Source organism: Lathyrus oleraceus, chromosome 5, assembly GCF_024323335.1.
Source record: "Lathyrus oleraceus cultivar Zhongwan6 chromosome 5, CAAS_Psat_ZW6_1.0, whole genome shotgun sequence".
NCBI lineage: Eukaryota > Viridiplantae > Streptophyta > Magnoliopsida > Fabales > Fabaceae > Lathyrus > Lathyrus oleraceus.
In genome coordinates this window covers 560,357,680-560,429,768 of record NC_066583.1, presented here as the reverse complement: position 1 = coordinate 560,429,768, position 72,089 = coordinate 560,357,680, and the positions used below count along the sequence as shown (strand labels likewise).

The 72,089-nt window shown below is 35.9% G+C and overlaps 2 protein-coding genes and 1 non-coding gene across 3 annotated transcripts; 2 read left to right on the top strand and 1 right to left on the bottom strand.

Moving 5' to 3' along the window:
- Positions 1–46,976: 46,976 nt before the first annotated feature.
- On the top strand, positions 46,977–47,079 carry LOC127089577 (small nucleolar RNA R71). The gene has a single exon (XR_007791155.1). It is a non-coding gene; the product is annotated as a small nucleolar RNA R71 (small nucleolar RNA).
- A 1,377-nt stretch (positions 47,080–48,456) lies between these two features.
- LOC127086418 (vesicle-associated protein 4-1) lies at positions 48,457–51,195 on the top strand. The gene is made up of 7 exons (XM_051027178.1): positions 48,457–48,963; positions 49,326–49,396; positions 49,631–49,712; positions 49,839–49,957; positions 50,489–50,566; positions 50,651–50,770; positions 50,877–51,195. Exons 1-7 carry the CDS (start codon positions 48,759–48,761, stop codon positions 50,934–50,936), a joined length of 735 nt encoding a protein of 244 aa, XP_050883135.1. The 5' UTR covers positions 48,457–48,758; the 3' UTR covers positions 50,937–51,195.
- A 12,249-nt stretch (positions 51,196–63,444) lies between these two features.
- Positions 63,445–67,115, bottom strand: LOC127086417 (cyclic nucleotide-gated ion channel 4). The gene is made up of 8 exons (XM_051027177.1): positions 66,304–67,115; positions 65,656–65,865; positions 65,217–65,536; positions 64,996–65,104; positions 64,497–64,733; positions 64,316–64,402; positions 63,917–64,182; positions 63,445–63,782 (listed from the first exon to the last, which is right to left on the bottom strand). Exons 1-8 carry the CDS (start codon positions 66,898–66,900, stop codon positions 63,536–63,538), a joined length of 2,073 nt encoding a protein of 690 aa, XP_050883134.1. The 5' UTR covers positions 66,901–67,115; the 3' UTR covers positions 63,445–63,535.
- Positions 67,116–72,089: the final 4,974 nt, after the last annotated feature.

Sequence of the window (72,089 nt, the reverse complement as noted above, 5' to 3'; positions counted from 1 at the left end):
GATCTAGGTTGAAAGACGAACACATTGATGTATGGCATGATCATTTTGGTTGAAATTTGTTCATAGTGATTTTCTGGAATTTGTTTGATGTTCTTGATGAAGAACGCGCTTCGGTATGCATTTGATCCATGTTTTCTCGTTTGGATTTTGAAATGTTGTTTCCCGCTAGCCTGAGCCAATCAGATGGCGCCACCAAATTAATGAAAACGGCAGCGTTTTGGTTTCGTTGCTCCTATTTACAAAACTGCCATTATTTCATTTTAAATCATTTCATTTCATTTTCTTTTTCCAATTTCATTTCATTTTCATCACATAACTTCAAAAATCCATAAGTTCTTCATTTCTTGTCCAAATTTGGTGAGACTTTTTTCACCATTCTCCTTGTGATGTGTAGTTTTTTATGATGATTTTTAATATTTTTGTGCACGTATGGAAAAATAAATTGCCTAGGGTTTGATTGAATGTGTCCAATTTGTGTATACCATGCCATTTTGCTTGTGAAATCTTGATGCTTCCATAGAAAGGCTTGAAATTTTTTGTGCATGTTCTAGACTCTTTGCTGGTGATTTTGATATGTGGTTTGCAATTTTTGGATCCCTGGTTGATGAGATATGATTTTTTGATTAGAGGTGTGACAATTTGTGTCACACTATGCTTAGTGCAATTTCATGATTTTATTTGTTGTGCTTAGGGACATTGGATTGAGTTGAATTTTTGCATGATTGAACATATGGATGTTGAGCACACATGTGAATTTTTCTGGATTTATTGATGGCATTTCCTATTTGATTGGAATTTTCTCCCCTGTTTGGTCATTTGTTGATTTTTTTTGTGACACATGTTTGTATTTGCTTTGTGAAATTCTGGTAATTAATTGGATGGATGTGAAATTTGGTATGAGCATTCTAGACACATTATAGGTCATTTTGGCTTTGATCCCATTCATTTATCATGTTTTGTCACTGTTTTATGATTGATGGAAGTTGATGCTTGTTTTGATGCCTTGTGTTGGCTTGCTTGAACTTGTCTGGACTTTCTGATTTTCATTGACCTACTTCCTCTTGTCCAAATGGCATGAAATTTGATATGATGCTCATTGAATGTGTTCTGTTTCGGCCTGAATTTTTGTGAAATTTATTTAAATATTTTGATGTTGATTTAGTTGAGATCATTCTGTTTGGTCCTTTGAGTTTGCAAATTGCATGTTTTGTGCCTTTTCTTTTATGAAATGATGATAATGAATGATATGAGCATGGGACCAATTGGATTTGTTTCTAAATTGTTTGATTATGGTTTTGGATAATTTTCACTTGCTGTTTTGGATTTTTCATCTCTTTTGGACCCTAGGCTTGTCCTAGTGGTCTTGTTTCTCATATTTGAGTTTGGCTTTTCAGGTTAAGAAGCAAATGCTTTAAGGATGTAAATTCAAGTTGATTGAATTTGGTTAATTGTTGTGAAATAACTTGTGTGTTTTGTAGGATGCTTGGCTCACTTGCTTTGAGCTTGTGCTTGGCTCACTTGAGTTGATTGTGCTTTGCACATGTGTCTGATTATACATTATCTGTTGGTTCTTATCTTGTCTGTTTTGACTTTGTGATTGGTATACTGACTGGATTAGATTGATTTCAGGTACTTTAGTCGCTAATAGTTCATCTTTGAACTTGCTTTGTGCTGCTGCTTGGTTGTATAAACCAATTGAGGTAGACTCTCTTGTCTCCATGTAGTCTGGAAGACCTGGCTTGTTATTTAGCCAGGCACCTGTCTGAAGTCCTCCTTAAGAGGCAATGATTGTGATTGTTTATTTTTTGTCCCCAAGCAGGAAAAGACCTTGATTAAGGCAATTGGCAGAACACAAGAGGTGTGTAGTCCACCTCCTGCTATTCTTGTTGAGTCGTCCCTCTGCTCACATCACTGTGTTGATGCATTGGGACATTAACCCAAGATCAGTTGAGTCAGAGTCTTGAGTGTAGAAGGGTTCCCACTTTCTGAACCCACGCTCCTTTGTCTGAAGCTCTCCCTGTCCAGGGATAAGAGCTGTGAAGTCTCATCTTCACTCACCTTTCATCTGCTTCACCCTGACTCTCAATGTCAGGGTTAAGAGCGAACACTACCCTGTACAGTTGGCTTGCTCTTGCAGCCTCACCCTTGTTTGAGCCTCACTTGACTGGATATAGTGTGTGCTACTTGTGAATGTTTGATTTGTTTTGTTTATGCTTGCATGATTTGCTTTTTCCTGGTTAGGATTAGCTTGCTGTTGTGCAAGTAGTTAGAAACCATAACATAGGGCAATGATGCATGATAACATCTAGGCTCGAGTACAACTCCCTAGTAGTGTGTCTCCCTTTGTATCTGGTTAGAATTTCTTTCCCGTTCAGGGGAACTACGTCGCCCTGATCCTCATACCAGATGAGGTACGTAGGCAGGAGACCGTGCGAGGTCTCTCCAGGCACTTTTTTTTCTTTTTGTGTGTGTTTTCTTGTTAACCCTTTTGTGTGTCAGGATATGGATGTAAGCCCAGCGATTGGCTGTCCGTATCCTGATTGTGTTTGTTTGGTTCGGAAGCCGATGTAAGTCCAGCGATTGGCGTTCGGGTTCCAAGTTTGCCCGTGTTTGTGTGTGTCTTGTTTGGCGTGCGTGAGCCGAACTACGGCAGCTCTGATTCTCGTTCTAGACGAGATACGTAGGCATAGGACGCGATGTCCTAGCGAGCCCTCTTCCTCTTCCCCCACCTGTGTTATCTTCAGTGTGTGTGTGTGTGTGATGTTTGTTTTAGCAACCTATTCTTTCTGTTAGAGCGTGGATCCCGTCGAGTACGACGGATGCGTAGGGGTGCTAATACCTTCCCTTCGCATAACCGACTCCTGTACCCTTTCTCTTTGGTCGCGAGACCATGCTTTTCCCAGGTTTACTTCGAGCGTTTCCTTTCCCTCTTTGGGATAAATAACGCACGGTAGCGGCTCTGTGTTGTTTTTGTTTCAGCCCGCCGGTTGTTTTTCGCGGATGCGACACATATATGTAACTTGATCGATCTCAATTTAACCTTTGATTCATTCTGTCTTTAATCATATTATTACAAAACAAAAACAGTTATCAGATTCATGGTTTCGTAAGTGGCTCTGATACCACTGTAGTAGAATAGCCATCCAAGGCGCAACGGAATTTAAAATTTCTCCATTTAGTGATCCTTACGAATGGGCATGATCAGTGATAGAATCGTTACCTCTTGTGGCGATTCAAACCTTTGGTGCAGATCTCTGATAATGATCAAAACCTTTGATACAGAACGTTGAACGATGACAACGTCTCTACTCAGTCCACACGAACGGATTCCTTCAATCGCAGTGCTAACTGTTATGAATGAAGGCTTTGAGTGAGAGAAAGATACGAAATTCCAACTCTTCAGTTGTGTTGTATTCCCATACAAAGCTTCTGCACAAGAGCTCTATTTATAGAACCACTTGTGTGGGCTTCAAGCCAAAAAGCCCACTTAAGTGCATTTTGGCCTATATCTCATAATATGCCAAAATCACTTAAGTACTTGGTACCTTACCATATTTCGTATTCTACTTAAGTACACCGTACCTTACGATGTTCCTTAATTATTCTATCTCTCATCAATCCGTCCTTTGTGTGTGACCCTATAGGTTTTCGCGGCGTTGGCAATTATATTAAATCACGCATTTAACATAATAAACAGTGAGCGGTATCTAGCAACACATCACTGCTACCCAAGTCACGAAAATGTCATGTGATCTGACAAAACCTCCTGTGATAATAATTATGTGTATAATTACCCCTTTGCCCTTATGTCTATATTGAACACAAGGTATAGACCGTGTCACCCTTGTCCAGTTCAATCTTGGGCCCATAGACATTTATCCTGTTACGCAGGATTGGCAAATTCAATCTAGGACACTCATGTCCCTCAGCATGCTTCGTGGAGTACCCATCAACTGTCTTTATGGTTATCCAGTTACGGACAACGTTGGATCAGCAATAAAGCACTCGACTCTACATCTAGGATCCATAGTGGTTTCAGGTCGAAGAGTGGTATACACTATTATCACCATGAGAATAACTTATGACACTTTGCATAACTTTCTATATAGTATTCTCATAGCGGGTCAATCCGGTATAAATATTACTCCTAATATTCATACATATGTTTAAGACTTGATAACTCTTTATCCATGATCTATGAGATGTGATCATCAGTCTACAAACATAATAGTCTTAATGCTTTAATGTTATACCACTTCACATTAAAGCTCGACTACGGATACTTTAAGAATAGTGTCCTTATGTTTAATGTGTTCTCATGATTAAGTCACACTTAATACATTAAATGGACTATCTATTCCAGGGACTTTATTAATCAACCATTAATAAAGAAAATGCCTTTTATTATTAATAAATAATTCGATACAAGTTCCAAAAGTATTGGCCTCTAGGGCTTACACCAACAGTGAAAATATGCAGAGTACTTACACTTGACAATATTGCTGACCCATTGACAAAGCCTCTTACGCAGTAGAAGCATGATGGACATACTAGATCTATGGGCGTTAGGGGTATGCCTGATTGGCTCTAGTGCTAGTGGGAGATTGTTGGTATAAGCCCTAGAGGACAATACTTTTGGTACTTGTATATAATTATTTATTAATAATAAAAGGCTTTTTCTTTATTATGTTTGTTTAATAAAGTCCCTAGAATAGCTAGTCCGTTTAATGTATCAAGTGTGACTTAATCATGAGATCACATTAAACATAAGGACATTATTCTTAAAGTATCTGTAGTTGAGCTTTATTGTGAAGTGGGATAACATTAAAGCATTAAGACTATTATGTATATAGACTGATGATCACATCTCATGGATCATGGATAAGGAGTTATCAAGTCTTAAACATAGGTATGAATATTAAGAGTAATATTTATATTGGATTGACCCGCTATGAGAATACCATATAGAATGTTATGTAAAGTGTCATAAGTTATTCTCATGGGGATAATGGTGTATACCACCCTTCGACCTGAAACCACTATGGACCCTAGATGTAGTATCGAGTGCGTTAATGCTGATCAAACATTGTCCGTAACTGGATAACCATGAAGACAGTTGATGGGTACTCCACGAAGCATGCTAAGGGACATGAGTGACCTAGATGGAATTTGCCCATCCTGCGTAACAGGATAAATATCCATGGGCCCAATATTGAACTAGACAAGGATGACACGGTCTATGTCTTGTGTTCAATATAGACATAAGGGTAAAAGGGTAATTGTACACATAAGTATTATCACAAAAGGATTTGTTAGATCACATGACATTTTCGTGTCTTGGGTAGCAGTGATGTGTTGCTAGATACCGCTCATTGTTTATTATGTTAAATACGTGATTTAATATAATTGCCAATGCCGCGAAAACCTACATGGTCACACACAAATGGACAGATTGATGAGAGATAGAGTAACTAAGGAACACCGTAAGGTACGATGCACTTAAGTGAATTATAGAACATCGTAAGGTACGGTGTACTTAAGTAGAATATGAAATATGGTAAGTGTCATACCCCGATTTTGGCCCTGAAAAACTTTTGCCAATCACTCACTCACTCTTCAAATCCTTCCGTGCGGTTGAATCACCATTGCCACAACGATTAGGGTTCTCTCACCTTCAGGGATCAAAGGAATCAAAGTCGATATTAAACATTCCAAAAAATTTGAAAGCTGGCAAAGATGATTTGATTTTTGCTTATGGTAAAGGGCACCTCCATGATATTCCTAGCATAGGCGGTGAAATTCTCTAGAGGAAAGATCTTGCCAGCATTGAAGTTAACCATATTGTTCAGTCTCTTGAAGTGATTTTTGTAGCTGCCTTTATTGGCTCTTCAACGTTTTACATGTATGAATTGAATGCTAAGAATGGAGAGTTATTAATCGCATAGCACTTCCCTTTGGAACTTTTGGGGAATCATTATCGGTCTTAGGTGATAAGTTTGCGGTATAAACAAATTCCAGACCTCGATAAAGATTTGTCTGGACAGGCAATAATACTACCATCAAGGCTTCCAGAACTGTTCACATTAAAAATCAATTCCAATGTTCTTTTAATTAAAAATCAATCTCATTGCTCTTTTAATTAAAAATCAACTCCACTGTTCACATTAAAATCAATTCCAGTGTTACTTTTCACTAAAATTACAAATGAAGGTGAGTTGGTGCTGGTGGACAATATGGATAATGCGGCAGTTTTAGCAATGCCCTGTCAATTTTAGAGAGTCAACATGTTTTTGCATTTGTTCAAAACGAAGACAATAAAATTCACCCATCTGTAAAGGATGTTAACGATTAGAATGGTGGCTTGCTAAAGGAAGACTCGGTAGTGGACCATCAAAGAGGAAATATTGAAAAGATTTTCATAAACAATCATGTCAAGACATATAGATATCATAGGTTCAGATCATTGATGGCAGGGCGGATGATGAGATTGATGTTGCTGAGATTTTACTCCCTGCGATTGCGTTGTTGCTATTAGCAGCCGTGAGAACAAGAGTGGATACATATATTTATCCAGCTCAATCGCACATTCAAATGGATATGTTTGTAGAAGTGGGGAAAGGCATATCCCCTAATTCTCCATAAGTTTTGGAGTCCTTGTTGGATAAGAGAGAATATTTAGTTTTTACACCAGACACCAGTGAAACAAGGATGATGATAGATTTGTTGTTGATCAAGTTTCCAATTTTTTGAAGCTTGTTAGTATGGTGTATCAAGATGAGTTTGAGCTGGAAACGTACATCCGGTCAGATGCTTATAGTACTTGCAATGACGTAAGGAATTGTTCAAATCCTAAAATTAAAGGGGCAGTTGTGTTTTATGAACAAGGTCCTCAATCATTTGATTATGGTATGTGCCTCAATCATACATGGGCTTACTCCGGTTTTCCGAACGTTACAACAATAATGGATACAAATGGCCTTTTTCTCAATGACTTGGAACTTAGTGTTTAGTGTTATACCAACCATGCAATACAGCTTCAGTGGGTTTTTGACACTCCAAAAAATGGTTGATTCATTTATATTATTTATAGCTCAACAACCTGAATTAAACTCAAATGTTGAAACTGTAAAGCTCCCTCTCCTCACTCAATTCCCCAATTTTTCCACTGTTTTCTTCTCCACCAAGGTCTCGTTGTTATGTCAAAAATGGAGCAACAACGTCTTGAGAAACAGCACAACAACAACAGGACCAAGAAACCGAAGAGATTCAACATGGTCCTTTACCCGTCGAACAATTTCAGACATCTGGTATAGTTATAATTGATATTAAGAAGCTTAAAGATGCGGGTATTTGCGCTGTCGAGTCTGTTGCTTATACTCCCAGGAAGGATCTGTTGCAAATCAAAGGTATCAGTGAAGCCAAGGTTGATAAGATCATTGAAACAGCTTCTAAGATGGTGCTTATGGGTTTTACTAGTGCTAGTGAGCTCCATGCCCAGTGAGAATCTATTATTCAGATAACCACTGTGTCAAGAGAGCTTGACAAGATATTAGAAGGTGGATTTAAGACGAGGCTCCTATACAAGTTTAAAATTCAGAAGTCCTTTTACTTCCATACAAAGAAGAAAGTACCTCAGTCGGGGACATCATGGAAGAGATGGCAGACATGGATATGATTTGCAGTGATAAGACTGAAACTTAACGGTTGACAAAAAGCTTGTTGAGGTTTTTGTAAAAGGAGTGGATGCTGAAACTGTTGTTTTGATGACGACTCGAGCTTCAAGACTTGAGAATCAAGATGCAATAGACACCTCCATAGTTGGGACGCTGAATGATCCAAAGGAGGCACGCGCTGGTGTACAAGAAGTGTATTTTCTTCCATTCAATCCTACCAATAAGCGGACATCATTAACTTATACTGATCGAGAGGGTAAAATGCATAGAGCGAGCAAAGGTGCGCCAGAACAGATCCTAAATCTAGCGCACAATGAGACAGGCGTTGAGTGTAAGAATTTGAAACCAGAGCTACCCTGCATAAATGAAGAAAATACAAGCTGGAATGATAAGATATTAGGATTTCCAAAAGAAATAAAATGATATTTGTCAACAAGTTAATCAAACAAGGTCGCCTCACATGATCCTACAACGCCATGACATCATATTGTAACGATGTCGCATGAGCAAACCCTGCTAACTTTGTGAAATAGTCTATTCACTAGCCGACGCACCAAGAAATCAGGCCTGCAGCATTCCGTTGCCAAACCTACCAATTCACAATGCAACACTGTCGGTCCCTTAAACGCCACTGCAACCCTGCAATAACAGCTCAGTTCAAACCACCAAACACATTAAATCTTCCAATGTCAAACAATTTAGAAAGGAGGACCTTACCAATGTTCATCCCAAACCGCTTGTTTTTGTTTCTACTCAACCGGAACTGTCCAAACAACACAAGTAGCTATCATGCTTCAAAGAGGAATCAAGGTGATAGGTCAAGGATGAGCAAAGGTTTTAACCATGTTTGCTTCTCCAATAACCGACAAGTCAGAAGTAGCTCCCAATGTTCCTTTCAACAATCATGACAGCAGACCATATACCACAACTTCAACACAAAAATCAAATCCAAGCTCGACCAAAGACCTGCATTTATCATAGCAACATCAACCAAATCATGATCGAAAAGGCTTTCTAATAATTGAAGTTTTAATTGAAACTTTTATCAAATTTCACTGCTGGAACTAGATGGGTAATTGTTATGTCTCGTGGAGTTGGATTCTCAAACCAGTTTGAAGGAACAAACATAACACCATTTGGAGTGAGCAAGATTTGATCTTTTAAATCCTGCAGAACATGTTGCTCTGGTGAAAATGGACTTACCCCAAGTGTGTTAGTCTTTGATGCCACAACTTTGCCAAGACATGTACAAAAGCAAAGGTTGTACGTAATTATCATTGACGGATATAAAGATTGGAAGTCAAGTACAACAACGGGATCTGAATAAAATCCCGACTCTGGTTCCATTATTAGAGGCAGGCATTCCATGGTAGGTTGAGAAGCAACCTGTTGTCTTCCAGACAAGATAGCAACATAGTTTTGTGTGTGGGACAACCTCAAAAACATGGATTCAACACGGTATTGGGAGCCTCGAAGAAGAACAGAAAAAAGGTCTATTCCAAAGACGTGAGCAAGTTCTGATGTTGATTAACCATGTCAAGTTGATTTAATACATCAAGGTTCAACTTTGCTTTATCCACGATGTATTTGATACACGGACATCTTGTTTGTCCTGGACCATTTGAAAACCATTTTGTCAGCACATTGTGGTTGAGTGAAGAAACTTTTTGCCTCAATACAGCTTCAGCGACAGCTTCAATTGAATACAAATTTGGCTTGACTTCTTCATGAATCAATCTCCATAAGTTAAGGACAATTCCTCCACCTACGTGAACTCCACTAGCATGTGTCCTTCCCCATTCATCCTCAATTATTGAACTTTCTTGTACACAATAATCTCGACTATGAGGATCCAGGATGTCCGGTTCCAAGATACTCCTTTCAGACATTTTGAGGTCTTGAGAATTAACCCAAGAATTAGGTGGTGTGCGAGACAAATCGTTAAGTAATCCCAAAGACCAACTTCAAACCGAGCCAAGGCTGCGGCGACATAAACACCCAAAATCAGTTAATTCCAAAATGAAAACTTTTCAGCTGAGTAACTTACAATGGTGAATTTTTTTACCAACGGTGAAGTTTCGAAATGAAGAGAATTGAGAGAGGGACCACTAGCTTGAGTGAAGAAAAACCTCCAGCATCCTCCGTACGAGATCCTCCACTGCACATCAGAGGAAAGAGATTAGTAGCATATAAAAGAAGGACCACTATTCACAAAAACCTAGAAGATAAGCGGCCAATACTGTTCACAAGCAAAAGAAATCAAATAGAAAAAGTGTGAAACCCTATTTTTCTTGGAGAAGAAGAGGCGAAAACGACAAAACCCTCGCCAAGCATAGCAAGTGAGCGAGGGAGAAGAAGAAAAGTACTCACCAGTCGTTGAAGCGTCAAACTCGGTAGATCTTTATTGGCCTTGATGTATTGTTAATCTGTTGTTCCCATTTTCGCTTTGATTTTCTTATTTTCCTTGGATTTCTATTTATATCCTGTAACCATGCTCAAAATAATGAAAAGGGGGGATATACGGGAGTACGGTTTGTATGATCTCTGCTTGTGTTTGATTTTGTTGAGTTTGCTAAAACTGAGTATGGATGTGATATTATAGTAATTTTTGTTTGTTTTTTATGAGATGTTGGATGTTTGTTTGAGATAGAATGAACAATTTTTGGGTTCAAGGATGAACACCATGGTTGTTCATCACTTGTTCCTCATGAAATCCGGTTTTTATATGACAGTTAATGGAGTGCAATCTAAAATTGAATTGGTCAAGATTTTATGGAAAAGGAGCGAGTGATTGAACAGTTGGTAGTCTGATTTCTTTTATTTTCCCTATATATTGATTAATGAGGTGTTGGTGGGGGAACTGAGAAATTTTAATTTTGAATCAGCAAGAATCTCGTTGGTGCATTTAATGATAATGTATGGATATGGGATTTGGCCGCATGCGTACGCTTTCAAGGCCATGTTGAAATTTGTTCCAGTTTTCTTTTTCTTTTTTTAATATTTTTTATTGTCACATGGCAGTTTAGATTGGATGACATTTATTTTTGATTCTCTTCATTATTTCCATGGCAAACCGCGTGGCTATAAGGTAGAGGCGCAACCTTATCTTCCTCCTTGTTGTTTTCAGTAGTGTATGTTGCCCTAGGGTTTCTATTGGGCCTTAGGATCCCTCAAACTTTTTTTTATTGTGTTTTTGTTTATGATAACATTGTTTTTGTTTTCTATTATTTCTTTCCCTTTTCTTTCAAAAAAAGCAATTTCTATTTAATTTAAATAAATTTTAGTTATCAAATTAGATTTTATTTTTTTGTACCGCCTAAGTTTTAATCATATATTTTGTTATTATTATTATTATTATTATTATTATTATTATTATTTATTTGTATTATCATCATTAATTATTTAATATGACTTAGGTGGTGATTCTTTCTTTCTTCGAGATTTGTGTGAATTACCATGTTTATGCTTGTTTATTCGTTTGTACAAATTATTGGTTTTGTGCGCATGGTATATTATAATCATGATAGAACATTTCAAGCTCACTGATCAAAACACAATTCAAAAATAAATCACCTAATTCTCGATTCAATGTCGAGTCCCCATTCCCATACCTTTGTAAGTCGATTGCTTTTAAGCATCGCCACCAACCTCACATGGCTTACTCTTGGGCCTTCTTACAATGAGACAGTTCTCTTGCACTTACACTCATACATCGCATTGTTTGTTGTTTGGGCCCGATTTAATTATTCCAGTACTTTGAATCCCCATTTGACAAAATGTACCCCACTCCCCCGGCATGTAATAATTTTACTGTTTTATTTCTTTATTGCTTGACTGTTTAGTTAGCTACTAACACAAGAATAAAATCAACCATTTCCAAAAGATTAAAAATAAGACTCGATCCAACGTCGAGTATTTTCTCAATAAACAAATCAATCCATTTCTTCCTCCCATTCTATCCCATTTCTTTCAAACTTTCATCAAATGCTTGATCCAACGTCAAGCCATTTTTCATAATAAAAACTCAAAAAATATTAATTTATATTTAAGACATTTTCAATAAAGATGGAAGTGGAACGTGGTGGATACCACACACTCCTGAGATTAGGGTTCGAGATGGATGTCTCGCCTACCCTAGCTCTCGCCATCATCCAAACTTATCTATTTTGTTTCTCTCAAACATTCATTCAAAAATTTCTCTTAAACGTCCATCAATGCTTGATCCAATGTCAAGTCATTTTCACAACAAAACTCAAAATACTTAATTCCTATTTAAACACTTTTCAATAAAGATGGAAATGGAACGTGGCGGATACCACGCACTCCTGAGATTAAGATTCGAGGTGGATGCCTCGCCTATCTTAGCTCTCACCATCATTTAAAATTGTCAATGCGGTTTCTTCAAACCCTTTCTTAATCAAATTCAAGACACTTAATCCTTATTTACCACTTTTGCAAATAAGATGGAAATGGAACGTGGTGGGTACCACACACTCCTGAGACTAGGATTCGAGATGGATATCTCGCTCATCCAAGTCCTCGCCATTACTCAAAACACATCAAACCAATCAATTTCTTTTCTCGCCGCCGTGCGGTTGATCCTTCAAACCTTTTCTCAAACGAAAGGTACTTTGTTTCAAAATAATGCAAGGCAATGTTTCTCCACCTGTTTTGGGTAGTCCAACAATGTTTTCGTCGATTTGACACAAAGTAGCTTTCGCTAAAATCGACCAACAAACAAACATTTTTCTACCCAGAACTATGTAAGCCTTGATTTCTCTGTTGAGATACGTAGGAGCAGGATTTGTAAATCTTGTCAGGCCCACTAATAAAAAACTTAGGTTTAGTCCTTCGTCAAAAATCTAAAAAACTATTCTCCTCTCATCCTTTCTTTCTTTCCCACCTAACAACTTAAAGCCTAACATTTCAAACTAACACTAACGCACACAACTGACCTAATGGTTCCCGTTGAGTAAAATGGATGTGAGGGGTGCTAATACGTTCCCCTTGCGTAATCGACTCCCGAACCCTGATTTGGTTGCGACGACCAACATCATTGTCGTTCTTTCTTGGGTTTTATCGATATTTCCCCTTTCCTTTTTAGGAATAAATAAAGTTCAGCGGCGACTCTATTCAGTCCATCATTGCGAGCGTGCGATTGCGCTTCGCTTAAGTCGTGTCTCTCATTTTTCTTGAGGTACGACAGTAAGGTATCACGCACTTAAGTGATTTTGGCATATTATAAGATACGGGCCACATACACTTAAGTGGGCTTTTTAGCTTATAGCCGACACAAGTGGTTCTATAAATAGAACCCTTGTGCAGAAGCATTTGAGAAGTTGCAATTTTGTTTCTCTCTCTCTCTCTTACTCAAAGCCTTCATTCGTAGCAGCTAGCACTGAGATTGAAGGAATCCGTTCGTGTGCACTGAGTAGAGGCGTTGTCATCGTTCAACATTCATGATCGCTCCGCAGATCTGCATCAAAGGTTTCAATCGTCACAAGAGGTAACGATTCTATCACTGATCATGCCCATTCGTAAGGATCACTAAAGGAGAAAAATTTAAATTCGCTGCATTTTGGATCGCTATTCCCTTCAGTAACATAATGATTGAAAACAGAGAGGGGATGAAGATTGAAGGAGTGAAAAGGAGAACTAAGTCAATCACATAGGGATCATTCTATTCACAAATCAAATGACTCAAAATATGGCGCATCGAGGGTTAACTTATCATTGATGTAAAGTATTGAAGATGATTCATGATCATCTATCAATAGTTTTTGATCAAAGAAGGTTGATAAACCTCAAGTCCATCTATCAATGATTTGAGATGAGTAAGAATTCATCAACCAAGCAATCAAACTCAATTCAAAACATCAAATGATCATCAAAAGAAAATAAAAATCAATTAATAATGATTTAATATTGATTAAATAAAGATAATAAAAGGGAAAATGTCAAATAGGTATTAAAACATCAAATAAAAGTCCAAGAATTTTTTTGAAGGTCAACAGAAATAAGGATGAATTGACCTCAAAAGTTGGGATAAAAAATGTTTAAAAATGAATAAAATAAAAATGCAAAAAAAAATTAAATTAAAAATAATAAAAAATGTGAAATAAATGCAAAAACGATTTTAAAATAATGCAAAAAAGTGGTATGAGGTAGATAATATTTTTATGGAATTATGAAAAAAATGAATTAAAAAATATTAAAGGAGCTATTTAAAATTAATTTTGGAAGAAAAGGAAATAAAATAAAATAAAAATAGAAATAAAATATTTGAATCCAACGACTAGCAAAGGTGGCACGTACTGATTGGATGAGTGATTTGAATTTGGCTCCAACGTGCATGAAGAACTCCATCTTCAACCTCCAGATTTGTGATTTTGCAACTTCATGAACTCGTGTTTTTAACATGAACCAAGCATGGATTCAGTCGTTAAACACCTAATCATTCATGTCTCCCTGCATCACAACAATTGATTTGGTTTGAGCGGGGAGAATTTTCTCCAAAACTCGAAGAACCCTAGTTCTTCAAGTAAAATTAAATGGTGAATACTGAAAATAAATGCCAAGTAAGAGAGGGCTTTTGATCAGTGGAACAAGGCAAAGAGTGTAGTAACTTGTTTGCACAAAGTTGTAACTCGTAACTACCTTTTTGATTGAAGCTTAAGAAGTCAACAATGATGGACTCGGAAGCTAGGTTGCATAAGGATTCAGACCAAGGCAATGCTTTAGACAGCTTCAGAGGATGCCGATGAAGGATTTTGGGCAAAGAAATAGAAGTAAAAGAGCTTGAATCAAAAAATAGTTTGATTGGTTATTTGAGGTATCAGGTTGCAATGGTGGAAAGGTTTCTTTGGCTTTCAAAGCTTTCCAATGAAGGCAAAAGCTTCCACTATTTATAGGGAATGTGTTGGGATTCAAATACGTGTGAAGTAGGTCTGAATTCCTGAGAATTAACTTGGAAAATTTCAGATCCCGATCGTGTGAAATTTTGGTGCCAAACTCGTGATTTTGGAGCTTTGTAAGTCATTACATGATGTCATTAGATGTGTTTGGTCATGAGAAATGAGTTTGCATGCGTGAGAAGTGATCCCAAGTTAACTTGTGCATGATTCAACATTATAGGTCACGGTGCAAAACAAAGTTTAGGTCACCATGTTCAAGCTTAGGCCAAATCGAATTCTCTCGTGTGTTTTCCAATTTTCTTTGAGCCAAATTATCACTTCATGGAGTATAACTAGATGAAAAAAGAATCAATCCAAATGGAGCTTTTAGGTGAAAGTTACAAGCTTGTAAAGTTGAGGTCGTGACCTGTAAATTTGGGTTGGGCAATTGGTCAAGCTCTTTGCAGCATGTTAGGTCATTTTGAGGCCCCAAGTTCATGACACCATAAATTTTGATTCCCTTATGCATTTTGAGCCAAACTTTGCCCAAATGATCTTTTCCATAAGCTTAACAATATTCAAAACGAATGGGATCAAAAGAGTGCTTGGGTTGAAAATGGAAAGGATGGAAAGTGGGGGTCATGACAAGGTTTTGGCCCATTTTGGCAACTTGGTCATTTGCACAAATTAGGTTCTTAATGATTGAATTGGTGTTTGACCCTTGAATAAAATTTTTATAGGATCCGAAAAGGCACATTGGCTCAAATAAACTTGGAAATTGGATAAAAATTGAAGGAGTTATGGAGTTTGGACCAAAGGCATGGCACACTTGCAAATTAGGTCAAACCATCTTGCACCCATTTGTGCAAACTTGATGTTTTCTTGCATTTTAAACCATAATGATTATGGAATGAGTATCCCTTGATGAAAGCTTGATTAAGACTTGAGTAATATGTGAAATGTCTTGAAGATTTAGTGAAATGACATGGAAACCAACACATGAACCAACTTTGAATCAACATGAACAGTCTTGCATTTCCCTTGATCAAAAGGCATATGACTTGCCTTGATTTGGATCATGATTACATATATGCATGACAAGAACAAACAAGTACCGTCTCTTGTGAAAGTTAGAGTTAGTTGTTAAGAAAAACAAAATGAAACCCTAATGTTAAGATACAAGTTACACAGTGGCTATGCATGTGATCCCATGACCAAATGCAATGGGCATGCATGATATGCTTTGATGTATGCAAATGAATTATGCAAAGGGAAGGTAAATTTTGGGGTATGACAACTATCAGTCACTTCACAACGAGTTTCCTTCATATTTAATAAATCTCTTGGAGGTTCAAATGTTGAGATGCCTCTTGGTGGAGAGGGTCCAAAGGGAAAAACAACTCTGGGTGATTGATGATTTGAAGTCTAGGATGAACTTTATCATAGGTAACACTCAAGAGCTTCATAAGATAGTAACATTAATGGCGAAGGGACATGATAATTTAAGGGGCCTGGCTAAGGAAGTTGCCTCAAACTCTTTGGCCTGCATTGAATGGAGGAAGTGTTCAGAGGGATCACTCTAAGAAGATCTTAGCTCCATAAAAGTTATAAAGGAGGAGGCATCATCGTTCGACGACAAAGTTGTGGTCGCCTCTGACTAGTATTTTGAGAGGGTGAAGGAACGTGTGGTCGTCTTCTACCAAGCCTAGATTTGAATCAGGCCCTTTTAAGGTGGTTTAGGACTACCAGCTGGTGGATAATAAGTAGGCCCTCTGATAAGTCCTTGCACCTTGATCCCTTTTTTTTGTAATATGTCATTTTCTAGAGGATTATGTAATTTATTAGTTTGTTTACTAGTTTCGAATGTTCTATCTATTTGTATATGCCCCTTTTTCTTCACTTCCTTCCTTTGGTTCCGTGGGGAGATCTTCCATATTCAACACCTGGAAAACATATATTTTCTGAGTGGAACTAGTCTCTCCTCCCCAACGAATCCTCATGCAATAATATTTAGTATGTGGTGTAAACCTTGTCACCCTCATCTTTGTATGGAACCTTTGTTTTTTTCTGGTCTTAGGGCTTCCAATATCGTCACACCTGCGGGAATTGGTCTAGCTTGTTCCTTGATAGGAGACGCCTTTGAGTGTTTCTTTAGGTGGCCTTCCTAAATCATGCACTCTATCTCTTTCTTGAGATGATATTAATCTTCGATGTGGTGTTCTTTAACCCAATATAGCTTACACCATCTTCCAGGATCAAGTCCCATAACATCCGCTTTTGGAGCGCGAGGTATAGGGATCATGTAAGTGAATGACTTCGTGCCAAATCTGCCTACAATGAGTGTTAAGGGGCTTGAATTTCTCCACGGCCTTTCTGATTTACTTAAATAGTGGCGTGTTCCTGAAAATCAAGGTGTAACTTCTTTTTCATGGGTGTTGCATTCATTTGGCGTGAGGAACGTGCTCTTTCACCTCACCATACTTCTTCTAACTTTGATACCACTCGCAAGCAAAGAGACTGGTCATTGGTCGATAGACTCGCTAAAGTTCCCTACTTTGATACCATTCTGAAACGCTACTACAAACATTTCTTGATTTGGATGGACGACTCTTATGGTGGCTTCATTTAAGTGGGCCAGGTATCCCATCAATGAATTAAATGGACCTTGTTGAATGTTAAATAGGATGGTGGTGGACATATTTCTATGTCGACTAGCTACAAATTGGTGCACAAGTTTCTTCACCTACTCCTAGTAGTTGGCAATGAAAGCTCGGGGTAGACCCATATACCATTGTAATGTTGTGTCTCTTAAAGTGTTAAATAAGAGCTTGTAGTTCAGGAAATCAGGAGCTCATGTGATAACCATCTGCGTTTTGATGGAGGCGACGTGCTTGTAAGGGTCACTACGCCTATCAAACTTCGCCAATAAGGTAGGCTTGAAATCTTCGGGAACTAGCACTTCCCATATCTCGTGTGAAAGTGGCTGGGGGGGGGGGTCTAGCACTCATATTTCCTTTGTGGGGTGGTTTCCTTTTGGTGTTATTGGATATTTGGGACATTGTTTTCCAGATTTTGATTATGACGATGCAATTTGTCCAAGGCGACACACATCTTCGCTATGGCGTTGGCATCATTGCTACATATAATATCCTATTGTGTTAGGAATTTTTCTCTCTTAGCAACCATGAATGGGAGACTTTAGGGTTGGGAGTGGAGGTTTTAGAGAGTGTTACAATTGAGGGCCCAGGTTAGTTTTACCAGGGCCTTATTGTGGACGCCACTGTACTTGCACTACGCCAAATAAGGGAAAAGAGGGCGCTTATTTTGGCCTATAACAGCGCTTTTAAGCGCCCTCTAAAGTGGCGCTGGCATAGGTAAAGACAGCGCTTTGTTTTCCTGGAGAAAGCGCTGTCTAAAGTGGCCCTTTAAGAGCCACATTATAGTGCGCTTTCAGAAAAAAGCGCCCTCTGGAGTGGTCCATAAAGGGCCACCTTAGAGGGCGCTTTCTGGACAAAGCGCCCTCTAAAGTTGTCAATGTAAAGTGTTTAGAGGGCGCTTCCTACAGAAAGTGTAACACCCCGATAAAATATGATAATTATTTAATTTAAGTTAATAGTATATTTATTAATTTAATTAAATAATTGGATTATTATTGGAATTATTATTATTATTGGAATAATATAAATTGGAATAATAAAGTGGGAATATATATAAGAGTTCCATTTGGTAAAGAAAGGGTTTTTTCACGTGAAACAGAGAAGCGATTGAGAAGTGGAGAAAAGGCAAAAGAGGAAGAGCAAGAGAGCAAAGGTTGAAGAAGGGAAAAGCTTGAAGCTTTAGGATTTCCGGATTAACTCAGGTAAGGGGGGTTTATCGTCGTTTAATGGGTATTATGGGTTAACATGTAATAGGTAGTGATAAGCCGTTGAATTGACCCTAATTCGGATTATGAATGCTGAAAATTATGATGGATGAGTTATGTTAAAAACTGAAATTGAATCGATAGTTGTGTGAGTCGTAAATTGCTGGATGTGTAGCTTTTTACGGAATTGGAATCGGAGGTCCGGAAGTCCTCCAACGGCGGAAAATGCGGAGAATTCTACATTCTGCTTCGTGTTAGCGCAGGAACAGCTTTCTGTCTTGCGTTAACCGGTTAACCCAGGGTGTTAACCGGTTAACACTGTTATGAATTGTGAGAAATTGTTGTCTGTCTTGCGTTAACCCAGGGCGTTAACAGGTTAACACTGTTAAAATGTGCCAGGAAACGTGTTCTGTGTTGCGTTAACCGGTTAACCCAGGGCGTTAACCGGTTAACACTGTTGGAAAAGTGGAAAATTGATTTTCAAATATTGTGTACGTATTTGATGTTTGGCCTATATCGGTGTATGATATAGTAGGGATCATTTCCCGTTGTTTTGAGCAGTAGGGGTATTAGTTGAGTGTGCTAATACTGTGATTTGTTATTTGGCATGACATGATATGATTATGTGATAAATATGCTGATGATGTATGATGGTATGCAATTGCTGTGAATATATTTATTATGTATGCAATTGTGGATGGACTGTTTATGGCTTAGAGTGTGAGCATATGTCCATTGTGAGTTGTTGTTGATGTTTGCATTGCTAGGTGATGTAGCGTGCATGATATGGCCTTTATGGTGGTAGCTAATTCCCATGGTGAGGAATTAGTGATGAATTATTGTGGATTATTGTTGATGTTTGCATGCTAGGTGATTTAGCGTGCATAGCATAGCCCTTGGGGTGGTAGCTAATTCCCATGGTGAGGAATTAGTGATGTGAGTCACTAGGTCTCAAATGAGTGGGACTAGTGAGCTTGGTAGCCGTATCTGGATTTGATCGGTGAGGTTGAACTATATGTTCACGAATAGTCGGTACCGCATGCATGGAGTCTCATTGCATAATGTATGTATGGCGCATAATATGAATGGATGTATTCCAATATTATACGTGTGATTTGTGTTTGTGTTGAATATAATTGTGATTATGAGTTGGTGTTGCCGTTACTGAATGTGTGATCTGATTAGGGTGATGAGATGTGTTAAATTACTTGGCATTACATGATATTTTATAATGCTTATTATATCGATTGAGGAACTCACCCTTACAACTATGTTTTCAGGTAACGAGCAGTGATTGAGTAGAAGCTAGTGCTTGGAGTCTAGTGTAGTTCCTTAGTGGGTCATGCTCTGGTAGATGTAACATCGGGACGGGATGTTTTACCTTGTTTTATTGTGGTTGTTGAACAGTTCTACCTGTAATGTGATTACATGGTTTGCATGATTGATTTGACCTCTATCCGCTGCGTATTGTGCAATGTTTTATTTTGATAAATAAATGAGTATGACCAGTTATTTGGAAAATGGTGTGAAGTGTCAAGTGTGACACCCTTAAATTGCATATCCACTCTGATTTATATTTTGTTGAATTAATTATTATTGGGGTATTTTAGAAGGGTGTTACATTAGTGGTATCAGAGCATAGTCGGTCGAGTCAAGTCGTAATTATTCTGTTTCCCTGTACGTGATAGGTGTTGTGTAACCCTATCAGTAGTTATTGTTTTAGCTTGTTGGGTTTTCAGAATAGAGATGGCTGGAAGAGGTAGAGATGATGTTGCGATTGCTGAGGCTCTGGGTATGCTAGCTGGAGTACTTGGAGGAAATCCGAATGTTGTGGGACTGGGAGCTGCTCGTCAACTGAGTGAGTTCCAGAAGAACAATCCTCCAATGTTCAAGGGAGCATACGATCCAGATGGTGCTCAGAAGTGGTTAAAGGAGATCGAGAGGATCTTCCGAGTGACTGAGTGTGCCGATAACCAGAAGGTCAGGTTCAGTACGCATATGCTGTCAGAGGAAGCAGATGATTGGTGGGTTGCTACCCGCATTGAGTTGGAAGCGGCTGGGAGTGCTGAGATCACTTGGGCGGTGTTCAGGGAGAGATTCCTGAGGAAGTACTTTCCAGAGGATGTCAGAGGAAAGAAAGAGATAGAGTTCTTAGAATTGAAGCAGGGCAACCGGTCTGTTACTGAGTATGCTGCTAAGTTCACAGAGCTGTCGAAGTATTACATTCCCTATGATGAGGCTACTGGGGAATTTTCAAAATGTGTGAAGTTTGAGAACGGGTTACGTCCCGAGATCAAGCAGGCTATTGGGTATCAGCGGATCAGAGTGTTTTCTGACCTGGTTGACTGTTGCAGGATCTTTGAACAGGATACCAAGGCCAGAGCGGAGAGCTATCAGCAGAGGGTTGATAGGAAAGGCAAGAATCAGAATGATCGTGGGAAACCATATGCAGCTGGCAAAGGTTTCCAGAGACAGAGTGGGATGAAGAGACCTAGTGGGGGAGACTCCAGTGCCCCTACTAAGTGTTACAGATGTGGTCAGGCTGGGCATCGTATCCATGAGTGTACCAGTGCTGAGAAGAAGTGTTTCAAGTGTGGCAAGGGTGGTCACTTGGCTGCAGAGTGCCGGTTGAAGACTATGACTTGTTTCAACTGTGGAGAGGTGGGTCATATTAGCCCACAGTGTCCTAAGCCGAAGAAAGAGAACCAGTCGGGAGGCAAGGTCTTTGCTTTATCGGGTTCTGAGACTTCTGCAGATGATCGTTTGATCCGAGGTACGTGTTATATTAATGGCTTTCCTCTTGTAGCTATTATTGACACAGGTGCGACTCATTCCTTTATATCTTTGGATTGTACTGTGAAACTTAAATTAGAGATATCTGCGATGCATGGTAGTATGGTGATTGATACTCCTGCGAAGGGTTCAGTGACTACTACTTCAGTTTGTTTAGATTGTCCTTTGAGTATTTTTGGTAGAGACTTTGGGATGGACCTAGTGTGTCTTCCACTAGTGCAGATTGATGTTATCCTAGGTATGAACTGGTTGGTGTTTAACCGAGCTTCTATCAACTGTTTTGATAAGACTGTGATCTTTCCCGAGATTGAGGAAGGAAAGAGTTTGTTTCTATCAGCAAGGCAGGTGAATGAGGCAGTAGCAGATGGGGCAGAGTTGTTTATGTTGTTAGCGACTTTGGAGGCTAAAGATAAACTGGTGATTTGCGATCTAGCCGTGGTGTGTGATTTTCCTGATGTGTTTCCTGAAGAAGTGAATGAATTACCGCCAGAGCGTGAAGTTGAGTTCTCGATTGATTTAGTACCTGGTACTAGGCCGGTATCTATGGCTCCGTACCGTATGTCTGCTGTTGAGTTAGCTGAATTGAAGAGTCAGCTGGAAGATCTGTTGGATAAGAAATTTATTCGTCCGAGTGTGTCACCGTGGGGCGCACCAGTGTTATTGGTTAAGAAGAAAGAAGGTACTATGAGGTTGTGTGTGGACTACAGGCAACTGAATAAAGTGACGATCAAGAATCGGTATCCTTTGCCGAGGATTGATGATTTGATGGATCAGTTGGTTGGTGCGAGTGTGTTCAGCAAAATAGATTTGAGATTGGGGTATCATCAGATACGTGTGAAGACTGAGGATATTCAGAAGACTGCTTTCAGAACAAGGTATGGACATTATGAGTATTCTGTAATGCCTTTTGGTGTGACTAATGCGCCTGGGGTATTTATGGAGTATATGAATAGGATTTTCCATCCGTACCTAGACAAGTTTGTTGTGGTGTTTATTGACGATATTTTGGTGTATTCGAAATCAGAAGAAGAGCATGTTGAACATTTGAGAGTGGTTTTAGGAGTTCTACGAGAAAAGAAGTTATTTGCTAAACTGTCTAAGTGTGAATTTTGGTTAGAAGAGGTTAGTTTTCTTGGTCATGTGGTTTCAAGAGGTGGTGTTGCTGTTGATCCTTCTAAGATAGAAGCGGTATCTGAGTGGGAAGCTCCGAAGTCAGTTTCTGAGATAAGGAGTTTTCTTGGACTTGCAGGTTATTATAGGAAATTCATTGAGGGATTTTCTAAGTTGGCGTTACCGTTAACGATGTTGACTAGAAAGGGGCAAGCGTTTGTTTGGGACTCAAAATGTGAAGAAGGTTTCCAAGAGTTAAAGAGGAGGCTAACTACTGCTCCTATTCTGATATTACCAAGTCCGTCAGAACCATTTGAGGTTTACTGTGATGCTTCATTGTTGGGTTTGGGTGGTGTTTTGATGCAGAATAAGCAGGTTGTAGCTTATGCTTCGAGACAACTGAAGGTTCATGAGAGGAACTATCCGACGCACGATTTAGAGTTGGCAGCTGTGGTATTTGTTCTGAAGTTATGGAGGCATTACTTGTACGGGTCAAGATTTGAGGTTTTCAGTGACCATAAAAGTTTAAAGTATTTGTTTGATCAGAAAGAGCTGAATATGAGACAGAGGAGATGGTTAGAGTTTCTGAAGGATTATGACTTTGGTTTGAATTACCATCCGGGTAAAGCAAACGTAGTGGCTGATGCATTGAGTCGAAAATCATTGCATATCTCTATGTTAATGGTTAAGGAATTGGATTTAATTGAGCAGTTTAGAGACTTGAGTTTGGTGTGTGAGAGTACTCACAATAGTGTCAAATTGGGAATGTTGAAGTTAACGAGTGGTATTCTGGATGAGATTAGAGAGGGTCAGAAATCCGATGTGCTTTTGGTTGATAAGTTGACTCTAGTGAATCAAGGTCAAGGTGGTGAATTCATAATTGATGAGAATGGTGTTTTGAAATTTGGTAATCGGGTGTGTATTCCGGATGTTACCGAACTTAAGAAGAGTATTCTTGAGGAAGGACATCGTAGTGGCCTGAGTATTCATCCTGGGGCTACGAAGATGTATCATGATTTGAAAAAGTTATTTTGGTGGCCGAGAATGAAAAGAGAAATTGCGAGTTTTGTTTATTCTTGTTTGACTTGTCAGAAGTCAAAGATTGAGCATCAGAAGCCATCTGGGCTAATGCAACCGTTGGCTATTCCAGAGTGGAAGTGGGATAGTATCGGTATGGATTTTGTTTCTGGTTTACCGAGGACAATTAAGAATTTTGAAGCTATTTGGGTGATTGTTGACAGATTGACAAAATCGGCTCATTTCATTCCGATCAGAATGGATTATCCGTTAGAGAGATTAGCTGAGTTGTATATTGAGAAAATTGTAAGTTTGCATGGTATTCCGTCGAGTATTGTTTCGGACAGAGATCCTAGATTTACATCGAAGTTCTGGGAAGGTTTACAGAGGGCTTTGGGAACTAAGCTGAGATTGAGTTCTGCATATCATCCGCAGACTGATGGTCAGACTGAGAGGACGATTCAGTCACTAGAGGATCTTTTGAGGGCTTGTGTTTTGGAAAAGGGAGGTGCTTGGGATTGTTATTTACCTTTGATTGAGTTTACCTACAACAATAGTTTTCATTCGAGCATTGGTATGACACCGTTTGAAGCCTTGTATGGTAGGAGATGTCGGACACCTTTATGTTGGTATGAGTCCGGTGAGAGTGTTGTGGTTGGACCGGAGATTGTTCAACAAACTACGGAAAAGATTAAGATGATTCAGGAGAAGATGAGGATTGCTCAGAGTCGTCAGAAGAGTTATCACGAAAAGAGGAGGAAGTCACTTGAGTTTCAAGAGGGAGACCATGTGTTTCTTCGTGTTACTCCGATAACTGGGGTTGGTCGAGCTTTGAAGTCGAAGAAGTTGACACCTCGATTTATTGGTCCTTATCAGATTTTGGAAAGGATAGGGGAGGTAGCCTATCGTATCGCTTTACCGCCGTCACTTGCGAATTTGCATGAGGTTTTTCATGTGTCTCAGTTGAGGAGGTACATTCCTGATCCGTCGCATGTGGTCCAAGTAGATGATGTACAGGTGAGAGATAACCTGACTGTTGAAACATCACCTATGAGGATAGAGGATCGAGAGTTGAAGCGGTTGTGGGGTAAAGAGATTGCTTTGGTAAAGGTAGCTTGGGGAGGACCAGCAGGTGGCAATGTGACTTGGGAACTTGAGAGTCAGATGAAGGAGTCTTATCCAGAGTTATTCGCTTGAGGTATGTTTTCGAGGACGAAAACTCTTTTAGTGGGGGAGAGTTGTAACACCCCGATAAAATATGATAATTATTTAATTTAAGTTAATAGTATATTTATTAATTTAATTAAATAATTGGATTATTATTGGAATTATTATTATTATTGGAATAATATAAATTGGAATAATAAAGTGGGAATATATATAAGAGTTCCATTTGGTAAAGAAAGGGTTTTTTCACGTGAAACAGAGAAGCGATTGAGAAGTGGAGAAAAGGCAAAAGAGGAAGAGCAAGAGAGCAAAGGTTGAAGAAGGGAAAAGCTTGAAGCTTTAGGATTTCCGGATTAACTCAGGTAAGGGGGGTTTATCGTCGTTTAATGGGTATTATGGGTTAACATGTAATGGGTAGTGATAAGTCGTTGAATTGACCCTAATTCGGATTATGAATGCTGAAAATTGTGATGGATAAGTTATGTTAAAAACTGAAATTGAATCGATAGTTGTGTGAGTCGTAAATTGCTGGATGTGTAGCTTTTTACGGAATTGGAATCGGAGGTCCGGAAGTCCTCCAACGGCGGAAAATGCGGAGAATTCTGCATTCTGCTTCGTGTTAGCGCAGGAACAGCTTTCTGTCTTGCGTTAACCGGTTAACCCAGGGTGTTAACCGGTTAACACTGTTATGAATTGTGAGAAATTGTTGTCTGTCTTGCGTTAACCGGTTAACCCAGGGCGTTAACCGGTTAACACTGTTAAAATGTGCCAGGAAGCGTGTTCTGTGTTGCGTTAACCGGTTAACCCAGGGCGTTAACCGGTTAACACTGTTGGAAAAGTGGAAAATTGATTTTCAAATATTGTGTACGTATTTGATGTTTGGCCTATATCGGTGTATGATATAGTAGGGATCATTTCCCGTTGTTTTGAGCAGTAGGGGTATTAGTTGAGTGTGCTAATACTGTGATTTGTTATTTGGCATGACATGATATGATTATGTGATAAATATGCTGATGATGTATGATGGTATGCAATTGCTGTGAATATATTTATTATGTATGCAATTGTGGATGGACTGTTTATGGCTTAGAGTGTGAGCATATGTCCATTGTGAGTTGTTGTTGATGTTTGCATTGCTAGGTGATGTAGCGTGCATGATATGGCCTTTATGGTGGTAGCTAATTCCCATGGTGAGGAATTAGTGATGAATTATTGTGGATTATTGTTGATGTTTGCATGCTAGGTGATTTAGCGTGCATAGCATAGCCCTTGGGGTGGTAGCTAATTCCCATGGTGAGGAATTAGTGATGTGAGTCACTAGGTCTCAAATGAGTGGGACTAGTGAGCTTGGTAGCCGTATCTGGATTTGATCGGTGAGGTTGAACTATATGTTCACGAATAGTCGGTACCGCATGCATGGAGTCTCATTGCATAATGTATGTATGGCGCATAATATGAATGGATGTATTCCAATATTATACGTGTGATTTGTGTTTGTGTTGAATATAATTGTGATTATGAGTTGGTGTTGCCGTTACTGAATGTGTGATCTGATTAGGGTGATGAGATGTGTTAAATTACTTGGCATTACATGATATTTTATAATGCTTATTATATCGATTGAGGAACTCACCCTTACAACTATGTTTTCAGGTAACGAGCAGTGATTGAGTAGAAGCTAGTGCTTGGAGTCTAGTGCAGTTCCTTAGTGGGTCATGCTCTGGTAGATGTAACATCGGGACGGGATGTTTTACCTTGTTTTATTGTGGTTGTTGAACAGTTCTACCTGTAATGTGATTACATGGTTTGCATGATTGATTTGACCTCTATCCGCTGCGTATTGTGCAATGTTTTATTTTGATAAATAAATGAGTATGACCAGTTATTTGGAAAATGGTGTGAAGTGTCAAGTGTGACACCCTTAAATTGCATATCCACTCTGATTTATATTTTGTTGAATTAATTATTATTGGGGTATTTTAGAAGGGTGTTACAGAAAGCGCCCTCTAAAGTGTTAGTTATTTTAAAAAAAATTGTTTGAAAAACAGTGGGTATTTAATTGGGAACCTGTTCGCATGCTGCAAAAGTGTAAAATTCATATTGATTTCATCCTTTAATCCAATGTTATACACCATTAATCCATTGATATATACAACATGAATTCATTTATATACAATATTAATCCTCCATATATACAACATTAATATATGATTCTTTGATCAACAATATACAACAACATATTCATGATTTAGTAAAAGTACAACAACAATATACAACATATATACAACAACAACATACAACAACAACATTCCATACATATATGTACAACAATATACAACCTAGCTATATGATTCTTTGATCAATAATGAATTGACACAATTCATCCTTCATTTCATCCAAATGAGCTCTTGAGTAAGATTTGTATTCGTCAAAGTACTACAATTAAGAGAATAAAACATATTCATGATTTAGTAACAAATTAGATGAAATATCCGATAATATTAAAATAAACCCTAAGTTATTATTCCATACCATTTTTGGGATGTCTATACGATTCAACGCAATGATATCTCTCATAAATCTCAATACAAAAAATCCGCAATCGACCAAATTGTTTTGCTGAGGACACTACACGGAAAAACAAACAATATATATATAGTTAATTTCTTACAAACACTATTATAAGCAAAAAACAAACACTATTATAAGCAAAAATAAGATACTTAATATATACCTGAACTCTGACCCAGGTAATGTCCTTCCTATTACGATAATTCTTTTTCGATCTAAATTTTAGTATTGCCCTAACAAAATAAAAACGTATATTGAGATCAATCTGACAGACATAATTAAATATACAAATACACACGAATATTTAGGGGAATTTCACTTACGCGTCAACCGTCTTCTTCATACTCGGATATTTACTCCAATCACCCGATAACGAATCGAGATAATACACCATTAGTCTCGAAAGATCCATAGCAACCAACACCCAGTGACCACTGTAAAATAAAACAAAAATTTAGATGCATAAAAATTTTCTACGTAAAAGATATACATAGATTAGAATGAAATTATTAGAAAGAAAATCTAACCCGTTGCCAGAATTAAACGGTAAAAAATACAAACTGGGTGTAGTATTATCGCCGGCCGCCATGAATCTATCGACTAGTTCATTCTTTACGGATGTTGGATTTTTTGTTATAAACGTTGTGTTGATACGGGAAGCAGCAATAAAATTGAATTGGTTACACAATTCAGTTCCCCGCATCAATGTGTCATACATATACCTTAAATAGAAACATAATAAACATTAGACTACTCATTGAAATGTGTAAATAAATTGTTCAACTAAGTAAATAATAGATTGATCGGAGTACCATATGTATGTATGAATGACAGCGATGCCCAATTCTTCGTGTTCAAAAAGTTGTTGCATGTCCTCCTTTGCAATTATTTCGGAATGAGCAATTCCGAAAACACCTTCATCAAAATCTACACTACGGATGGCGCCGTGCATAATATCGGACTCTTCCACCATTTTCTCAAGACGCATCATAATTTGAGATTTTGTCCCGGACGTCGTTGGAATATCCTTACCAGATTTTTTCAACTTTCGACCGGGAACCTAAAAATTCATATAAATTAAAACATGACTTTTTGTGATGCAACAGAATCGTTGCGTATATAATTCAATGGGTATATATATTTGTACCTCTTTTTGAGATGCAACCGACTCGATGCATCTTGAAATCCCTTTACCAGCTTTATGTGTGGGTCTTGTAGGAGTCTAACATTACCATGTAATAAGGATTGATTAAATATCATAATTGTAGCTGAATTGAAATGTGAATACTAAATATTCATAATCATTTAGAACATATATACCTCGGCATCTGGGAAAATTAGATCTGACGGCCATCCAACAAAGGATCCGACTGCATCTCGCATCAACGTTGTCTCTGAAACAACGTCAGGTAATGGTAGAAGCGCGTCGGTATCTAATACAAGGTCAACCAAAACTTTCATATATCCCACCGGGAGGGGATTATGGTGAAGTAATTCACCCGAAGTGTTGTGCACTTTTCCCTTGCCAACTGCGATAAGTTGGTGACGATAGATACAGCTGACAAGGTGTAATGCCCTAAACCAATAATAAATGTTATTGTTAACGTGTATATGTGTCAAGTAAAAAAGTGCTATTTTAATTTCATAATAACATATATAATTACCTCGGGAAATTTCGGTTGACAATTGATACTAGCTCGGTCACTAGTATATTTTGCCTCGGAACCGCACCTTTCCTCTCTATACCTTGCATTCTCCTTTTGCAGTTCGAGTACTTGTGCCCTTAACTCCACCAAGGTCTCCATCACCTCTTTGTTGGTAGGATTTTTTGTTTTTGGTTTTTTATAAAATGACGACGGAGTCACACCAAAACCCTTACCCCTCACACGACCGGAATACTCAGGAACATTTAGTACTCGACTAAGTACGCTCCTGCAATCCTGGACCTCGGTTGAAGGTAAGGTTTGGGATAAAGTCTCCTGAAATATTATTAGAGGAGATTAAAAATGAATTATATGTCTAACAAAATTTTCGATATAATTAAAGAAATAATGTTACATATACTTACACATTCGTCATAAACATTTTGAACCGCTTCAACGACAGCCCCATTCTTCCCAACCCGAGCAGCCTTCCACAATACGTGCTCCGGAAGAGATGTTGCGTCACTTTTCTCCTCGGCTAGCTACACATTGAATCAGATTATAAGATCATCAATTATAACATATTGTGACAATGTATAAGCTCATAGCATTTGAATATACTCACAATTCTTTGTTGTAACCGTGCATATCCCGTACGCCCTTTTTTGTACGGATACGCGGGTTTTGATGCCCTTTTCCGATTTTTGTCGCTTACTTCCTGGATAAAAAAGTTTAAGGCATATTAGAACCAAGTAACTTAACAATTGTATAATACCATAAGTTAATAGACATTACATGGAATTTTTCGTTTCTTAGTTTGGCGACAAAGTTATCCCATTCTTCGGCTGAAATAATCTCCGCATACTTCATTGGCCGTTCTGCTTCAACAAATTTTCCTTCCTCATCCTTGAGAAATTTTTTGGACAAAAAGGATCGAAATCCTCGGAGTCTTTTTCCGGCCAATTGAATACAATATTTTTGCCGGCTTTCATCGATGTGAAAGGATCTCTAAAAAACATACACATGGAGTGTGTTATTATAAGTAATATTATAACAATATATGGTCAACAAATAGTCAAAAAAAAAAACATATAACAATATATGGTAAGTACCTGTATCTCGGACCATATTTTTTCTTTGCCAACCTTCAATTCCGGACTTCTCCAATTATCACATGTAATCGGAATATGTTGTCGAACAAGGGAACCAATGTAACTTGCCAACATTGAACCGTTAGGCTCAATTAGTTGGTCTTCAGCACTCCAATGTACTTCGAATTTTTCACCCTTGTCTCTTGCACGAATGATTGACTTCATAACAGTCAATCCTCGTTTGATTTCTTTTTCAACATTGTTACGTGATCCACTCGCGTCATGGGTATCGTCTTGGTTAGCCATTTTATCTATAATATAGAAATGATTCAATAAGACCCAAGTAAGACAATGACCATATTCGTGAAGCTACACAAAAAACACATTCATATACCTTCCATTTCTCTCATGTTACAACAATCTAAACTCTCTCTTTTTTTCATCATTATTGAATACAAACTCACACACACCTACTACATACAAAAGACTAATGCAAACTTATGGTGTTTGGAACATGAACAAACTTGCATCCATAATCATCAAACTTCCAAGCACAAGCTCAAACACACTCCAAATGACATCAGTTTTCAATCAGAAATAAAAAACCTTACAACAAGGTGCTCATGAACACCATATAGTGCTCGTTTGCCCTAAACAACATTAATCAACATAATGTACAAAATGTAAAACTCAGTTTAGAAAATGCCCTAATCAAACACCTGAAAATACAAACTATTAAGAGAAATACCTTCAAGGTGACGGTAACGATGGAGAAGAAAGTGAACAGCGACGGTGGACGCAGATAACTCAGCGAACGTGAACGCAGCAGCAGAAAAAGGCGACGGCGACAACGACGGTGAGGGAGGGAGAACGAACGGAGGACGAGAGTAATCGCAGTAGAGAGTAATCGCAGTAGAGAGAAAACCCAGTTACGTAAACGAAATAGCATATAGAGAGGGAAAATAAAGAGACATGCAGTATATATGTTATAATTTTAATGTTTAATAAAGGGGACCTTAGAGGGCGCTTGTGTAAAAAAAGCGCCCTCTAAAGGGGGCCTAAGAGGGCGCTTCTAAAAGCGCTCTCTAAGGCTTTCCAAAAGCGCCTTATAAACTGGAAATGTACATGGACTTAGAGAGCGCTTTTTTAAAAGCGTCCTCTAAGGGTACCCTTAGAGGGCGCTTTCATAAACGCGCCCTCTATTGGTGTCCCTCCATTTCCTCATTATTTTTTCGCTTCACTTTAGAGGGCGCTTTGTTACAAAAGCGCCCTCTAAAGTGCGTTGTCTATTCCAGTTGTTCGCTCCTTATTTTTTCTCTTCACTTTAGAGTGCACTTCTTTAAGAAAGCGCCCTCTAAGGTGCGTTGTCTATTCCAGTTTTTGGCGTAGTGTTGTCAAAAATATAGATGTGTGACACCTCTATGCTGGTAGGAGTGGCCAATAGATTTTAGGAATTTAGTGGTGTTAGGGCTAACTCATGATGGTGAGAAAACCTATTTTGAGGTGTTTATGGTGAGGAGAGAGAAAACTCATACGAGCTGAGAAGATTTATAGTTTTTCGGGTATCATGTATGTGTATCCTTTGTCATCCTTCTCAACCCTAAGGTCAATGTATTTATAAAGGCTTCTGGGACTAGATTTAGAGGAGTCTTGGGACGTAGTAACCATTCCACTTTAATTGGGGAAGTTGTTGACTACCTATTTCTTAGGAAATCGTGACATGACTCCTTGCACATGCAGTTAAAGGTTATGCGCATGTAACTCTCCATATTTCTCATCAGGGCGAGTAGCCAGCTAAGATGGGGACATATATGAGTGACATATGCTAGGGCGATCACCTTATGAGGTTTTGACCATTACTTCCTTGTCACGAGCCTTTATAAATATATCACTACAACATGATTGTCAACTACATTAAGATTGTCTAATTTGAAGTAAAAAAATGGGTGGACTGATAAGAGTTTCATTAAATTGCTTGAATTGTTGAAAAATATGCTTCCATAAGGTAACACGTTACCGAAGCATAATTATGAGGCCAAAAAGGTAATGTGTCCAATTTATTTGGACTATATTAAAATACATCCATTTCATAATGACTTAATATCATACATGAAAGATTATGAAAAATTGAGTGAGTATCTCAGGTGTGGGGAGTCACGCTACAAGTTGAAGGACAATGGTACTTACCAATAATTATAAGGTTCAAAAGACTATTTTCTAATGTTAATGATGCAAAGAATATTAGATGACATGTAGATGAAAGAAAGCGTGATGGAAAAATTTGACATGTAGCTGGTTCTTTGTAATGGAAGAAAATTAATTCGTCATTTCTGGATTTTATCCACGATCCAGGAAACTTTAGACTTAGACTTTCCCCTGATGGAATAAACTTGTTTGGTAATTTGAGTACAACTCATACTTCATGCCATGTTCTTCTCATAATTTATAATCTATCTCCATGGTTGCATGCATGAAACAAAAATGTATGGTTCTCTCTATGATGATTTCGAGTCGAAAACAACCAAGAAATGATATAGACGCTTATTTAAGGCCATTGATTGAAGATTTAAAAGTTTTGTAGGAGGAAGGTGTTGCTGTTAATGATGCATATGCTGGTGAAAATTTGATGATGTGTTCCATGTTGTTTTGTATAACCAATGATTTTCCTGCATACGATAATTTGTTTGGGTACAACATTAAGGGAAATAAAATGTGTCCTATATGTGACGTTGATACATGCTTCCACCAAATAAAGAATTGAAAAAATACTACTTACCTTGGGCATCAAAAATTTCTAAGGCCCAATCATCCATATCGTATATTATGGAAGGCCTTTAAATATGAGAAGGATTTTGATATCGCTCTGTAGCGGTAAATTCATGACCATCAAGCTATGGATAAACTTGACGTCAATAAAACCAGAGTCGCCACCACGCTTTTATTATTTCCAAAGGAAAAGGGAAAAGTACGAACAAAACCCAAAGATAAAAAGTTTTCAAATCAAAACTAATAAAATGTCAGAGATTACAGATAAGGGGGTTGGTTACACAGAGGGAAGGTGTTAGCACCCAAAGTATCCTAGGTACTCCTAGGAAGCCCTTTTTTATATGTGTATGTGTTTTTGGTATAAAAGATGTTTGAGAAAAATAGAGTGTGGGAATGAGAGAAGAATTCATTGATTATATTTTTATGTTTGACAAGACCTTCGAACTTGTGCCTACGTACCAACATAAATATGAGAGATCAAAACCTTGTAGTTCGTGGTAAAAATTTCAAAGTTGGTGAATTGCTTTTAACAAAAATTTAGTTGAGAATGGCACAAAAGGGGCCAAAGGTTTGAATGGGGTTGTTAGTTCTTTTTGTCTTTTGAAATTTTAAGTCAATATGATTAGATTTATTTACAAGTTTTGTTTAAGAAAAGGAAGTTCAAATATTCAATGGCATAAGGTCAAAGTTTCTATTTGAAATAAGGTCTAAGTTTGAAATCACAAGCAAAGAAATTTTTGAAAAGGGGGAGAGATTTTTGAAATTTAAGAAGTGGGGGAGATGAAGAGACTAATCCTAAGCATAAAATTAAAAGTTAAGAGTTGAAAAGATTTGACCAATGGGATGCAATCCAACAGACAAGTATGTCATATAGAAAACCCACATTCCCTTTGGACTTTGAATCAAGCAATAATCAATCAGGCAATTAGCAATATCATACATCATGAAGATCAAGGCATCAAATAAAGATAGCCACATCAAAGCAAGAAAATACCATAGCTAGTAGTCTTCTTTGTCTTCTCATGTATCATATGAAATACTCCTTGATCAACTCAGAATAAAGCATTAAACACAATATCAAAATAACAGTTTGCACCAAGACAATGTAGCAGATGAACTCAAACACATCCCAAGACTTGTATCAGATGAAGGCTCAGTTCACAATAACTTGATTTCAGAATGTTGGCATTGGCCAAGTCCTTTTTTGCACAGGGGATGTTACCTAGTTCTAAGTCTAGAAGTTCTGATCAAGATCAACAGTCCATCAAACATTTTTTAGGGTTTTGTTGTTTATTAGGTATTTTAAGGTCCTAAGACCACAAACAAAATCAAATTGCACAAACAAAATATATACAATCACAAGATATGGCCCAAATGAGCAAAGTGAAAATGACATAAACGTAAACATAAACAAGTTAAATGAAATGTAAATGTCAATGAATGATAAATGACTAAAAATTAAATTGCATAAAGTAAATGACTTGAAAGTAAAGCAATATTAATAAGAGTTAGTCAAGTGTTAGTCAAGATTAATTTAATGTTAGTAGTATTTTGCTTTTTTAATTGATTAAGTCATTCTTTAGAGAATATTCAACCATCCATTCACAATCATGGATCCTTGAACCAAGACATCTTCCATAGGAAGGAAAAAAGGCCAAGTTTCTACACAATACCATGAAGGGTGAGATACTTACAATCTCACTTACTAGATTGTTATGCCTTTAGAGTTAAATTTAGCTCTATGTTAAGCAATCGTAATTGGACTTATATAGAAGTTACAACTATCTGAGGTTGGGTAATAAAAATTTAGGTGTTAATGCATGTTAGAGATCTGATATAATGAACCAAACTCCTAAAACATACCACACACTAAAAGAAAAGATCAAGAGGGATTGACCTATATCATCCATACTTGTATTGGTTCATCTGACATAAGGTTACTGATGAACCAATTAGCCTTAGGACATTTGAGATTTCATTGGTCAATGAAAGGAATGGGGAAGAATATGGATGAAGATCAAGGGGGAGGGGGAATGAGAGAAACACAAATTGGTCATGTGAGGAATTTTATCAAATTAAATTATTCATTCATTTTGGGAGATGAAATGTACATTTCATCAATCCCCTAAATCCAATGATTTTAATCCAACAAAAGTCAAATCAACCTTGACCAAGGCCCAAACAAATAGTCAAACATCACAAGACCATAAAAATGGCTCAACATAATTTTTACACAATTAATCAATTAAAAAAACAATTCAAAAATGCATTAAAATACAAATTAGTTTGGTCAAAACATAAAACCTCTTCAAAACACCAAATAAATGGCCAAGAGATTTATCCTAGGTCAAATAAGGTCAAAGGACCTTAGACAAAAAAAAATCACCATTTTTGAAAAGTCAGAAGTATTTTTAAATAATTAAAAATATGCACACAAAAATTTAATTCATGAAAAATATCAAAATTAATCCAAAAAATATTTTTAATTCAGAAATGAAATAGAAAAATATTTAAAGATTTTTGGTGAAAGTCCCATATTTTTTGGATTAAAAATGAAATTATTATGAATTAAACAAAATAAAGCAATTAAACATAAATTCATAAATTAAAAGGAAATTAAAAAAACGAGGGTCATCAGATCTCCCTCATTAATTGAGGTGGCAAATCTGATGGCCAAAACGCGCGCTCCATCATGTACCACAATCAATGCGTGTATATGCATGGTAATCAGAAGCGAAGGCCATGATTAGAAGATGGGGAGAAGATCTGATGGATAGGAGCATGCCACCACACCACCGGAGCTAGGGCTCCGGTTGTCTTCTCCAGTGGACCTCACCGAACTAGTTCACCCACAACCACCACTAAAATAAAAAACAAGGACATGAATTTAAAGAAAAAATGCTCAGGAGCTCGAATCAGACCTTAATTTGCTCCAACTCCAAGTATATAAAAAGATACAAGGATTTGAATTTTGAGGATCATGAACTGAGTTTCTTCGATTTAACCACAAAGCAACTAAATCTTGTTGCCTATATTGGTAGGACTTCAACCAACCAAAAATTACAAAGAATGGTGAAGAATTGAGGGAGAATCGAAGAGATGAAAATTATGAAAAATTACCTTCGAATGAGCTTCAACCTTGCTTGATCTTGATCCTAATTGTGCTTGGCTTGGCTTCAGAAGCTTGTAGGAGGTGATTAAGATCAAAGAGAGGTTTGGAATCTTGGAGTTTCAATCTCAAAACAAAATGAGATTTGAAGCTCGATTTTCAAATGAAAACCTTCAAGATTATCCTTTAATAGTGAGGGTTTGGATTCCAGGTTCAAAGCTTGGGCATGAGGTCCTCAATTCTGAGCCATGAGGTTGTATTTATAGCCAATGTGATTCATTTCAACAGACTTCCAAATTTTGCCAAATTTAGCAATTTTCATTGCATGCTTGCATGGGCGTGTGATAGGCCCATCAAGTGATGTATTCAGATCCAAAAATGCCTTTGTGTGTCATGCTAAAATCATGTCATGTGGCCATGCATTTGAATTTGAAATGTGAAGGTGAAATCCATCCAATTGGTCCCTTGAAAAGAACCCATGTGCAAGTCCTTCATTCTTTGGACAAATGAGGTGATCTTGGACTTTTTGGAAAGATGAGATCAAGGGGAACAACTTTTATGTTGAATACGTTTTCATTTGAAGCTTAGATCATGATGAATTTTGAGGTGGAAGTTTGGAAAATCAAACATATTTGAAAATTTTCTAAGTACCAAGCCAAATGTTCACTTCTTCCACCTTGAATAACTTTTGCTATGGACTTCAAATGGAAAACGTTCCTTCATAAAATTTGTAGATATTTCAAATCTCTTCAATTTGGTAACAAATTTTAACTCATTTGGATTTGGCATGAAGGAGTTATGAATTTTAGAAGTTGAGGAGAATCACTTATTCAATGGTAATGGCCCAAAATGACCTATAATGTTTCCTCTTCGCACATGCATTTTCAAGTTGAACTTGAACTTCTTCCAAACATAAAAGTTTAGAAGGACATCTTGAATTTGATTATGGAACTTTAATGTCTTTCATCTCATAAAAATTGAGCAAGTTATGGTCCTTGGAAGTTGACCTCATAACTAGGGTTCAGACAAAATGACCTATAATCTTTCACCATAAAACATGATTTTCCAAGCAAAACTAGATCTTTACTTCAACATGAAAGTTGTTTGTAATGTCACCAGGAGTAACGTTCCTCTTGGAATCATTTTAATATGACAAAGACTATAGGAGATATGGTCTAGGGAACCCCAATTTTGATGAGTTGACTTTCTCTGGTCAACCACCATAAACCAACTTGCAAACTTACATTATCTTGATATTTGGGACTCATGGAGGATCATATATGTGTAATATGATGTAATATTAAGTATTACTTAATACATTTGATCAAATGTTGAAGACATTTATTGAGGAAGTCACACAAGATACCTAGATGAATTAGGGCTTCCAAGGCAAACAAGCTCCAAACTCTTGAATACTTCTTGATCAAAATGATATGTGAAGACAAAGGGAATCTATATATGATGTCTAGAACCAATTTAAACTATCTCTTGATTGATCTCCTTGCATTGAGGGTCTTAAACCCTAGATATGAGCTTGATGGAGCATGGGTGAACACGCTCACTACCTACAAAAGCAATAAACTATACATTGACATATTTTTGGTATTTTAGTTAGTAAAATAATGAAAAACAAAGTATGATACAATAAAATGTGCTTGGTAACCTCTCCCAATGCAAACCCAATGCGTAAGGGGTAAGGAGGATGCCAAGGTGTGATCCCAAAGGCAATGCAAATGAAGAGATATCATGAGGGATCTTAGGGTCAAAATTGGGGTCTTACACGCTCCAACGCCCTTAACTAGAGAGGAAGTTCATAAATTACAACAAAACATTAATGTTGTCTTTGGAAAGAAAAAAAAAGGGCCCGTGGAGAAAAATATATGAAAAAAGAGGTCGAATTTCTTTGATCTTCCATATTTATCTAGCCTCGACATAAGAAATTATCTTGATGTGATGCATGTGGAGAAAATGTGTGTGATAGTTTTATTGGAACACTTCTCAATAATTAAGGCAAGACGAAATATGGTAAGAATGCTCGTCTAGATATGGTGGAGATGGATATAATATAAGAGTTATCCCTAAAATAAATAGGTAAAAGAACATATTTGCCCCCGGCATGTCACACTCTGTGTAGAAAAGAAAAAAAAGTTTTTGCGAGTGTTTGTAATGTACCAAAGTTCCCCATTGCTACTCTTAAAATGTAAAAAAGCTCGTGTCAATGAAAGATCACAAGTTAATTGGATTATAATCTCATGATTGTCATATTTTGGTGCAACAACTTCTACTAGTGGCTATTCATGGCATTTGACCAAAATAAGCAAAGGAAACTATCACTAGATTATGCATATTATTTAATGTTATTTGTAATAAAATCATTGATCCATGAAATTTAGATTAGTTAGAACATGAATTTTAATGCTATTGCGCTGAAAGTTTTAATCGTTGAAAGGTATATCACAGAAGAAGTTATTGAGCTTTGTTCAAACTATTTTGTTAGAAGAAGACTCTATATAAATTCCTAAGTATCGTCATGATGGAAGATATGAAGGTAAAGGTACTCAAGGTTTAAATGTTAAGACAATGGCCTGAGATGTAGTTATTCAAGCATGTTTTTATATATTCAATAATGTTTATGAAGTTAAACCTTACTTATCCGCTCACAAAAGACTTATCAAGGAAAAATTCCCCGGATGAGTGAAAAGTGGTTGTTGATAGAGCATAACAAATGTTTCATAAATTAGTTTAATTAAAAGTTTTCTAAAGATAGCAGTGCATCCGAGACAATTGAGTGGGTTTCATATATGCCTAATTTTAATGTAATAACTTGGAGTGCATAATTCATTAGTAAATTTCCATTCTATACAAAACCTAAGGATGATCATAGTACCATACAAAATAGTGGGATTATGGTTGAGGCTGAATCCATGTACTTATTTAGTTCCAAAGATAAGAATCATGTAATGGCATATAAACCATACTTTGGGGTCATTTAGGAGATTCATGGGATTTATCATGTTATATTTAAAGTACATTTATTTAAGTCCAAGTGTATTGACAACAATATTGGTGTACAAATAAATGAATTAGGATTCACACGGGTTGACCTTCGCAAGACATCGTATATGAATGAACCATTCATCGTGGGATCCCTGGAAAAACAAGTTTTTTTATGCCATTAACCCTTCTATCAATAGATGTTTAACTTTTATATAAGGAAAACATATTTCTGACAGTGATTAAAATCAAGATTTAACTCTTGATATTTCTGAGACCCCTTCTCGCACAACACGTATGGGTATCTTATATGAAGAAAATGATTCAGATGATGTGCATGTTTTTTGTTATGATCATCAAGAATGGATATGGAAAACTAATAAGTAAATATTTTATATGACTTAGTAATATATATATTTATTGAGATTGAATGATTAATGTTATTGTTATTGAATGTTTAATATTGTTGTTATTATGTTATCCTAATTGTTTTCATATGTCATTCAAATAATAGGAGTTTAACAACTGAATGTCATTCACAAATAAAGACTTTAGGACGTCCACTCAAGAACTTGCACTTTGGGTTTTTACCTTAGTTGGTTAATCATTTGTATACGTTTTTTAGTTTTGTTTTGTTTAGGTTATACTCAAGTTGTGTTATGTTTCAAAATATCCATTATGTTATGTTTCAAATAATTTAGGTTTGGTTTTGTATCAAAAAAACCCGGGTAAAAATGAAAATTTTGTATTTTTTTTTTAAAATTAATCTATTCCATTGGTTGTAACTAAATCTGAGGTATAAAGTCTCAATATACTTGATTAAGAAATCTAACCGATGGTAAAAATGGGGCACACTTGAAAAGAAAAATATTTTTTATGGGGATCGAATCCATGACCGGTCTCAAATTTACCTTTGGCTAGCAAAAAACTGAGGGGAAATGTTATGCACTTTCCATGACATGTTTCTTTACCTCTGCAATGAAACAGTGGTGAAATCCTTTTACCAACTAAGGCATTATCACTTATTTATATTGTGCGAGACTTTAGTCGAGCCCCCTCAGGCGAGTCTTAAGTTGAGTCTCTCAGTCAAGAATTTAGTTGAGTCCCTCAAGCGAGAATTAGTTGAGTCCCTCAGTAGAGACTTAAGTGCCCCTCTCACTAGAGAGTTAAGTTGAGTCCCTCATATGATACTTTAGTTGAATGTTTTATATGAGGAACGTCTCATATAAATAACATTAATATTTACCTTTGATATTATTATGGAAGTACAACATTTATATCAACTATAGAACCAAATAAACATGATGCAAATAATAATAAAGGTTTTTCAAGGAGATTTATACAGTGACAGACAACTCTTATTTTTAACAAACAATTAACTATGGTAATATCTTAGGTTACCTATGTTCCAAGTTCTTGGAATTTTCCACTCCTTGATCTTGTAGGCTCTATGAGGTATCTTTTGGTATATGTGATATGGAAATTCTCTGTTAGGTTGTAGTTTTCTATGTTGGGCGGGCATAACGACTTGTTTTAACATCAGGTCGCCTTCTTGCATTTCCCTTCAAACCACTTTGGGGTTGTACCTTATGGCCTTCCTTTGCTTGATGGAAAATTCTCGGATATGGGCTACTTCTCTTAATTCGCCAACTAGGTCAACGACATACCTTAGCCCCACCTCGTCTTCTTCTGCTTTAAATTAAGAGTGTTTCCAAGAGGGTGTGTCAATTTAGACGAGAATCATTTTGTCCTCTCCATATACCAATGTGAATGGAGTCTCCTTGGTGGTTGAATTAGGAGTGGTAAGATATGACCAAAACACTTAGTGAAGTTGTTCATCCCATAGTCCTTTGGCATCATCTAACTTCTTTTTTATCCCCATTAATATCACTTTGTTTGCCAATTCAATTTGCATGTGGATGGAAAACAGAAATATAATTCGTCTGCAGTCCCGGGTGTTAACAAAAGTCAACTACAATAGTGTTGGACAACCGGGTTCCAATGTTTGATATAAAACACCTGGAAAACTGAGTCTTTGGTAGTAAACCGGCAGAAGCTTTTTGTTGTGATCTTAGAGACAATTTCAGCTTTTATCCACTACGTGAAATAGTCCACTCCAATAATTATAAACTTAAGTTGTCCAGGTGGAAATGGGAAAGGGATCAGAATGTCCACGCCCCATTGGTAGAATGGTCATGGTGTCCTGGCGGAATGAAGAATTTTAGATGATGCATGATGCAGGTTAGAGTTCCTTTAGCACTTGTAGAATTTCTTAACAAATGACATATTGTCTTTCATTAGTGTGGGCCAATAATAGTCTGCTCTAAGCAACTTGTGGGTCACAGCTCATCCACCAATGTGACCGCCTAAAGCCTCTTAATGTACTTCAACAAGGACTATGGCAGTTTCAAGTTCCCGTAGGAGTTAGGATGGGGGAAACCCTTCCCATTTTATAAATCCTCCCTAACATCATAATGTATTTTGCTGTGCATTTTCAGAACTTCTTCACCTCTAACTCGTCTTGTGGTAGTTCATTTGATTGCAGATAGTGTATTGTGAGTGTTATTCAACCAGTGGTATGGTCAACTTCGATAGCGTTGGTCTCGCCCACATCAATACTAAGGGCGACGGCAGTCTCCTGAATTATAATTGTACCTTGTCCTCTTCGAGATAGTGAGCTTGGGCAACTAGTCCGACCTGAAACTATGCTCTTTGGGCATATATATTATCTTGAAAGCTTTGAAACATTTTGACAAGTCATGTACCTTTTTTAGATACTTGATTAGTTAAGGCTCCTTCGTCTGATATTCCTTAACAACTTGATTTTTCATCAATTGGGAGACTTTTTTTGCCTTGAAATTTGATGTGCCCGCCTCAAGGGTGAGTGTCATGCTAAGATGGAAGCTTCATATTTAGCCCGACTGTTGCCATCCTTGAACTCAAACTTCAACGAATTCTCGATCGATAAATTTCCTGCCCCTTCTAATACTATAATGGAACCACTTCCTTTCAAGAGAGAGGCTTAATATACTAATAGCATTCATGTGGGGGGGAACCTCTTTGCATACTAGCGAACTAAACTCTTTTAGAAAATTAGCCGGTACTTGTGATTTGATGCTTTCTATAGGTATTCATTAGATGTCATACTCAAATAACTCAACTGCCCATGATACCGTTCTCTTACTAAATATAGCTACTTCAGGACTTTTCAAATGAGTTAGTTTGTTTTTACTATTACCTGATGCCCCTGCAAGTAGGGTCTGAGTTTTCTCATGGTTATCACGACCTAGGGCGAAACTTTAAATCTTCAGGCCTCAATGCCCTTAAACACCTTATTCATGAAATAGACAAGTCATTCCACCTTATCTACTTCCTAGTCGAGTACTGAGCTCATCGCATAGTCAGTAACACACAAAAAAGATATAAGGGAAGAGCATGCTATCATGCGTGTCAAGATAGGTGACGATGCTACAAAGTCCTTTAAGTTTGAGAATGCTTATTCTCATTTGCTTGTCCAGTAAAAAATTTCCTTTTTCTTCAGAGCTCCAAAGAAGTGAAACGCCTTGTCACCCATACAAGAAAAAAAACGAGATATGAAGGTTATGCACCTTGTTAGTTATTGAACCTCTTTAACATTGGAAGGACTGTTGATATCAATGATATCGTGACACTTTTCTTGGTTCACATATATACCTCTCTAGGTTAATATTGATGAAAGCCAAAAGTGCACAATAGTTCAAAGTAGTAAAAGATATCGAACCATGAGGAGATATGTTTGATTACTGATTTTTACTCTAACAATGTGTATCTAAAGCGATCAAAATATTAAGGAGTCAATGCAAATGAATTAAAATTTACAGAATAAAAAGAAGGACATGAGGTATGTGATTATCTATCTCAACATACCCAATTGACTTTTTGAATCGAATACGAGAAAGACATATCAATTTATAGAAAATAGATAAAACTTTGTACAACACCTACTTTCATAGCATGTGTACTCTCTCAGATGAATAATTTATCTGCTCTCGCTAGCCCGTATTATTCATCTGAGAACTTGTATTTTACCACATGTATGTGACTTTCTCAACCAAGAGTGAGAGACCTTGTCAATGGCACTACAACTTAGTTGTTAGTAATCCACTCTCTAATACTGAATCATTACCTTTTAGTACATGATCAGTATCTGAGTTACCTTTGATTTTGCAACTGACATAAATATGTTTAAGTGTTCAGATTCTAAAATAACAATAACCTTTTGTTTTGATCGTTATTCATATAGGTAAAATTCAACTGGGGTTTTCCATGAGATAGGCCCCATAACCCCTTGTCCCAATGGACTACTCACTCATGGTGATATTTTCCGCAATTAAATAAGAAAGAGACATGACAAACATATAATATCAAGGCAATATCAATGGAAAAAGTAAACCTGAATAAAGACAATGCTTTTAAATATAAGAAATAGCTAAAATAGTACTTGAGTGATCTTACATGGAAGTGGAAAATGCAGCAAAATGACACACAAAAACTTTGAACAAAAGCTTCAAAGTTGGAAAATAATCTTAGAGTAATGTGAAGGTAAAACAAGATGATTGTTAACAATGATTCAAGGCTTATTTATAGACAATAATCTCATCCAAGACCCTACATTCATATAAATGGTACTTATGGTCATTAAGTACCCAAAATATAACAGCTTGAAGGCACCAACAATCATAAAATGTCCAAAACTTTAAAAGTTTATAACTGCCGCTAGGCTGAACATGAGTAGTGTCAAGAAACACTGTTTGCTCGTGTTGTTCTATAAAAATATAGGGGGAAGTCTAGGAACAACACGACCCATGTCAGGGAATAGGGCCAACCCATTGTCCCCGGATCCGATGTATGGGCTAGGCACTTCGAGTTAACATGGCATGTGTCAGCTGACACAATCCAACCGTGTCGGGCTCGAGCTTTGTGCATGTGAGGACTCCATTTTTGCATGATTATTAATTTTTTTGCCCTAGTTTATTCTAACACTCCATTATTACATGGAAATGGTAATAACACACCAAAAACGCATAAAAGCGGGATGCAAAAGAAAAAGGAAAGAAAACATAATAAACACTGCTAAGGACATGCAATAAGCGGTATAAATACCACTTATCAAACTCCCCCAAACTATAATTGTTGATTGTCCTCAAGCAACACAACTTGCATAGGAAAATTTTAGGCCAAGCGATTCAGTTTTGCAAAAACTTATGAAAGTAAAGTCATCGATACTTATACATAAATTTTCATTTAAATCGGCCAAAACCTAGTTTCCCCTATACTTGCTTGACACTAGAAGTATTACAAGAAGATAAACTGTAGCAAAAATACATTCCAAAGTCTCTTGTTTCACATACCTCTCTAACTATGCTTTGGGCTTAAGTCTCTCTTTTCAATTTTCCTTCCCTTTTTTTGGGACAATCAATTTAAGGAATTTAGAATACTAATAATCATCACATACACATAAGATCGACCGGGGAATTTATTTGAGTATTTACAACACCTAAGTTGCTTTTTTTTTATTTGTAGATGAAAGTACACACATATGCGTGTTTATTTATTAATTCCCTTTTTGGGTTGACGTTTGGGGTTCAACAACTGTTGGGTTGAATAACAAGGTGAGGGTTACCCAACTTAATATGTGCAGTTGCCTTTTACCACCATTTTCACCTTTTTGGTGTTATTTTTCCTCAATAGATCAAATGTGATATGAAATCAATGGTATGCCAGACTATCTAGGATAAACTACTTAGGAAGTACTTCTCAAATTCGGAGGCTATGGTACAAAATTCACGTTAAACTCGTATCCTACTTAGGAAACTTAAGGTGTTCAAGTAATATTAATTTTATCAAGCTTTCCTGGGGTCCATAAGCTCAACTTTTCATTCCTCCAATTCTATATACTTTCCCAGTTCTCTCATAATCAAAGGTTTTTTCATAAAAAAATTTAAAACGACTCAAATTTTTTGGGAGAATTTTCAAAGTAGTCTATATACATCTAGAAACAAAAATAAACACATAAAGTGCGATAAAAGTATAAGAGGGACCCCCTCCCAAAACTTAAACTGGACATCGTCCCCAATGTTCTAGAATAAGATAAAAGAGGGTGAAGAGAAAACGTACAAAACATCTCTATGAGGAGGTGGAAAATGGAACATATAAGATAATTATAAAAATTATGCTCTTTTTCCCCCTTATTCTCTTGAGTTTTCATTCCTTATTAAAACAAACCAAACCTGCAAAATGAAACAACATGAAATACATTAGAAATTAAAAGCGCGAGTTGCCTCCTACAAAGCGCTTTGATTAATGTCGCTTAGCTCTACGGCTCATGAGTGTAAGCACTCATGGTTGTTCCTTCAAATTTGCTCCTTCAATCTTAGTATTAGTGGTCTTAGGAACCTGTGTACACCTATATAACTAGCTCTCACACTTCTTAACTGGTGGAGGTGGTTTTTGTTCAATCAAAGGATTTGCTTCATCACTGTTTTTCTTCCTTATATGGGGTGGTTCATACTTCTTAACCGATAAGGCTGGTTTTTATTCTACCTCAAGTGTTGTGTTTTCGGTCTTGGTCTCATCACAAGTTTCAACCTCATCAACTAAGTAAAAGAAACTTTTGTATAAGGATCTTTTAGAATACTTGTCATTGTGAATTTAATTCTCTTAATTCCCATCTTAAGTGTTAACCTTCCATTCTTAACGTCAATAATTGTGCCAGCAGTGTACAAGAAGGGCCTACCAACAATGATAGGTATTTGGGAATCTTCCTCAATGTCCATGAGAATAAAAGTGGTCGGTATATAGAGATGTCATGCTTTTACGTGCACATCCTCTAACACACTGACTGGGTACTTGACTCATCTATCTGCAAGTTGTAGAGAGACATTTGTAGGTTTCAAATCACTTATTCCTAACCTCTTTCACATGGATATAGGTATCATGCTAACGATGGCTCATAAACCACATAGTGCTATATTAAACTCCATAGTGCCAAGCTTACACAGTATTAAAAAACTCCTTGGATCTATCAATTTAGGTGGCATACTTTGGATAACAACATTACTCGTAGCAGTCATTTCCATAACCTCATATTCTTCTAATTTTCTATTTTTAGACAGGGTTTCCTTTAGGAACTTAACATGAGTGGATATTTGGGAGAGAACCTCAGTGAAAGGCATATTGACGTAGATCTTTTTCAATAATCTTTATGGGAATGTCATTTTTGGTTAGTAGGGGGAGGAGCAACATAAGATGCTTCCTTCTCTTCCTCTTCGACAACCACTATTTCTGGTGGTGTCGGTAGACTCTCCTTATCCTCTAATTTTTTCTCTCCCGAACTCTCAACTAGTTCACTATTTTTCTCATAACTCTCAACCTGTTTATTTTTTTTCTCATAACTCTCGACTTTCTTTTCACTTCTGGTTATCACAACATTTACATGTCCCATAGGATTATGCTTGGGTTGACCCGAAAAAGATCCCAGAGGGACGAAAGGTGAAGATTGTTACTACGTAACTTGGAAGATTTGCGTCTCCAATATCTCGTTATGAGTGAAAATGAATTCAATCTTAGTGGTTAGATGCTTAATGACCTCATTTGTTTGGAGGTTTTGGTTTCTGAACTTTCATTATCGCGATTTTGATTTGCCATAAAACCCTCCATCATGGTTTCTAATTTAGACTTTCTATGAGTTACGCCTTGTTAGAAACCCGAAGGCCCCATGTCATTATGGGGCTGATTATCCTTATGAGAGAAATTTGGGTGATCTCTACACCCCGAATTATAGGTGTTGGAATATGGATTCCCTCGTTGATTGTTAACATAACTAACATTATCTTGAGTGGATCCTCCAACAAGGATCATCTGAACGTCACTATGGGAATGCTCATTTAACCCACAAAACTCAAAATAGAGTACCGTTGGAGTAACAGGAGCTACATAAGCTACATGTGATGGAACATATGGTGTTACACATAAGTTTTCAATCTTTTGGAATAATGCGCTACCTTGGTGTTCATGTGATCAAACAAATTTACTTCATAAAGCCCACCCTTTTGAGAGGCTTTAGGATTTTTTTTTTCTTGGGTGCTTCCCCAGGAATGATGGTTTTTCTCCATGTCCTCGATCAAGTTATAAGCCACATCTTGCGGGTTATTTATGATTGTTCCTTCGACAACCGTATCTAAAGTCATCCTCGTGGAATAGAGGAGACCATTGTAAAAATTATGCATCATCAACCATTTTTCTAGCCCATGGAATATGCATAGGCTCAACAGATCTTTGAAACGCTCACAGGCGTCAAAGAGAGAATCTTTTTCATCTTGTCTAAAGTTATTAATTTCACTTCTCACTTGGACTGTCTTGCTTGGTAGAAAGTACCGCACAAGGAAAGCAGACTTTAGTTGCGGCCACATAGTTATGGATATAACCGGCAATGATTGAAGCCACACTCGAGCTTAGTCTCTTAATGAGAAAGGGAACAATTTGAGTCAGATGGCGTTTTGGTCAACGCCATTGACTTTTAGAGTGCCACAGAACTCGACAAAGATGGACATGTGGAGGTTCAAATTTTTCAATCGATAAACTGAGAATTGGTTATGTTAAACCATGCCCACCAATGAGGGCTTAATCTCAAAGTTATTCACTGCGATGGGCGGATGAATATACTAATGCACGGTTCCTCATCAATGGGAACTGCGTAGTCTTTCAACGATTTAGTTTCAATGATCGGTTCAACCATTTGTCGGAGAATTTGGCGTCTCTCGTGCAAGAAATTCTTGATTTTGTTCACATGTTCAAAAAGATTTCTCAGAGATCGGGTTCTTCGCATACGATGGCAGCGAAGAAATTATAGTGACAAAAACATAAAATAAAAGGTGCTTTAGACTATACAATGCTAGAATAAAACTTCAATATAAAAAATTATCTTCCCGGCAACGACACCAAAAACTTGATGCAGACCGCAAGTGCACGACAATACGAAGTAGTAAAAGATATCGAACCACAAGGAGATATGTTTGATTATTGATTTTTACTTTAACGATATGTATATAAAGTGATCGAAAAATCAGGAATTCAATGCAAAAATGATTTAAAATTAACAGAATAAAAAGCAGGACATGAAGTATCTAATTATCTATCTTGACATACCCACTTGAATTTCTGAATCAAATACATGACATATCAAGTTATAGAAAATATACAAAACTTTGTACAACACCTACTTTCGTGGCATGTGTACTATATCAGATGATTAATTCGTCTGCTTTCACTAATCCGTATTATTCATCCGAGAATTCATATTTAATAGAGTTATGAAAATGATAAAAATAATATTAATTAAAAGATATAATTAAAAAAAATAAATTAAAAATTAAAATAAATCATTTATTTTAAAATATTTTTATTCTAAATATGACATTCATTGTGAGATTGAAGAAATAAAGAAAAGAAAAACAAGAAATCCTTCTTTGTTAGAAAGATAAGGAATGTCATCCTAATAATTCCCATAATCAATTCCCAACGAACAACAAACCTACACCAACAAACCTAGCCCACATTTGTTAATGCCTCCAATATCAAGCCACACCTAACTTAATCTCCCATCATTAAACACCCATACCCTTCAATCAATCAATCTCATCTCTAAACCTTAACTCAATTTCCATCCTATCTACCAGAAGAAGAAAAAATCTTTTCATATTAAAAAAACTCATAATCATGATGTATAACGTTTTTAAAATTTAAGATATAAAAAAATACTAACACTCATATTCCCAAAAAAATATTTTTACATAGTTTATTAACCATAGCCTCATTTTAGAAATAAATGAGTAGGAGCGTGTGCATTAAATAAAACGCTACCTGAGAGAAACACGTTCTCCCAAAAGTCGTTGCGAAACACACACAGTACAACACTGCATTCTCTGTTTCATCTCTTCATCTTCAACTACTCTGAAATACCAAACCATAAAACGCTGCGTTGCGTTTATTCTGTTTTGATTTTTCAACTCCTCTCTGACCTAACTCCACCATGGCCATCGCCGGCCACCACAAACCGAACCCCGACGCTAACCTCTTCCGCCTTTGTCCTTTTTGGAGTTCTGGCAACACACAGAACCAATCCCAAGCAAACGCTCAAAAATCCCCCAAAACGGTGTCGTCTGTAGCGAGGTCGTTGTTACTACCTCCCCGCCGTAGACTCCGTCTTGACCCTTCCAATCACCTCTACTTTCCATGTAACGAATTTCTCATTCACCATTCTTCTGCATTTCTCTGTTTTTTATTTCCCTATTTTGTAATTTGTTAATTTTTTTTTTTGAGTGAATTGAAGTTCTACGAATTTGAATTCAGTTATTCTGATTTCAAATTGCCTTCATTTCTATTTATAATTTTACTATTATTTGCAAGAAAAAGTTTTTTTTTTATTATTAATAACTATCACGTGTGTGAATGATAATAAAATAAACTAGGTTTCTCTTCTTTTGGGGAAGTTTCTAGTTTTAGAATTAGAAATAAATTTTTGGGTGTATGTGTGATGTTTGTTAACTTAATGGTTAATTAATAAACACTAAAAATTTTGGTTTTGTTTGTTTTGTAGATGAACCGGGTAAGCAGGTTAAAAGTGCTGTTCGATTAAAAAACACTAGCAAGTCTTGTGTTGCTTTCAAGGTATTGGTTTCTGTTCATTCAAGTGTCTTTAGTGAAAGCTCGGACACCGATACTGACACGTTGATAATGATAATAATTTGAAGATACGAATAATCTTGTTGTTGTTGTCGTTGGTTTCAGACAACAACATTGACATAAACACACATTTTTTCAGAGGTGTTTGTGCTTCAGAGGTCTTATTTCTTAGCATATGCGTGGTTGAGTTCTTTTACAACTTTGCTTTTGTTGTTTCAGTTTCAAACAACTGCACCAAAAAGTTGTTACATGCGGCCTCCTGGTGGCATTCTTGCACCTGGAGAAAGTGTTATTGCAACTGGTAATTTGTTCATTAAAATTGATTTTTTTTTGTATATGTAAATTTTGTTCATTGCCTATCTTGTTAGTTTTTTTGTTTTCTGTTTTTGCAGTAATCTAATATGTGCCTTTCAAATATGGTGTTCAGTGTTTAAATTTGTGGAACAACCTGAAAACAATGAAAAAATGTCAGACCAGAAGAACAAGGTCAAGTTCAAAATCATGAGTCTCAAAGTGAAAGAAGGGGTGGACTATGTGCCTGAGCTGGTAAGTCTGGTAATGTATATTGTATTGATGAGGGATTAGGAGGAGAGAATTTGCTCATTTGTGGTTTCTGATTATTCTGTTGGCTAACACGTGAACCTTATATGCTATAAAAAGAAAATAGAGTGAGTAATAGCTGCTAAAAGCCTAAAACTAGTAAGTCCATATTGTGACATTGAACCTGGATTGCCTAACATTTGACTGTCCAAATACACAAATTATGTAGCTCTCTCCCTTGAGGCCATATGTGAAGCATATATTGTTTTTATTTACAGTGGCTAAAATCGATGCAAATCTTAGGGTTGCTTGGTAATATAAATACCAGCTTGTTTCTTATAAGTGGCAGCTAGCATTCTTTGGGAAATTTGGAGAAGTCATAATAAACAATTGTGCACAGAATGTTGTATGGTTGTATCATATTTTTCTCTGTTGATTATCCCTTGTTTTATATAATCATTTTCTTGATAATAATTTTTTGTGGTGAGTGATTAATTATACAAAACTACATTCTGTGTTTGGCCTTCTGTCATGCAGTTTGATGAACAAAAGGATCTAGTTACAGTGGAACGAGTCTTGGGGGTTGTATTTTTAGATCCAGAACGACCAAGTCCAGTGAGTCAAATTTTCTGCAAATTGTTATGGTGAACCTTATCATGAGTCTAGTGTTATCTAATAATGAAAATGTGGTGTTTTTAGGCTTTGGAAAAACTGAAAAGACAATTGGCTGAAGCTGATGCTGCACTTGAAGCTCGGAAGAAGCCTGCTGTGGAGACAGGTCCTCGAGTTGCTGCTGAAGGTCTTGTCATTGATGAATGGGTATGTAAAATGTTTATGGCTTAATGTTTCCATTTCAATGTTTGTTTTCAGTTTCATACATGTTTTTTTATTACTCAAGTCCTGAACTGTCTCCAAATGTTTATAGAAAGAACGAAGGGAAAAGTACCTGGCCCGACAGCAAATTCAAACAGTAGAATCAGTGTAAAGCCCAATTTGTTCTTCCAGCTTGTGCTTTTCTTCAGAGAACAATAAACCAAGATGTTAGTGATGTCGATTTTTTCGCAACCAACCTTGGATGAGATTCAAGATATAACATAGTCTGTTGGTATTATTGTGAATGTTCTTGTTCTTTGGAAGAAAAGTCATATCTGTATATAGTAGAATTTGCTTGTTTGTAAAATAAATGCTAGTGTTCACAGCCATCCTTGTGAAATAATGTTAAAATAACATATTATTCATGATCATATCATTTTTCGTTGTGTATATTTATCATGATCAAACACATACATCTATTTCTTAACATTAAGCCACTTTTATTGGATCTTGTTATTTCTTCAACCTTAAACAATTCATTTTAAACTTAACCATCTTTCAGCTGATTTTATAAAATAATTGAAGTAAAAGGAAGTGAAGTCTACACTATTAATTAACTTGGTTTCAACTAAAAGAATGGCTTTGATGCAACTCCTTTTGATGATGAAAAGGACAAAACAGCTTCTTTAATCCATAAAATCAATTATGTCAACATCTGTTAAGGGTCCACCACTAGTTGTTTTAGGTTTACGTGAACATTAGGCAAAAGTCATATACATGATGTAATTAATGACTCTTGACATCATAGTTTGCTGAGCATAAATAAAAAAAACGATAAAATTCCTTAATACTAGTACTACCATCTACCACAAACAAGAAATATTATTTGAACAATGTTGTTCAATAAGTATATATGCAGTTGGGTTTTTCTCTCTCACAATCATGTTAATAGTTAGTGTATTTTTAACAGTATCATAATAAGTGTTTTGCACAAAAATAAAACCAGCAAATTTTTCTCTCTAAGACAATGTTCAATCATTTTCAGTAATGATATACTTTACACAAGAACACCATAGCAAAGATTTTAAATAGTAAGACATAAATACAAATTTTATTTATGTAGTTCGGCAAAGTGCGTCTATATCTTTGACTATAAAGTAACTATAATTTTGTTTAATTACTATAATGAAATTACAAAAATATTTTTGAATTATACCTCACTCATGGTCAACTCCCTCATCCCTTCTCACATTGGCATTGATTATAAGTCATATTTCATACTTTTCACCATGAAGAATATCAAATTTCTATGAAAATTTACTTAGATGACATTCACATACTTACAACTCAAAGGTAAAATTAATGTTTAACATTGAGAAACATGCAGTAACTTGGCCTTTTCATTGATGACTAACTTGTTTAACATATAAGCTACATCATTTGAAATAGGAGCATTTTTAAGTAATAATTGTCTAGATGAAAGTAGCTCTCTAATCTTAAGAAGCATCACATCAACATGTTTTGTCCTTGCGTGATCCATCTGATTGTTTGTCAGATATATGATATATTGACTATCACAATGCAATTGAACTTCAATCTACTCAATACACAATTCCTTCACTAAAGTTAAAAGCCATAAAAATTCTTTGACAAAGTCAACTATTAGTGTGTACTATGTTCCACTGGTAGACATAGCCACTAGGAATTGAATTGATGACTTTTAGTAAATAGGTTCACCGAAATGTGTAAAGACAAATCTTGTTGTAGGTTTTCTATCATCCATATTACTTGCATAGTCTCGATCAACATATCCTAAAATTGAAACTAAGTATCATCATGTTCACCACTAAACATGTAGTACTTGAAAATCCACCTGGAAATTTATTTGGTTTGAAAATAAATTTGCAAACTTAACCTTAGAAATTTACTCATCTTTTACACTTGTCTTTGGACACTGGTTGAACGAGAGTTTAAAGTGATTCTTCAATGAACTACTTATAACTTTTGAATTGCTCATGCTAAATTTGTCTAACACTTATTCAACATAGTTTTGTGAGAGAACTATAATTTTATGCCCCTCGTATCTTTGTAAATTTTCATTCCAAGAATCTTAGTAGCTTCAAAGTTATTTATGTCAAACTTCTTTCTCGGCATGATTTTCAATTTATTTATGCTATGTAAACTCATGTAATGTAGCAACATCTCTTTGGTATAAAATTCTTGGGTGGTTGGATGATAAGTGTATAAGTTACTTATTTGTAACTATCATTTTCACTCACTTATTAGCTTATTTGGACACAAAGTAATACTGAAAACTCATCGTTTATGGTTAATTGAGATTTGTCCTCCTAATAAATATGCATTAATCATGTTTTATACCTTTTTTGGTTGAAAGCTAGAAAACAAAGTAAAGAGGATCAACTTTCAAACTAGACAGAGTATGTGACCAAAGATCTAGAAGCCAAAGTCATGCCAAATTCGATGGACGAATTTGAGCTCGATTAGTGAAAGTCAAATAGAAAGCATGGCTGGAACACAAGAGCAGCTCACTGAGCAAATCTGAGTTCGACCAGCGAAACTGAGGCAGAATGGAAAGAGTCTCATATGTTTAGACCAAGGATAACTCGTGGTTATTCTTTTAAGAACATGATCGTTTATAACATGATACGTGGATCAAGCTGATGTTGAGATGTGTTGTTTGATTTATACCTAGATAGTCATTTATCAAGAGGTAGAGTCTAAACATAGATCTTGACGTGATATTCACATATAATGTCAAAGCATAATACTTTCGTAGTGCTTATTAGAATATCGGATTGTCAATTAACAATACAAATTATATCACAATATTATTTTTGATACGGATAACATTGTTGAAGAATAGGTGATGGTATGTATTTAAGGTTAAAATTAGAATAATTGGTCATTTGATATGCATGAAATCATAACAATTGGAACATCTACCTCCTAACACTCTATATAATTGATATTCACTTAATTTTATTTTGGTGAATATAAAACTTTTTCAAATAACTAAACCTTTTCATACATAAAATAGTAAACATTGCAAATATATTATATTTCTCATCCCATATGGATATGATAATTTTACTCCTTACATTCTGGTATTTTTGGCACCTACAATATTTTTTATTTTAAATAATGCAAAAGATAACCAACATTTGGTTGGGAGTGAGTTACCATCACTTTTTGAATTAGTTAATTAGATCTATTATAACTAGGTCTAGAGTTAGAATTGCCTCACCCTTGATTTGACATTCTTTGGTATGGACCATGTGAAAATTTTGAGACTTTTTTTTTTTACTAAAATGCCACTAATTTGAATTTAAAATCCCAATATACCCTTTTCTGAAAAAAAAATCTCAAAATGCCCCATTTTTGCCATTTGGACTCGTCCATTTAAAGAACGAGTTGGTGAAGCGTCGGACTTGTTGGGTAGCCTCGGCCAATGGTTGGCCGAGCTAATGAAGGAGAGTTTATTTTTTATTTTTTATTTATTTTAAATAAAATTTTATAATTTAATTACCTTATTAAAATTATTATTAAATAGTTTTCTAATTATTTCTATATTTAAATAATAAAAATGATTTTTTTTAAATACTAATAATATTTTTGTAAATAAAAAAACTGTTTTAATAATAAAACTATAAATATTATAATGAGGCATATAATGAATTGTAATGAGTAATAATAATTTTATTGATATACATGGAAGAAATACATTTTATTTATGGTGACCTCCCGTTCCACATCTTGTGCCAACTTTTTTGCGTTTTTCCTTGCCCAAGTCTTCTTGCCTTTGTCTTGCGGGAGACGGAGATGAGTCAGAAGACAGATCTTCATGTTGATCCTGTTGTTGACTTTGATGTTGTTGTGATGTGTTTGGAGGCATATCCATACCGTCGAGTTCTTGAATGGAAAAAGAAGGCATATTCAGTAGACGGTCATCAGTGAGGTCAAAGTCGGGTAGTGAATGTGTTGGTTGTGTGTAGGTGTTGGGTTAGGTGTGTTGGATAGAAGGATAGTAGACATCATCAGGGTTGTATGTAGAAGTGGGTTGTGCGAATGTGGTGTTAAATGTTTGAGGTTGAGAATGGGGGTTTGAGTTATCAAAGTTCGGTTGAGGAATTGGAGTGTATTGTATGGGTGGGCGTATGTTGGTTTGTTGTTGATATTGTTGGTTGTAAAAGTAGTTTGTTTGAGAGAATGGAGTGTGGGGATTATGGTGTTGGGTTGAGGTGGAATAGATGGTGTGTTGTTGGGTGGTCTGGGTGTGTTGGTAAGTTTGTTGAGATGATGATGATGGTTGGGCCCTAAATTGGGATGTGTATGTGGGGGGAATGTCTTGATGTAAGGGTGATGTTGTTTGTTGGGTTGAAGAGAGACACGTTGACGGGGATCAGTCAAAAATTATGTCGGAACAACGTGCGTAAAAGGAATTGACAAAAACCAATTCATGTATTCTCTACCCGGCTTAGACTCACCAATTACTAAGTTACCTTGTAACACCAAATGCCTTCTCCTTTTCCATTCTTTGAGCTCTTCTTTGTTTAAATCTTGCCAATGTTTATCCCAAGCTTGGACCATAGTCATATTATGGTGTTCACTTAGACATCTTGGCTGATACGTGATTTGTTGTTCGAATCCAAATTGGAGTTTGACCCGATTCGTCTGATGCATCTCAACGGTAAAGAAACATATTATATATGTCGTTGCACTCCAGACTCGGCTGTCACTATAATCAGGCACTGAATATTGTATGTACGACCTCTATATAAACTGTTAAAAGAAATATAACTATTAAAATGTATAAAAGAAATTTAGATAAGTTGAATATTATAATTAACCATTCTTACATTGTTTTCTTCCATGTGTTCAATTGCAACACGGTACCCTCGTAGATGATGACGAGGATTATTTCCGTAATGCATACCTCGTTTTCACCATCTTGCATATGAAAAAAAAATACCTTAATGCGATGTATAATTAATTTTGAGAAATATAAATTGCATTTCAATGAAAATCAATACCTTAATGCATACGGATGTGATGGAACCTCGTTACTAATTCGGGCAAACAAGGGTATGCGTGTGAATACCCAGACACTTAGTAATACAACACAGCCTCCTATGCTTTTCATTCCTTTATGGGTTGCCTTGCACATATGTCTACATAGTGTTTCCAGACAAGCAGAACCCCAACTGTATGTATTACATTTTTCTAGGTCTCCTACTAAAGATAACCAAGAAGAATGCAATAAATTGTGACTCTTATCTGAAATTAAAAAAGTAGCAATTAATAGTAAAATATAAATTTTTGCATGGAGAATATTTTCCGCCTCCGTCGGGTTAGAGTTATTCATCGTTGATCTTAGGAAACAACACTGTGACTGTGGGAAATTTCAGGCATTTCACTTACCTTGCTCCCATGTAATCGCAGCATGTTCGAGTATACGTCAAGACTACTCTATTCACATACCAGACGTGTTCAAAATTCTTAACGTCTTCAAGGTCTATAAGGAGAGTTTCCTAGGACTTCCCCATGAGGAGAATTGGTCACAATATGAAGGATTTACTCTTTGCCACGACGACTCTATGAGAAGGAGGAAGAAAGGGTGCCCAAACAGCACCCGAATTAGAACCGAGATGGACAATGTTGAGAAGGAAAAGAGAAGGTGTGGAATTTGCCGTGAAATAGGACACATGCGTAGGAAATGTCCAAATGTTGCAGGACCCTCCAGATGATTATGTTTTTTTTATTATTAACTACTATGCACATACTATATATAAACCATTGTGTATTAATAATGTCTTCTGGAAATAAACATTATGAAATACATTTGATAATCAAAGGCTTCTGGTTACAAAGTACAATCACATTAACTAAAATTCTTAGAGGTTATTAAAAAACTAATCAACAATAACAACCAACACAAGTGGACCTTTAACTCCTCTGTTAACTTCACCACTATGTGCCGAAAACATACACTGAACATCTTCATCATTTTCTATACGATCCAGGTAATACATGTACGTACCATCGGGGCTTGCATCAGTCAACGTTATGTATGGACAATGATACTACTTTCCTCACCTTCATACGACGCCCGTCCAACTGTCGAAAGTCAATGTGGATGGTTGAAATCAGTGTTCTGAAATTCCATTGCGGATCAAGGCAAACACTGATTTTTTTCACCTTGTCCATAAAATACAAGACCCCAAACAGACATTCTTACCAAAATAATGGATTTTGTGATCCGAGTTACATTTCTATAAGTCCTGCTATTTATAGAAATTAATACATGAATACTCGGTCAATCATTGGCCGAGACAGTACAAACACAAAGCAATTGCTCGGTCCTTGAAAGTCATTGGTAATAACATATTATTTAAAAACAATATTAACTCATTAGCTTTATTAAATTTATTAAAAAAAAATAACATTGCATTCACTCGGCGATCCATTGGTCAAGTTCAAGCATGGCAAAATTCACGTTGCTACTCGTCTAATCAATGGGCGAGTCTATGCAGCCAAGATTCTTCCTTCACCAACTCGTCCTTTGAATGGGCGAGTCCAAAGGCAAAAGTGGCGCATTCTGGGATTTTTTTTTCTAGAAAGGGGTATATTGGGATTTTTATTTGAGATTAAGGGCACTGTGGTAAAAAAGTCAAATTTTGAAAGGAATTCATTTTTTCAAGTCTGACATTTACTATAGAAAAATTGGTGGACAAAGTAATATTATGATCTTGGAAATAATATATTGGTAAGATTACCTTTATTTCTAGTCCTTTATCTAAGTGAATGAAATACCTTATCTTGTACCTAAATATTTAGTTGTTTTGGGGGGTTGCAATTTTTTTGGGGAGGCTTTATAGGTTGGTGTTATTTTTCTCTCACTTTGTTTTTTATCTCTTTTGTTGTCTTTGGTTTTAGATTTTGTATTCGATAAAAATACAAATGTGTGACAATATACTGTGATTAAGGGATGTCAGGGACTTCTTAAAGGTTTGTTGTTAGATTGAGATCTTGCTCACGTAGGGGGTGCGAAGCTATATATGTGTGTATTTATGTATTGGAGAAATTGGAAGTCAAGAAAAGATTTGACATGAAGAATCTCAAGTAAGTAATTTCTTGCAAGCACTATGTCATCTATATAAACAAAAAGTGTTGTGAAAGAAGATTTATCAGACTTGATGTAGAGGGAATGGTTAACTTGTGATTATATGTATCCCAAAGTAAGAAATGCTTAAGAGATTTTTTAGTACCATTACCTACTGGCTTGTTTCAAGCCATATATAGATTTGTGAAGTTTGAATACTTGAGGAGGAGAGGACTGAGAAGCAGAATGACCAGGAGGTAGTGCCATGTACACTTCTTCATTTAAATCACCATGTAAGAAAGCATTGTTGACATCCAAATGTTAGAGATGACAATGCTTGATGTCAGACAAAGCAAGAAGAACTCTGATTATTGTAAGTTTGGCAACATGAGAGAAAGTATCAAAGAAATCAACTCCTTCCAACTGAATGTAGCCTTTGGCTACAAGTCTAGCTTTATGTCTTTCAATGGTTCCATATGTTCTATGTTTGACTTTGTAAACCCACTTGCAGCCAACAATACACTTACCCAGTGGAAGATCAACAGGACACCAAGTATGATTTTGATTAAGGGAAATTAAATCAATTTCCACAAATTTTTTCCAACAATCGTATTGAGAGGCTTGTTTATATGTTTTTGGTTCAATGTAAGTGGATATAGAGCAACAAAAGGCCTGATAAGAAGGAGCACAATGTTGGAAGGAAATGAAAGATGATAAGGGATATGCAGTATGATTATGAGCAACATGAGTATTATGCAAAACAAAATTACAATTAAAATGTAGCAGATAAAAGCGATGTCTTACCGTTTTAGTTGATTTTCTCAAAGGTAAAGAAGAAGTAAGGATACCAATGGGAATAAGAGGTTCAAGAGGGGGCATCTGTGGTAGGTTCAGGAGGAGCATTTGTGGTATCAAGGTTAGAAGAGATGTGAAATGGAGGATTTGGTTAGTCATGTGAAAGGTTAAGCGTAGGTCCAGGTTGGGAAGTCACGAGTGCAAGGACAAAAGTATCATTCAAAGATTGAGGGACCCGAGAAGGATCTTGTTCATGGAGAGGTGATGAAGAGGTAGGTTTAGGTTTCTTAAAAGGAAAAAGTGTTTCATATAAAATAACATGTCTAGAGACAAAGATGTAATGAAAATTGAGGTCATGTAGGATGTATTCCTTGGTGCCATCTTTAAAACCAAGGAATATTGCCTTTCTAGCTCTAGCAACAAATTTACTTTTATGAGCTAGAAGGGAAGAGGAATAACATAGGCAACCAAAGACTTTGAGGTGAATGGTGGAGGGTGGTTCTTGATATAGCATCTCATAAGGACTCTTATATTTAAGAAGGGATGTAGGGAGTCTATTGATGATGTGAATTAGGGGTGTTCATAGGTACATGTCAACCCGCGAACTCACTCATCCAACCCAACCCAACCTTTATTTTTATCTAACCCAATCATGTACGGGTCCAACTTGAACCAACTCATTCAAACTCATTGGTATTTGCTTCGGGTAACATGTTTGAAGTTTTAAATCCACGAACCAGTAAACCCAACCCATTGACATATCACAATATTTTTATTTTATTTTATTCATAAATTATCTAGCATCATTCCACGTGTGTGTGTATATATATTTAAAAAGTCTAAGTTTAAATCAAATTTGAGAGATCAAATTTATTTATTTAAAAAGAGAGATATCTTACCTTTTAAATTATACTTTACACGTTTGTATTATTTTTTGACACCATTTGTATATTTTTTTGACTTGCTATGAATCGTAAAAGAGTTTTAAGGTATTAAACGATAAATTTTATTTAAATTAAATACTAAAATTTTATGATTTTTTTTAATGTTTTTGTAAAATAAATATCTTAATTAAATTGATATTTTATTTAGAATTAGAAATTTATATTTAGTGGATGACGCACGAACCTAACTCAACCTATTGATGAGCAGGTTGGTTTGGTTCAGGTTTAGTCTTAGAAGTACGGGTTGAACACTCAACTCAAACCAAAGACTATTGATTGGGTCGAGTATTGGATTTAATCAACTTAGATCCAACCCAACCCGCGAGCACCCCTAATGTGAATGACATGTTGTGTGGTAAAAGTCCACATGTTAAGGGGCGAGTTGGCTTGAAAAGAGAGGCATCTGGCAATGTTCAGGATATTTTGATGTTTTCTCTCCACCACACAATGATGTTGTGGAGTTTCAACACAAGATTTTAGGTGAAGGATACCTTCGAATTTGAAAAATGAATGCATGGAAAATTCAGAACCATTATCAATTTTGAAACACTTCAAAGTGGTGTTAAACTGATTTTCTATGTAGGAAACAAAGTTAATGATATTTGTTCTAGTTTCATCCTTAGATTTAAAGAAAATAATCCATGTAAATCTACTGAAATCATCTACCAAAGTGATGAAATATTTGTGACCTAAGAGGGATACAGTGGAAAAGGGGGTCCAAAGATCACCATGCAATAATTCAAAACGAGCATTAGAAGTAGAAGTGCTTAAAGGAAAATATAATCTCTTTTGTTTAGCATAATGACCTGAGTCACAAGGAGATCAAGTATTTTTATTTGATACAAACATATTTTTTTTTGAAATGGCATGCAAGCCAATGTTAGAAGTATGACCTAGTCTATAATGTCATACAAGAGAATTTGTAGTAGAAGTGGAGTTACAAGTAGATGAATTATTCCTAACATGTGCAGAGTCTATGACATAAATTCCACCGAAAAGATTTAGCTATACCAATCATTGTCTTGATAATGTTCTGCAAGATATGGCAGGAATCAGAGGTAAATTACACAAAACAATTATTAGACAAAGCAAGCTTAGGAATGGATACGAGATTTACATGAAATGAAGGAATATACAAAACATAATACAATGTAAGATGAGAAGAGATATTGCCAGAGCTAGAGATATGAGTAATGACATGAGTACCATTAGGTAACAGGACATAAATAGGAGTTATGGTGTGATAAGAGACGAAAGAAGTGAAGGTAAAGGTAGTATAGTCAGTGGTACCAGTGTCCAGAATCCAGAGGTTTAGGTGCTTACCATCAGGAGAAGATGACTTAGATGTCAATATAAGAGGTGTGCTAGAAATAACATTAGTTGCAAGGTTGGAATTTGGTTGAGATTGTTGCGACATGCCAAGTAGTCCATGGTACTGATCTTGAGTAAAACCAAAGGTCTTGGAATTTTAAGATCCTATAACAGAAGAGTCATTGTTAGCCTTAGAATCATCTGAAGCACTAGGTTGAGGTGTTTTGCCCTTGTTCTTGAATACTGGAGAATATCAATGCTTGGCAAAGCAAGTGTCAACCGTGTGGTTTGTTCTACCATAACGAGTGCATACCCGGTTTATGCCTCGAGGGGGACCATTCCGTTTCAGTTTAGGCTTTACTTGGGAAGCATTAGCCATAAAAGAAGCAGATGCAACAGTAGGATCAAAAGTATCAGTAGGAGGAAAATCAAGGATAGGGAGAGAAAACTCTCTTTCTTGTTGAATGATCATAGAGAAAATCGTGTCTATAGCAGGTAAAGGGGTCATGAGCATGATTTGAGATTTGGTGGCATTGAACTTTTCATTGAGCCCTTTGAGAAAATGTATGACATAGTCTTGATCTCTATACACCTGCAGGGAAGTGATAGCATTGCAACTACACTGAATCGAGCATCTACAGTGGGGAATAGGTCGATAGTTTTCCAGTTCATCCCAAAGGACCTTCATTATGGTGAAGTAATTGGAAACATCCATAGATCTTTGCCGAATCTTGTAGAGTTCTTATTGAATGTATGTAATATGAAAGTTATCACTTTGAGAGAATCGAGTCTTGAGATTCAACCAAGCGTCAAATGCAGAATCAATCCAAAGTACCGATCTTGCAATTGATTCACTGGTAAAACGTTGAAGTCAAGCAAGAATCATGGTGTTGCACCAAATTCATGGACCAAATAAAGTTTCAATGACATTAGATTTAAGGAGAGTGACATCAATGGACTTCTCCTTGTTCTTGGAGATCAATGCAATATGCATAGATATAGCCCAAGAATCATGAATGGTAATTATTGTTTTCCAAAGGTGGAGAAATAAGAATGAGCGTCTGGTTCTCATTAGACTGAAAGTAATAGGGATTAGATGAGTTTGTAGAAAAATCTCCATAATTGGCAAGAGCCATTGGAGAAGAAAGGAGGGCAGAAGAAAAATCAGAGTAGAAGGGAAGAGAGGCGGAAATTGCTTCTGATACCATGTTAATGTGGTAACTTGCAATACAAGACACTCATTCTCGTTAAAATTAAACAAGGTAAAACTTGCATGAATAGAGTACAAAGATGGATCTCACTATATATATATAGTCCAATGATAAGTTGGTTATGCAACAAACTTAACAACCAAGTAATCAACTATCTAACTAACTAAAGGAATAAAACGAAACTTGCATAACAAGCAAGTGAGGAATCTAACAGTAAACTAACATGTTTGCAAAATTTGACGAGCCATGCTTTCTGTCCGGATACTCGATATGTTTGCAACAAAAGAACGTTGATATTTTTCCTGTTCTTGGGTTTCAGTCTCTTATTTTCAAAATCTTCATTTCCAAATCCAAAATCTTCTTTAATGTTGTTCCGCTCCACGATCCTGGCTTCCCTTCACATACATTTTTTTTACTTTGACTTCCTTCTTCTACATTTTGTCTTCTCCGAGAATGATACGGAGTGTAGAAGTAATTGCATCAAGACAAAGGGTGTCCTTTTCATAGGTAAGTTCATAGGTAAGAATAGTTAGCAAGTGGTCGTAACAACAATGAACAAGCACGGTAAAATATTTTTCTTGCCTTCGTCTTTGACCTTCACCCTAAGACTCGCCATATTAAAGACACCATATCAACGATTATTCTGTTGAATGTATTGACATGTTTTTTTTTAATTTGGATTCTTCCTGCATCTTCAAGTTGTATAGTTGTTGTTTTGCAAACTATTTTTTTAGTTGTTTTGCAAACAATCCTGCTTTACAGTCTAACTGTACTGTAATTCGGTGAAAAACTTTGAATTGTAATCAGTTTATTGCTTTCATAAGACCTGTTGCTTCTGTTTCATATGGAGATAGATTTACATGCTTGTATAAACTCTTACCCCAGACAAATTATCCTCTATCATTCCAAACACACACAACGATCCCGAAACAGTTTTGTTGCTAGAAAAGTGATGCATCAATGTTTCATTTTAACACTGCATGATCTGGTTTTTTCCAGCAGAAAACATCTTTGTTATGGCCTACATTTGGTTTTGTTGATTGTTGCTCTCCCAAAAGTACTATAAAGCCTTGAATCAATATAGCTCTTATAATAGTTGTGCAATAATTAGTTCTGGTTTAAGAAAAGTTATTTGAGTTTATAAGTTTAATCAAGAAATAAGACTTCCTTATTTTTCAATTGTTGTTATCATGTTCATCATACATTTGTGTCTAACAGAATGACTAAATTAATTGATGTTTTTCAAATTCAAATATACTTTTATCTTTTCATATATTTCAAGACTAAAATAACACACTCTTACAATATTAGAGACCAATTCATTGATTTGCTCAAATATTTTTAGAACCAAATTGCACATACTACATGAGTTCATTTTCCACAAACATGACTATGAAAAATCATCTTGATTGGGCTTTGGTGAGGTTAACAAAGCCGTATAAAGGCGCAGCCTATCCTCTTCCAAAGAAGTGGACCTTGACAAAGGCCTACGAGGCCTAATAAAGGACAAAGAACTCAAAGTCAATCTATGTCTATACCTTCTCCAAGCCAACTGAATTGCCACAGCAGCCCAAGTTCTCCAACCAGGTGAGTAATATCTTACACTTCTCCGAACATTTTCCTTTGCAAATGTGTACCTAAAATCAAATTCCTCCATAAAAATTAGTCATTAACAACATCGCTCGATACTCCGTGCATGTTTGGGTTCACGCTGTCGTTGTGATCCAATCATACACGTTGCACCAATAACATGACTGAAAAAAATGTGTACCTAAAATGTTGTGTCACATATTTGACATCCTCAGCTTCAAGCCCAAATACCTCGCATGTTTCAAGTGTAACCAAAGTTGATGATGATGTTGGAAGTCGTTGTACAAAAGGTCTTCTTAAACACCATGATAGAAGCTCATCTCCACTAAAATTTCCTGGACCTAACATGCAACAACTTTTTACTCCATCTCTTAGGACTTGACTACTTTGAAGATGACCCCTTACTACAAATAGCATTCTTTGAACTGGCTCTCCCTCTCTTGTTAGCTGTATGTAAACATGATTAACCATACATAATTCACAGTTCAAAATTATCTTTTTTAGAATCTTGGTATCTGGCCTTACGACCGACTGATTCACAGTTCTAGTTAATTATTAAAGAGCTTAGTTAAGAGCTTACTGTTTCTCCCTTTGTGAATACAAGGGACTTGACACGGTCACAAATGTTCTCTAGCACCAATTCATCCATATGCTGAAATAGCGGAACCTTAACAAAATTTGTAATTCACTGTGTTTATTTTCACCTCGAATATCCAAAATCAGGAACAAATATATGTGATCAAAATTGGGCTATCTTATACCTGTCTCACCAAACCTAAACAAAGATGGTACTTGATGTCTCTTCTCAACCCCTCAGGAAGAATTTTGATCAACTGACATTCATCAACTCCGCGCATCGCGGCCCAGCACTGTCTCTCGTAGTTGCGCACACGCTGCCGGAGCCCATGTGGCAACCGTCTTTTGCTCATCCACCATTCAATGTTCGTCATTTTTAATTTCATCGCTTGTTTCTTCGATGTTGTAGCATGTAAAAACACCTACCATTCACCAACAACAAAAATCAAAGTGTAATAAGTTACTTGTTAGATTTTATTGATCTTTCGACCGAATTCCAATTTCATTACAAATGATCATTTTCTTTGAGAATTGGATGATTAGTAAAGCTACATGTCACCAAAATAGAACTAATTAATCTTCCTAAACAAAGTGTTATGTACTAGTATAAGTTAATGAGTGATTTATTAATTTTTGTTTTATATGTGACCTCAATTTCCAAATCAAGTGCTTATAATTATGTACCTTGATGTTTCCTATTAGCATAGTGACTAAAAGGAGGCCACTAGTCAATACAATAATGATGAAAACGACTTCCATCCTTTCCGTTGTGCTCTGGAGGTTCCCAAAAGTGCTTGTCACATCAAAAAAGATTGTGAGAATCAGATTTTTTTACTTAAAATTAGTGAAAGAGATATATAGAGTGCATATGAAGCATCAAATACAATTTAATCAGAAAATAATACCTTAGAGTCATTAGGCCCCAAAAGATAGGGAGTAGTATCTTTTCCAAACGGCTATTATTTGTTACCAGTTGAACACTCCATTCATAAACTCCATAGTCATAGTTATCAGCACTAGCTAAACATGTAGACCTTGCTTCTCTGTTCTGTGCCCATATCAACCTTGTTCTCTCTAATTTCTTCAACATGCTACTGCTTCCATAATATATTGGTTCCTTGCAACACAATGTTCTCAATCCACAACCCATTGTTCTCCCACATTGCTCTTCTAGACACTTTGACGCCCTTTGAAGTCCCAACAAATACCAACACGCCCCTACCGCCTGTTTCACCGAATATAAATAGTCAGAACCATCTTTGAGGGCGTCTTAGGATAGCGTCACATACAATACTTTAATAATAATAATAATAATAATAATAATAATATGATAGAATTGCTTACATGAGAAGCAACAAAATAAGCGATCATGTTGAGAGCAAATCCCCACCAAACGGTTCCGAAAATGTAACCGGAGAGGTTGCGACGCACAAAGCATACTGAATGATAAATTTTAGGAAGGTATTGAAACACAAACATGATCAACAATACACTCATCACCTTAGTAATTGACCCTTCCTTTAACAGAGATGGAATTGTCACCCATAGCACAATCTGATAAAGAAAAGTTAGTTTTGAAAACTTAGTATCCGACCTTATAATAAACTAATCTAGAAACCAATCTCATCATCTAATAGCAGAACTCAATTAAAGTCAGATTAAAATTTTGCATGTACCGACCCAGCACAGAAATTATAGCAGAGTCGTCTTTGAGAGCATAAGACAGGTTAACAAATCCTAAAAATATCTATTTATTTTGCTATTATGATTAAACTGTAATTAACGGTTAAAGTGCAACTAACCTACCGAAGTTCTCTGCGCATACGCAAGACTAATTTTAATCTGTAGTTGGATGATTTACTCACACGTAACACGTTACAATACCAAAATGGATGTTTAACTGTAAAGATTTTGGAGATCTTTAAAATGACATCACAAACTGAATTTGGATATTACAAATTTAGACATTATAATGAAGTGATAGATAGTTACCTGAGGAAGAGGGAGAAGGACAAAAATGTCAAAGAAAAAGCCCTTGTTGGCTTTGAAATAACGAAGAGCATGTGAAGAATTTTGATGATGGTGATGATGATGAGTATTATGAATGAAGCCAAAAGAGGAGCGTTTCTGAATATAGAACTGTAACCAAATATTCCATAGATGTAACGCGTCCGTCATGCAACGGATAACGGTGACGGTAACGAGTAACCAACCGTCTACAAACAGACACATACACGTGTCACTTATTGATAGGGCGTAGAAAAATAGTGGGTCCACAAATAAACCCATCGCACACACCAAAAGAAATACTCTGTTCCATTCTTCAACCCATTTTCCTCTCGGGTCAAGTAATACCCGGCTCAGTGAAAATGAAGAACCACCAAAAACAACATTGTTGTTGTTCTTGTTGGTTTTGATCTCTCCTTCTTCTTCATCTTCATCTTCATCTTCTTCCTCCTCTTCTTCGTACTCGTACTCGTCGATATCCGTATCTATAACAATCTCGTTGTTGTCGCTATCCTCGGTGTCGTTGTAGTAGTAGTGCTGCATGTTAGAACTAAAACGTGAATGGTGTTGGTTAGGAGCCATGGATGGAGGATGAAAGAGAATTTTGATTTTTTTTGAAGTGTGTTTTAGCTATGGAAGATGGTATGTAGAGAGGACAAAAATAGTGAGAATATAATTGGAGTGGTAATTATGGTTATATTAAGGGAAATGGGGTGCATGCAATTGCAAAGAGTAAGAGTGAGGTGTGAGAAGAGGGAAATTGATGGATGGTAGCTAAAGGTTTTGGAATATAATGACGTTGCCCTGCCTCTACTCTCACTCCACTTATGTACACTTGATTAATTTGGATTTAAGTTTAGAGGTTTCATATTTTTCACTTTTACACCTATCATAACTTTTTTGTACAAATATGTAAAAACAAAGTACACCTGTTTTTCAAAAAGATGGCTAATTCAATTTACATGGTCAAATTAGTAATGTTGTGTCTCTAAGTAATATAGATGTTATTTTATTGAAGCCACAATTAGTAATGTTGGCCAAATGTGGATTGAAAACGTGATGTTTTAAGTTTTCAAACATACACTTATTTATATTTTTGCTAGTGGTTAACAAGATGTTTCATGTGAATGAAAATGAGTGGGTGTTCATGAAAGATTTTTCATTTTATTTTGATATATTTGTAGATGCCTCCAATATAATCTTGGTTCAATAATAAATCATATTATTTTTAGTAAATTTTAATAAAATGTTTTATTTTATTTTATTTCTTATTTTTATAAAATTTAATTTTAGTTTAAATGCAATTTTGATCCTCTAATTTGAGCGTTTTAAAAAAATTGAACATCTATTACAAAACAAATTATTATGAGCTCTTAATTTTGATGGTCTTTGAATTTTTGTGGTCTCCTATTCAATTTTAGTTATGTGTCATCTTCATTAATGAGGTGGCAGCTTGACTTTAGATCTATGTCATCAATTCAAAATATTTTTAAAAATTCAATATTTTAATTAACACAATATTCAAAATATTTTTTAAATAAATATTAGGTTGAGAATATATCATAGAAGAAATTAGTTGAGAGATATGTTAAGTGGTATGTTAATGAGGAAATTATTGAGATGAATTGTAGTTGGGATGTCGATTATATGTTATACATGAAATTAGAGGGTATGATTCAGAGTGAGGGTTACACAAATATAAAGTGCTTATGGTATTGGAACCTTGCATATAGCTTTTCTTGTGCTCTTAGACTCTTGAACAATGAATAGGATGTACTAGAATTTCAAAAGATATTGTATGTTATGATGTAATATATGTATATGTGAAGCATAATACAGAGAATGAAAACAATGAAAGAAAGAGGATGCATGAAAAGATATGTTGGATGTCCCTATTTGTCGTTGGAGCAAAGTGTGATTTACAAGTGAACAACATGCGTGAAGCATTCAATAGGAAAATATTGGAGCATAGGGAGAAGTCTATTATCACTCTATTGGAAGGCATCAAACATTACATTGCCAAAAATATAACAAGTTAGAAGGAGTTGTTACATGGCTACATTAGATCCATATGTCCTAAAATCCAACTGGCTATTGAGAAGAATAAGAAGGAAGCACAATGATGGAGTCCTACCTGACACGGTGATGATGACATATCAATATTTGGTGTCACCAATGACATTGATATTTATTGTATGGAAACCGTTTTAGCATGATCAATTTGACATATCTTTTACTTTCTTTGTTTATAATATTAATATTAGTTTGTGATTGTTGCAAAAGAACATTCTGATTTATCAATCCAAAATCAAGACTCAGTATCTTCGATGTCTTCTAATAAAGCAGTTCAGAATTTCAAGTAAAAGAACACAACTAATTGTGGTTGGGTTACTGGGCACAACTTTGTCACTTATGGACCCATATGCAATGATGCAATTGTTATTATGTATGAAAGGATAATAAATATGAAACATAGTGTAATCATTTATATGGTTTGGCTATGTGATAAGAATAAAAAGAATAATTCAACTCTAGAATTTAATAATACTAAAAAAGGTTTGGTTATGATATATATATATATATATATATATATATATATATATATATATATATATATATATATATATATATATATATATATATATATATATATATATATATATATATATATATATATAATCATTGTTATATTTTTATATATTTAATCTTTGAAATCAAAATGTCTTCCGTTTAAATAAGATATCAGTTTTTTAATATATATATATATAAACTCAATTTTTTAATAATTATTTATTTTGTTATTTTATAAAATTAAAAAAAAATTAACTAGATTAACAAAATATTTTTTAAGGAACTAATATCCAATGTTTATTTAAAAAGAGATTACAATAAAACTTTAAATTAAATTAAAAGACGTCTTCATTTATTAAACCATTATTAATTGAATTAGGCGGCGTTAAACAAGTGTGGTAGTTAGTTCAAACTCTATTGCAATATTGATGTTAAAAACTAAAATTTTAAAATTAATTCCGGGAGCAAGTCATAGTTAGGCACAAACACAAATTTAAATTGTTTGGGCACACGTAAACATAAAAAAAAAAATAGTCAAATTATCTAATATAATTAAATTTATTTATTTTTCTTTTAATTCATATTTATAAAAGTGTGTCCAAACCTTACTTATTTGGGATTGTGCTCAAGTAAGAGTTTTTCTTAATTAATTCTGGTAAGTATGAAAGGAATACCATGAGATTAGAGAAGAGTTACATATAAGTTCTATAGCTAGGTAAAGATAGGATTTCTATAACAATATTTTATATTGGTTTCACTTTGAACAAATGTAAAAAAAAAAGACTTTTTATATTTGTTTGAAAATGAAGTTTTTCGTCTATAATAAACAATTGTTACAAAAAAAAGACACAAAAAAGATACGACATTTCTTAAATTTTTTAGAAACATTATATAGGAGATTGAAATTAGTTATTGTTCAACCATCAAAATTTCTAGGAGCCATATTTAATCATAGAATAATCATAATAAATATATAGAGAGACTAGTTTAGCGATGGCTTAATCATGACAAAAATATGAGATGATATGTTGTAGACCGATACACATCTCCTTATAAATAATTTTGTGGCAATTCCAATTATAATGTGGATCTAAGTTAGGGATGACAAAAAATTCATATTCGTGAATACAGAGATAAAACTAGTCACGAACTTAATTATACGTTAGTCCACGAATACGAATATAGATTTGATAGTACATGTATCGATGGGCATTTATATTCGTTAAAAATTAACAAAATTACTTAAATATTATTTTAATGAATCTAAAATTATTATTATTATTATTATTTTGGAAAAATGAATACTATTATTGAAATTCCAAAAATATATTTCAACCAAAACGACCAACGAATGGTTTAACTAACGAATGAACAAGAAAAACAAATAAGAAATCAATTCAAGGGAAATTTTACTTCATACCCCTACACTTAGACTAATACCCCAACAATTTTTTTAAAATATCAATTTTATTCTTAATTGTTTTTAATCAATTTACCATTTCATTTTTAACCATTCAGTTGATACTTCCGAAAATTACGCATTCCACCCTCGTATCGAAACTCCTAGAAAAAAACATCCGGTATGTATTTTTTTCAAACCAGAAGACTTTGAAAAAGACATCCGGAACACTGCAAACAGTAAACCGGAAGACTTACGTAAAAAGTTCTGGTTCTTTTTGGAAAAAAAAAGTTCCAAAACACTTATTTTATGTGTTCCGGTTAACAAAGTGACATAAACCGGAACTTTTCCTTGAAGACTTCCGATATTATATTTATGTATTCCGGAACTCTTCTTTGAAGACTTCTGGTTTGCATTTTTTTTCTTGACTTTTTTTTACTTTTTTTTGTTATGCAGGAATGGAAAATCTTCCCCAAATATGTGTAGATACTTCTGATGCGTTTTTAACGACTCACAGATTTGGTACATAAGAAGAGGTGATCAGATGGATTAAAGAGGTTGGAATCGATAATAAAGTAACTATTATTATCACTCGTTCAGATACTGAAACAGGTAAGAGAGAGAAGTAACAAATTAACATTTGGTTGTGATAAAGGTGGGAAACACAAGGATACTGATAGTGGAACCCAAAGGCGTCAAAGAAATGTGGATGCCCATTTAAAATCAGGTCGACTCCGGCGAAAGATGGGTCTGGTTGGAAGATTGGTGTAAAATGTGGGGTTCATAATCATGGTTTACCTGATAGATTAGAAAGTCATTCCTTTGTTGGTAGGTTGACCACAGATGAGAAGCAACATGTCGCTGATTTGACAAAGAGACATGTACCACGTAGACACATATTGCTTTCCTTGCAAGACCGGGGTCCAGAGAATGTCACTCAGATTACGCAAATATACAAGCATAAGAGTATGATAGAAAAAGAGACAAGAGGTCCTAGAATTGAGATACAACATTTGTTTAAGCTTATTGAGGATGCATGTTATGTGTATTGGAGTAGAAAAAAGGATGACTCGGAAGTTGTGAGAGATATATTTTGGGCCCATCCTGATTCATTTAAGTTGTTGAATATTTTTCCTATTGTGTTAGTTATGGATAACACCTATAAGACAAACAAATATAGACAATCTTTGTTTGAAATTGTTGGCATGACATCAACCGAGTTGACTTTTGTTGTCGCATTTACGTATATGGAGTTTGAGCAGACAGAGAATTTTTATTGGGTATTGGAGAAACTTAAAGAATTGTTGTGAAGAAAGATTTGTGTCCACAAGTGATTTTGACAAATAGAGATCTTTCTTTGATGAAAGCAATTGAAATTGTGTTTCCCAGATCGATTAATTTGCTATGTAGATTTCCCATTAACAAAAACGTTGGTGCAAAATACAAACAATATGTGGTGAATGATCTGCAAAAGACGATATCGTGCCTCGACAAGTGTAAAGGTCTTGTCGGCAAAAATTATGGAACCCACCAACATCAACAAATATGCTCTAGTCGCATATGCCCAGCTGAAAGTAGCTCTATGTTGTACGAATAAATCGTATAACCGCTCCAATTTATAATAAGAATCCCTGCAGCTACGAACATGTGATTGTGCATCACCATGTGACACTCCTAAGTAGTCAACAACAAGTTCAACAACAACCTCTTCAGTGACATCCTGAGGACTCCATAACACACCCCTGATGGGCAAGTGAAGCAGACATGAGACGCCATCCAAAGTAATGCTCATTTCACCAAA

Excerpts from the sequence above, each read along its gene's own strand:
- LOC127086418 (XM_051027178.1), top strand. The coding sequence starts at position 48,759 with ATGGCCATCGCCGGCCACCACAAACCGAACCCCGACGCTAACCTCTTC. Across the intron at positions 48,964-49,325 it reads CAATCACCTCTACTTTCCAT|ATGAACCGGGTAAGCAGGTT; the intron begins GTAACGAATTTC and ends TTTGTTTTGTAG. Across the intron at positions 49,397-49,630 it reads AGTCTTGTGTTGCTTTCAAG|TTTCAAACAACTGCACCAAA; the intron begins GTATTGGTTTCT and ends TTGTTGTTTCAG.
- LOC127086417 (XM_051027177.1), bottom strand. The coding sequence starts at position 66,900 with ATGGCTCCTAACCAACACCATTCACGTTTTAGTTCTAACATGCAGCAC. Across the intron at positions 64,403-64,496 it reads GTTTAGGTTTGGTGAGACAG|GTTCCGCTATTTCAGCATAT; the intron begins GTATAAGATAGC and ends AATTTTGTTAAG. Across the intron at positions 63,783-63,916 it reads TATGTGACACAACATTTTAG|GTACACATTTGCAAAGGAAA; the intron begins GTACACATTTTT and ends ATTTGATTTTAG.